Source organism: Anarhichas minor, unplaced genomic scaffold (genome assembly GCF_050575085.1).
Source record: "Anarhichas minor isolate MPS153535 unplaced genomic scaffold, ASM5057508v1 ptg000086l, whole genome shotgun sequence".
NCBI lineage: Eukaryota > Metazoa > Chordata > Actinopteri > Perciformes > Anarhichadidae > Anarhichas > Anarhichas minor.
Window position 1 is genome coordinate 2,784,375 of NW_027466532.1, and position 72,089 is coordinate 2,856,463.

The window sequence follows — 72,089 nt, forward strand, 5'->3', positions numbered from 1 at the left end:
CTAAAAACGATTCAAACATTCTAAAAACGATTCAAACATTCTAAAAACGATTCAAACATTCTAAAGAATTCTAAAAAAGATTCAAACATTCTAAAAGGATTCAACCATTCTAAAAAAGATTCAAACATTCTAAAAAGATTCAAACATTCTAAAAACGATTCAAACATTCTAAAAACGATTCAAACATTCTAAAGAATTCTAAAAAAGATTCAAACATTCTAAAAACGATTCAAACATTCTAAAAGGATTCAAACATTCTAAAAAAGATTCAAACATTCTAAAAACGATTCAAACATTCTAAAAAGATCAAACATTCTAAAAAGATCAAACATTCTAAAAACGATTCAAACATTCTAAAAAGATTCAAACATTCTAAAAACGATTCAAACATTCTAAAAACGATTCAAACATTCTAAAAACGATTCAAACATTCTAAAAAAGATTCAAACATTCTAAAAACGATTCAAACATTCTAAAAGGATTCAAACATTCTAAAAAAGATTCAAACATTCTAAAAACGATTCAAACATTCTAAAAAGATCAAACATTCTAAAAAGATCAAACATTCTAAAAACGATTCAAACATTCTAAAAAGATTCAAACATTCTAAAAACGATTCAAACATTCTAAAAACGATTCAAACATTCTAAAAACGATTCAAACATTCTAAAAAAGATTCAAACATTCTAAAAACGATTCAAACATTCTAAAAAGATCAAACATTCTAAAAAGATCAAACATTCTAAAAACGATTCAAACATTCAAAAACGATTCAAACATTCTAAAAACGATTCAAACATTCTAAAAACGATTCAAACATTCTAAAAAGATTCAAACATTCTAAAAACGATTCAAACATTCTAAAAACGATTCAAACATTCTAAAGAATTCTAAAAAAGATTCAAACATTCTAAAAACGATTCAAACATTCTAAAAACGATTCAAACATTCTAAAAACGATTCAAACATTCTAAAAATGATTCAAACATTCTAAAAAATTCTAAAAACGATTCAAACATTCTAAAAACGATTCAAACATTCTAAAAAGATCAAACATTCTAAAAAGATCAAACATTCTAAAAACGATTCAAACATTCTAAAAAGATTCAAACATTCTAAAAAAGATTCAAACATTCTAAAAACGATTCAAACATTCTAAAAACGATTCAAACATTCTAAAAAAGATTCAAACATTCTAAAAACGATTCAAACATTCTAAAAACGATTCAAACATTCTAAAAGGATTCAAACATTCTAAAAAAGATTCAAACATTCTAAAAACGATTCAAACATTCTAAAAACGATTCAAACATTCTAAAAACGATTCAAACATTCAAAAACGATTCAAACATTCTAAAAACGATTCAAACATTCTAAAAGGATTCAACCATTCTAAAAACGATTCAAACATTCAAAAATGATTCAAACATTCTAAAAAAGATTCAAACATTCTAAAAACGATTCAAACATTCTAAAAACGATTCAAACATTCTAAAAACGATTCAAACATTCAAAAACGATTCAAACATTCTAAAAAATTCTAAAAAAGATTCAAACATTCTAAAAACGATTCAAACATTCTAAAAGGATTCAAACATTCTTAAAACGATTCAAACATTCTAAAAGGATTCAAACATTCTAAAAAAGATTCAAACATTCTAAAAACGATTCAAACATTCTAAAAACGATTCAAACATTCTAAAAACGATTCAAACATTCTAAAAACGATTCAAACATTCAAAAATGATTCAAACATTCTAAAAAAGATTCAAACATTCTAAAAACGATTCAAACATTCAAAAACGATTCAAACATTCTAAAAAATTCTAAAAAAGATTCAAACATTCTAAAAACGATTCAAACATTCTAAAAGGATTCAAACATTCTTAAAACGATTCAAACATTCTAAAAAGATTCAAACATTCTAAAAGGATTCAAACATTCTAAAAAAGATTCAAACATTCTAAAAACGATTCAAACATTCTAAAAACGATTCAAACATTCTAAAAACGATTCAAACATTCTAAAAACGATTCAAACATTCAAAAATGATTCAAACATTCTAAAAAATTCTAAAAAAGATTCAAACATTCTAAAAACGATTCAAACATTCTAAAAACGATTCAAACATTCTAAAAACGATTCAAACATTCTAAAACGATTCAAACATTCTTAAAACGATTCAAACATTCTAAAAACGATTCAAACATTCAAAAACGATTCAAACATTCTAAAAACGATTCAAACATTCTAAAAACGATTCAAACATTCTAAAAAATTCTAAAAAAGATTCAAACATTCTAAAATGATTCAAACATTCTAAAAAGATCAAACATTCTAAAAACGATTCAAACATTCAAAAACGATTCAAACATTCTAAAAACGATTCAAACATTCTAAAAACGATTCAAACATTCTAAAAAGATTCAAACATTCTAAAAACGATTCAAACATTCTAAAAACGATTCAAACATTCTAAAGAATTCTAAAAAAGATTCAAACATTCTAAAAACGATTCAAACATTCTAAAAACGATTCAAACATTCTAAAAAGGATTCAAACATTCTAAAAACGATTCAAACATTCTAAAAACGATTCAAACATTCTAAAAGGATTCAAACATTCTAAAAAAGATTCAAACATTCTAAAAACGATTCAAACATTCTAAAAAGATCAAACATTCTAAAAAGATCAAACATTCTAAAAACGATTCAAACATTCAAAAACGATTCAAACATTCTAAAAACGATTCAAACATTCTAAAAACGATTCAAACATTCTAAAAAGGATTCAAACATTCTAAAAACGATTCAAACATTCTAAAAACGATTCAAACATTCTAAAAACGATTCAAACATTCTAAAAACGATTCAAACATTCTAAAAAAGATTCAAACATTCTAAAAACGATTCAAACATTCTAAAAACGATTCAAACATTCTAAAAGGATTCAAACATTCTAAAAAAGATTCAAACATTCTAAAAACGATTCAAACATTCTAAAAACGATTCAAACATTCTAAAAACGATTCAAACATTCTAAAAACGATTCAAACATTCAAAAATGATTCAAACATTCTAAAAAAGATTCAAACATTCTAAAAACGATTCAAACATTCTAAAAGGATTCAAACATTCTAAAAAAGATTCAAACATTCTAAAAACGATTCAAACATTCTAAAAAGATCAAACATTCTAAAAAGATCAAACATTCTAAAAACGATTCAAACATTCAAAAATGATTCAAACATTCTAAAAAAGATTCAAACATTCTAAAAACGATTCAAACATTCTAAAAGGATTCAAACATTCTAAAAAAGATTCAAACATTCTAAAAACGATTCAAACATTCTAAAAAGATCAAACATTCTAAAAAGATCAAACATTCTAAAAACGATTCAAACATTCTAAAAAGATTCAAACATTCTAAAAACGATTCAAACATTCTAAAAAGATCAAACATTCTAAAAAGATCAAACATTCTAAAAACGATTCAAACATTCAAAAATGATTCAAACATTCTAAAAAAGATTCAAACATTCTAAAAACGATTCAAACATTCTAAAAGGATTCAAACATTCTAAAAAAGATTCAAACATTCTAAAAACGATTCAAACATTCTAAAAAGATCAAACATTCTAAAAAGATCAAACATTCTAAAAACGATTCAAACATTCTAAAAAATTCTAAAAAAGATTCAAACATTCTAAAATGATTCAAACATTCTAAAAAGATCAAACATTCTAAAAACGATTCAAACATTCAAAAACGATTCAAACATTCTAAAAACGATTCAAACATTCTAAAAACGATTCAAACATTCTAAAAAGATTCAAACATTCTAAAAACGATTCAAACATTCTAAAAACGATTCAAACATTCTAAAGAATTCTAAAAAAGATTCAAACATTCTAAAAACGATTCAAACATTCTAAAAACGATTCAAACATTCTAAAAAGGATTCAAACATTCTAAAAAGGATTCAAACATTCTAAAAAGATCAAACATTCTAAAAACGATTCAAACATTCAAAAACGATTCAAACATTCTAAAAACGATTCAAACATTCTAAAAACGATTCAAACATTCTAAAAAGATTCAAACATTCTAAAAACGATTCAAACATTCTAAAAACGATTCAAACATTCTAAAGAATTCTAAAAAAGATTCAAACATTCTAAAAACGATTCAAACATTCTAAAAACGATTCAAACATTCTAAAAAGGATTCAAACATTCTAAAAACGATTCAAACATTCTAAAAACGATTCAAACATTCTAAAAGGATTCAAACATTCTAAAAAAGATTCAAACATTCTAAAAACGATTCAAACATTCTAAAAAAGATTCAAACATTCTAAAAAAGATTCAAACATTCTAAAAACGATTCAAACATTCTAAAAAGATCAAACATTCTAAAAAGATCAAACATTCTAAAAACGATTCAAACATTCAAAAACGATTCAAACATTCTAAAAACGATTCAAACATTCTAAAAACGATTCAAACATTCTAAAAAGGATTCAAACATTCTAAAAACGATTCAAACATTCTAAAAACGATTCAAACATTCTAAAAACGATTCAAACATTCTAAAAAAGATTCAAACATTCTAAAAACGATTCAAACATTCTAAAAACGATTCAAACATTCTAAAAGGATTCAAACATTCTAAAAAAGATTCAAACATTCTAAAAACGATTCAAACATTCTAAAAACGATTCAAACATTCTAAAAACGATTCAAACATTCTAAAAACGATTCAAACATTCAAAAATGATTCAAACATTCTAAAAAAGATTCAAACATTCTAAAAACGATTCAAACATTCTAAAAGGATTCAAACATTCTAAAAAAGATTCAAACATTCTAAAAACGATTCAAACATTCTAAAAAGATCAAACATTCTAAAAAGATCAAACATTCTAAAAACGATTCAAACATTCAAAAATGATTCAAACATTCTAAAAAAGATTCAAACATTCTAAAAACGATTCAAACATTCTAAAAGGATTCAAACATTCTAAAAAAGATTCAAACATTCTAAAAACGATTCAAACATTCTAAAAAGATCAAACATTCTAAAAAGATCAAACATTCTAAAAACGATTCAAACATTCTAAAAAGATTCAAACATTCTAAAAACGATTCAAACATTCTAAAAAGATCAAACATTCTAAAAAGATCAAACATTCTAAAAACGATTCAAACATTCAAAAATGATTCAAACATTCTAAAAAAGATTCAAACATTCTAAAAACGATTCAAACATTCTAAAAGGATTCAAACATTCTAAAAAAGATTCAAACATTCAAAAATGATTCAAACATTCTAAAAAAGATTCAAACATTCTAAAAACGATTCAAACATTCTAAAAGGATTCAAACATTCTAAAAAAGATTCAAACATTCTAAAAACGATTCAAACATTCTAAAAAGATCAAACATTCTAAAAAGATCAAACATTCTAAAAACGATTCAAACATTCTAAAAAATTCTAAAAAAGATTCAAACATTCTAAAATGATTCAAACATTCTAAAAAGATCAAACATTCTAAAAACGATTCAAACATTCAAAAACGATTCAAACATTCTAAAAACGATTCAAACATTCTAAAAACGATTCAAACATTCTAAAAAGATTCAAACATTCTAAAAACGATTCAAACATTCTAAAAACGATTCAAACATTCTAAAAAGGATTCAAACATTCTAAAAAGGATTCAAACATTCTAAAAAGGATTCAAACATTCTAAAAACGATTCAAACATTCTAAAAACGATTCAAACATTCTAAAAACGATTCAAACATTCTAAAAGGATTCAAACATTCTAAAAAAGATTCAAACATTCTAAAAACGATTCAAACATTCTAAAAAAGATTCAAACATTCTAAAAAAGATTCAAACATTCTAAAAACGATTCAAACATTCTAAAAAGATCAAACATTCTAAAAAGATCAAACATTCTAAAAACGATTCAAACATTCAAAAACGATTCAAACATTCTAAAAACGATTCAAACATTCTAAAAACGATTCAAACATTCTAAAAAGGATTCAAACATTCTAAAAACGATTCAAACATTCTAAAAACGATTCAAACATTCTAAAAACGATTCAAACATTCTAAAAATGATTCAAACATTCTAAAAAATTCTAAAAACGATTCAAACATTCTAAAAACGATTCAAACATTCTAAAAAGATCAAACATTCTAAAAAGATCAAACATTCTAAAAACGATTCAAACATTCTAAAAAGATTCAAACATTCTAAAAAAGATTCAAACATTCTAAAAACGATTCAAACATTCTAAAAACGATTCAAACATTCAAAAACGATTCAAACATTCTAAAAACGATTCAAACATTCTAAAAACGATTCAAACATTCTAAAAAGGATTCAAACATTCTAAAAACGATTCAAACATTCTAAAAACGATTCAAACATTCTAAAAACGATTCAAACATTCTAAAAATGATTCAAACATTCTAAAAAATTCTAAAAACGATTCAAACATTCTAAAAACGATTCAAACATTCTAAAAAGATCAAACATTCTAAAAAGATCAAACATTCTAAAAACGATTCAAACATTCTAAAAAGATTCAAACATTCTAAAAAAGATTCAAACATTCTAAAAACGATTCAAACATTCTAAAAACGATTCAAACATTCTAAAAAAGATTCAAACATTCTAAAAACGATTCAAACATTCTAAAAACGATTCAAACATTCTAAAAGGATTCAAACATTCTAAAAAAGATTCAAACATTCTAAAAACGATTCAAACATTCTAAAAACGATTCAAACATTCTAAAAACGATTCAAACATTCTAAAAACGATTCAAACATTCAAAAATGATTCAAACATTCTAAAAAAGATTCAAACATTCTAAAAACGATTCAAACATTCTAAAAAGATCAAACATTCTAAAAAGATCAAACATTCTAAAAACGATTCAAACATTCAAAAATGATTCAAACATTCTAAAAAAGATTCAAACATTCTAAAAACGATTCAAACATTCTAAAAGGATTCAAACATTCTAAAAAAGATTCAAACATTCTAAAAACGATTCAAACATTCTAAAAAGATTCAAACATTCTAAAAACGATTCAAACATTCTAAAAACGATTCAAACATTCTAAAAACGATTCAAACATTCTAAAAAAGATTCAAACATTCTAAAAACGATTCAAACATTCTAAAAAGATTCAAACATTCTAAAAACGATTCAAACATTCTAAAAACGATTCAAACATTCTAAAGAATTCTAAAAAAGATTCAAACATTCTAAAAACGATTCAAACATTCTAAAAACGATTCAAACATTCTAAAAAAGATTCAAACATTCTAAAAACGATTCAAACATTCTAAAAAGATCAAACATTCTAAAAAGATCAAACATTCTAAAAACGATTCAAACATTCAAAAACGATTCAAACATTCTAAAAACGATTCAAACATTCTAAAAACGATTCAAACATTCTAAAAAGATTCAAACATTCTAAAAACGATTCAAACATTCTAAAAACGATTCAAACATTCTAAAGAATTCTAAAAAAGATTCAAACATTCTAAAAACGATTCAAACATTCTAAAAACGATTCAAACATTCTAAAAAGGATTCAAACATTCTAAAAAGGATTCAAACATTCTAAAAACGATTCAAACATTCTAAAAACGATTCAAACATTCTAAAAACGATTCAAACATTCTAAAAATGATTCAAACATTCTAAAAAATTCTAAAAACGATTCAAACATTCTAAAAACGATTCAAACATTCTAAAAAGATCAAACATTCTAAAAAGATCAAACATTCTAAAAACGATTCAAACATTCTAAAAAAGATTCAAACATTCTAAAAACGATTCAAACATTCTAAAAACGATTCAAACATTCTAAAAAAGATTCAAACATTCTAAAAACGATTCAAACATTCTAAAAGGATTCAAACATTCTAAAAAAGATTCAAACATTCTAAAAAAGATTCAAACATTCTAAAAACGATTCAAACATTCTAAAAACGATTCAAACATTCAAAAACGATTCAAACATTCTAAAAACGATTCAAACATTCTAAAAGGATTCAACCATTCTAAAAACGATTCAAACATTCAAAAATGATTCAAACATTCTAAAAAAGATTCAAACATTCTAAAAACGATTCAAACATTCTAAAAACGATTCAAACATTCTAAAAATGATTCAAACATTCAAAAACGATTCAAACATTCTAAAAAATTCTAAAAAAGATTCAAACATTCTAAAAACGATTCAAACATTCTAAAAGGATTCAAACATTCTTAAAACGATTCAAACATTCTAAAAAGATTCAAACATTCTAAAAGGATTCAAACATTCTAAAAAAGATTCAAACATTCTAAAAACGATTCAAACATTCTAAAAACGATTCAAACATTCTAAAAACGATTCAAACATTCTAAAAACGATTCAAACATTCAAAAATGATTCAAACATTCTAAAAAAGATTCAAACATTCTAAAAACGATTCAAACATTCTAAAAAGATCAAACATTCTAAAAAGATCAAACATTCTAAAAACGATTCAAACATTCTAAAAAGATTCAAACATTCTAAAAAAGATTCAAACATTCTAAAAACGATTCAAACATTCTAAAAACGATTCAAACATTCTAAAAGGATTCAACCATTCTAAAAACGATTCAAACATTCAAAAATGATTCAAACATTCTAAAAAAGATTCAAACATTCTAAAAACGATTCAAACATTCTAAAAACGATTCAAACATTCTAAAAACGATTCAAACATTCAAAAACGATTCAAACATTCTAAAAAATTCTAAAAAAGATTCAAACATTCTAAAAACGATTCAAACATTCTAAAAGGATTCAAACATTCTTAAAACGATTCAAACATTCTAAAAAGATTCAAACATTCTAAAAGGATTCAAACATTCTAAAAAAGATTCAAACATTCTAAAAACGATTCAAACATTCTAAAAACGATTCAAACATTCTAAAAACGATTCAAACATTCTAAAAACGATTCAAACATTCAAAAATGATTCAAACATTCTAAAAAAGATTCAAACATTCTAAAAACGATTCAAACATTCTAAAAACGATTCAAACATTCTAAAAAATTCTAAAAAAGATTCAAACATTCTAAAAACGATTCAAACATTCTAAAAACGATTCAAACATTCTAAAAACGATTCAAACATTCTAAAACGATTCAAACATTCTTAAAACGATTCAAACATTCTAAAAACGATTCAAACATTCAAAAACGATTCAAACATTCTAAAAACGATTCAAACATTCTAAAAACGATTCAAACATTCTAAAAAATTCTAAAAAAGATTCAAACATTCAAAAACGATTCAAACATTCTAAAAACGATTCAAACATTCTAAAAACGATTCAAACATTCTAAAAAGATTCAAACATTCTAAAAACGATTCAAACATTCTAAAAACGATTCAAACATTCTAAAGAATTCTAAAAAAGATTCAAACATTCTAAAAACGATTCAAACATTCTAAAAACGATTCAAACATTCTAAAAAGGATTCAAACATTCTAAAAAGGATTCAAACATTCTAAAAACGATTCAAACATTCTAAAAACGATTCAAACATTCTAAAAACGATTCAAACATTCTAAAAGGATTCAAACATTCTAAAAAAGATTCAAACATTCTAAAAACGATTCAAACATTCTAAAAAAGATTCAAACATTCTAAAAAAGATTCAAACATTCTAAAAACGATTCAAACATTCTAAAAAGATCAAACATTCTAAAAACGATTCAAACATTCTAAAAATGATTCAAACATTCTAAAAAATTCTAAAAACGATTCAAACATTCTAAAAACGATTCAAACATTCTAAAAAGATCAAACATTCTAAAAAGATCAAACATTCTAAAAACGATTCAAACATTCTAAAAAGATTCAAACATTCTAAAAAAGATTCAAACATTCTAAAAACGATTCAAACATTCTAAAAACGATTCAAACATTCTAAAAAAGATTCAAACATTCTAAAAACGATTCAAACATTCTAAAAACGATTCAAACATTCTAAAAGGATTCAAACATTCTAAAAAAGATTCAAACATTCTAAAAACGATTCAAACATTCTAAAAAGATCAAACATTCTAAAAAGATCAAACATTCTAAAAACGATTCAAACATTCAAAAATGATTCAAACATTCTAAAAAAGATTCAAACATTCTAAAAACGATTCAAACATTCTAAAAAAGATTCAAACATTCTAAAAACGATTCAAACATTCTAAAAACGATTCAAACATTCTAAAAGGATTCAAACATTCTAAAAAAGATTCAAACATTCTAAAAACGATTCAAACATTCTAAAAACGATTCAAACATTCTAAAAACGATTCAAACATTCTAAAAACGATTCAAACATTCAAAAATGATTCAAACATTCTAAAAAAGATTCAAACATTCTAAAAACGATTCAAACATTCTAAAAACGATTCAAACATTCTAAAAACGATTCAAACATTCTAAAACGATTCAAACATTCTTAAAACGATTCAAACATTCTAAAATGATTCAAACATTCTAAAAAAGATTCAAACATTCTAAAAACGATTCAAACATTCTAAAAAAGATTCAAACATTCTAAAAACGATTCAAACATTCTAAAAACGATTCAAACATTCTAAAAACGATTCAAACATTCTAAAACGATTCAAACATTCTTAAAACGATTCAAACATTCTAAAATGATTCAAACATTCTAAAAAAGATTCAAACATTCTAAAAACGATTCAAACATTCTAAAAACGATTCAAACATTCTAAAAAATTCTAAAAAAGATTCAAACATTCTAAAAACGATTCAAACATTCTATAAGGATTCAAACATTCTTAAAACGATTCAAACATTCTAAAAAGATTCAAACATTCTAAAAGGATTCAACCATTCTAAAAACGATTCAAACATTCAAAAACGATTCAAACATTCTAAAAACGATTCAAACATTCTAAAAGGATTCAACCATTCTAAAAAAGATTCAAACATTCTAAAAACGATTCAAACATTCTAAAAAGATCAAACATTCTAAAAAGATCAAACATTCTAAAACGATTCAAACATTCTAAAAACGATTCAAACATTCTAAAAGGATTCAAACATTCTTAAAACGATTCAAACATTCTAAAAAGATTCAAACATTCTAAAAACGATTCAAACATTCTAAAAAAGATTCAAACATTCTAAAAGGATTCAAACATTCTAAAAACGATTCAAACATTCTAAAAACGATTCAAACATTCTAAAAAGATCAAACATTCTAAAAAGATCAAACATTCTAAAAACGATTCAAACATTCTAAAAATGATTCAAACATTCTAAAAAATTCTAAAAACGATTCAAACATTCTAATAACGATTCAAACATTCTAAAACGATTCAAACATTCTTAAAACGATTCAAACATTCTAAAAACGATTCAAACATTCAAAAACGATTCAAACATTCTAAAAACGATTCAAACATTCTAAAAGGATTCAAACATTCTAAAAACGATTCAAACATTCTAAAAATGATTCAAACATTCTAAAGAATTCTAAAAAAAATTCAAACATTCTAAAAACGATTCAAACATTCTAAAAACGATTCAACCATTCTAAAAAAGATTCAAACATTCTAAAAACGATTCAAACATTCTAAAAAGATCAAACATTCTAAAAAGATCAAACATTCTAAAAACGATTCAAACATTCTAAAAAGATTCAAACATTCTAAAAACGATTCAAACATTCTAAAAACGATTCAAACATTCTAAAGAATTCTAAAAAAGATTCAAACATTCTAAAAACGATTCAAACATTCTAAAAACGATTCAAACATTCTAAAAAAGATTCAAACATTCTAAAAACGATTCAAACATTCTAAAAAAGATTCAAACATTCTAAAAGGATTCAAACATTCTAAAAACGATTCAAACATTCTAAAAACGATTCAAACATTCTAAAAGGATTCAAACATTCTTAAAACGATTCAAACATTCTAAAAAGATTCAAACATTCTAAAAACGATTCAAACATTCTAAAAAAGATTCAAACATTCTAAAAGGATTCAAACATTCTAAAAACGATTCAAACATTCTAAAAACGATTCAAACATTCTAAAAAGATCAAACATTCTAAAAAGATCAAACATTCTAAAAACGATTCAAACATTCTAAAAAGGATTCAAACATTCTAAAAAGGATTCAAACATTCTAAAAACGATTCAAACATTCTAAAAAATTCTAAAAAAGATTCAAACATTCTAAAAACGATTCAAACATTCTAAAAAAGATTCAAACATTCTAAAAACGATTCAAACATTCTAAAAAATTCTAAAAAAGATTCAAACATTCTAAAAACGATTCAAACATTCTAAAAAAGATTCAAACATTCTAAAAGGATTCAAACATTCTAAAAACGATTCAAACATTCTAAAAACGATTCAAACATTCTAAAAGGATTCAAACATTCTTAAAACGATTCAAACATTCTAAAAAGATTCAAACATTCTAAAAACGATTCAAACATTCTAAAAAAGATTCAAACATTCTAAAAGGATTCAAACATTCTAAAAACGATTCAAACATTCTAAAAACGATTCAAACATTCTAAAAAGATCAAACATTCTAAAAAGATCAAACATTCTAAAAACGATTCAAACATTCTAAAAATGATTCAAACATTCTAAAAAATTCTAAAAACGATTCAAACATTCTAATAACGATTCAAACATTCTAAAACGATTCAAACATTCTTAAAACGATTCAAACATTCTAAAAACGATTCAAACATTCAAAAACGATTCAAACATTCTAAAAACGATTCAAACATTCTAAAAGGATTCAAACATTCTAAAAACGATTCAAACATTCTAAAAATGATTCAAACATTCTAAAGAATTCTAAAAAAAATTCAAACATTCTAAAAACGATTCAAACATTCTAAAAACGATTCAAACATTCTAAAAAGGATTCAAACATTCTAAAAAGGATTCAAACATTCTAAAAACGATTCAAACATTCTAAAAACGATTCAAACATTCTAAAAAATTCTAAAAACGATTCAAACATTCTAAAAACGATTCAAACATTCTAAAAACGATTCAAACATTCTAAAAATGATTCAAACATTCTAAAAAATTCTAAAAAAGATTCAAACATTCTAAAAACGATTCAAACATTCTAAAAAAGATTCAAACATTCTAAAAGGATTCAAACTTTCTAAAAACGATTCAAACATTCTAAAAACGATTCAAACATTCTAAAAACGATTCAAACATTCTAAAAAGGATTCAAACATTCTAAAAACGATTCAAACATTCTAAAAACGATTCAAACATTCTAAAAATGATTCAAACATTCTAAAAAATTCTAAAAACGATTCAAACATTCTAAAAACGATTCAAACATTCTAAAAACGATTCAAACATTCTAAAAATGATTCAAACATTCTAAAAAATTCTAAAAACGATTCAAACATTCTAAAAGGATTCAAACATTCTTAAAAGGATTCAAACATTCTAAAAAGATTCAAACATTCTAAAAGGATTCAAACATTCTAAAAAAGATTCAAACATTCTAAAAACGATTCAAACATTCTAAAAACGATTCAAACATTCTAAAAACGATTCAAACATTCTAAAACGATTCAAACATTCTTAAAACGATTCAAACATTCTAAAAACGATTCAAACATTCAAAAACGATTCAAACATTCTAAAAACGATTCAAACATTCTAAAAGGATTCAACCATTCTAAAAAAGATTCAAACATTCTAAAAACGATTCAAACATTCTAAAAAGATCAAACATTCTAAAAAGATCAAACATTCTAAAAACGATTCAAACATTCTAAAAAGATTCAAACATTCTAAAAACGATTCAAACATTCTAAAAACGATTCAAACATTCTAAAGAATTCTAAAAAAAATTCAAACATTCTAAAAACGATTCAAACATTCTAAAAACGATTCAAACATTCTAAAAAGGATTCAAACATTCTAAAAACGATTCAAACATTCTAAATGGATTCAATCATTCTAAAAAAGATTCAAACATTCTAAAAACGATTCAAACATTCTAAAAAGATCAAACATTCTAAAAAGATCAAACATTCTAAAAACGATTCAAACATTCTAAAAAGATTCAAACATTCTAAAAACGATTCAAACATTCTAAAAACGATTCAAACATTCTAAAGAATTCTAAAAAAAATTCAAACATTCTAAAAACGATTCAAACATTCTAAAAAGGATTCAAACATTCTAAAAAGGATTCAAACATTCTAAAAAGGATTCAAACATTCTAAAAACGATTCAAACATTCTAAAAACGATTCAAACATTCTAAAAATGATTCAAACATTCTAAAAAATTCTAAAAACGATTCAAACATTCTAAAAACGATTCAAACATTCTAAAAAATTCTAAAAACGATTCAAACATTCTAAAAACGATTCAAACATTCTAAAAACGATTCAAACATTCTAAAAACGATTCAAACATTCAAAAATGATTCAAACATTCTAAAACGATTCAAACATTCTAAAAACGATTCAAACATTCTAAAAGGATTCAACCATTCTAAAAAAGATTCAAACATTCTAAAAACGATTCAAACATTCTAAAGAATTCTAAAAAAGATTCAAACATTCTAAAAACGATTCAAACATTCTAAAAACGATTCAAACATTCTAAAAAAGATTCAAACATTCTAAAAACGATTCAAACATTCTAAAAAGATCAAACATTCTAAAAACGATTCAAACATTCTAAAAACGATTCAAACATTCTAAAGAATTCTAAAAAAGATTCAAACATTCTAAAAACGATTCAAACATTCTAAAGAATTCTAAAAAAAATTCAAACATTCTAAAAACGATTCAAACATTCAAAAAACGATTCAAACATTCTAAAAGGATTCAACCATTCTAAAAAAGATTCAAACATTCTAAAAACGATTCAAACATTCTAAAAAGATCAAACATTCTAAAAAGATCAAACATTCTAAAAACGATTCAAACATTCTAAAAAGATTCAAACATTCTAAAAACGATTCAAACATTCTAAAAACGATTCAAACATTCTAAAGAATTCTAAAAAAAATTCAAACATTCTAAAAACGATTCAAACATTCTAAAAACGATTCAAACATTCTAAAGAATTCTAAAAAAAATTCAAACATTCTAAAAACGATTCAAACATTCAAAAAACGATTCAAACATTCTAAAAGGATTCAACCATTCTAAAAAAGATTCAAACATTCTAAAAACGATTCAAACATTCTAAAAAGATCAAACATTCTAAAAAGATCAAACATTCTAAAAACGATTCAAACATTCTAAAAAGATTCAAACATTCTAAAAACGATTCAAACATTCTAAAAACGATTCAAACATTCTAAAGAATTCTAAAAAAAATTCAAACATTCTAAAAACGATTCAAACATTCTAAAAACGATTCAAACATTCTAAAAAGGATTCAAACATTCTAAAAAGGATTCAAACATTCTAAAAACGATTCAAACATTCTAAAAGGATTCAACCATTCTAAAAAAGATTCAAACATTCTAAAAACGATTCAAACATTCTAAAAAGATCAAACATTCTAAAAAGATCAAACATTCTAAAAACGATTCAAACATTCTAAAAAGATTCAAACATTCTAAAAACGATTCAAACATTCTAAAAACGATTCAAACATTCTAAAGAATTCTAAAAAAAATTCAAACATTCTAAAAACGATTCAAACATTCTAAAAACGATTCAAACATTCTAAAAAGGATTCAAACATTCTAAAAACGATTCAAACATTCTAAAAACGATTCAAACATTCAAAAATGATTCAAACATTCTAAAAAAGATTCAAACATTCTAAAAACGATTCAAACATTCAAAAACGATTCAAACATTCTAAAAACGATTCAAACATTCTAAAAAGATCAAACATTCTAAAAAGATCAAACATTCTAAAAACGATTCAAACATTCTAAAAAGATTCAAACATTCTAAAAACGATTCAAACATTCTAAAAACGATTCAAACATTCTAAAGAATTCTAAAAAAGATTCAAACATTCTAAAAACGATTCAAACATTCTAAAAACGATTCAAACATTCTAAAAAAGATTCAAACATTCTAAAAACGATTCAAACATTCTAAAAAGATCAAACATTCTAAAAACGATTCAAACATTCTAAAAACGATTCAAACATTCTAAAGAATTCTAAAAAAGATTCAAACATTCTAAAAACGATTCAAACATTCTAAAGAATTCTAAAAAAAATTCAAACATTCTAAAAACGATTCAAACATTCAAAAAACGATTCAAACATTCTAAAAGGATTCAACCATTCTAAAAAAGATTCAAACATTCTAAAAACGATTCAAACATTCTAAAAAGATCAAACATTCTAAAAAGATCAAACATTCTAAAAACGATTCAAACATTCTAAAAAGATTCAAACATTCTAAAAACGATTCAAACATTCTAAAAACGATTCAAACATTCTAAAGAATTCTAAAAAAAATTCAAACATTCTAAAAACGATTCAAACATTCTAAAAACGATTCAAACATTCTAAAAAGGATTCAAACATTCTAAAAAGGATTCAAACATTCTAAAAACGATTCAAACATTCTAAAAGGATTCAACCATTCTAAAAAAGATTCAAACATTCTAAAAACGATTCAAACATTCTAAAAAGATCAAACATTCTAAAAAGATCAAACATTCTAAAAACGATTCAAACATTCTAAAAAGATTCAAACATTCTAAAAACGATTCAAACATTCTTAAAAATTCTAAAAAAGATTCAAACATTCTTAAAACGATTCAAACATTCTAAAAAGATTCAAACATTCTAAAAGGATTCAAACATTCTAAAAGGATTCAAACATTCTAAAAACGATTCAATCATTCTAAAAACGATTCAAACATTCTAAAAGGATTCAAACATTCTAAAAACGATTCAATCATTCTAAAAACGATTCAAACATTCTAAAAAGGATTCAAACATTCTAAAAAGGATTCAAACATTCTAAAAACGATTCAAACATTCTAAAAACGATTCAAACATTCTAAAAATGATTCAAACATTCTAAAAAATTCTAAAAACGATTCAAACATTCTAAAAACGATTCAAACATTCTAAAAAATTCTAAAAACGATTCAAACATTCTAAAAACGATTCAAACATTCTAAAAACGATTCAAACATTCTAAAAACGATTCAAACATTCAAAAATGATTCAAACATTCTAAAAAAGATTCAAACATTCTAAAAACGATTCAAACATTCTAAAAAATTCTAAAAACGATTCAAACATTCTAAAAACGATTCAAACATTCTAAAAACGATTCAAACATTCTAAAAACGATTCAAACATTCAAAAATGATTCAAACATTCTAAAAAAGATTCAAACATTCTAAAAACGATTCAAACATTCTAAAAACGATTCAAACATTCTAAAAACGATTCAAACATTCTAAAACGATTCAAACATTCTTAAAACGATTCAAACATTCTAAAAACGATTCAAACATTCAAAAACGATTCAAACATTCTAAAAACGATTCAAACATTCTAAAAACGATTCAAACATTCTAAAAAAGATTCAAACATTCTAAAAACGATTCAAACATTCTAAAAAAGATTCAAACATTCTAAAAACGATTCAAACATTCTAAAATGATTCAAACATTCTAAAAAGATTCAAACATTCTAAAAACGATTCAAACATTCTAAAAGGATTCAAACATTCTTAAAACGATTCAAACATTCTAAAAAAGATTCAAACATTCTAAAATGATTCAAACATTCTAAAAAAGATTCAAACATTCTAAAAACGATTCAAACATTCTAAAAAAGATTCAAACATTCTAAAAACGATTCAAACATTCTAAAATGATTCAAACATTCTAAAACGATTCAAACATTCTAAAAACGATTCAAACATTCTAAAAAGATCAAACATTCTAAAAACGATTCAAACATTCTAAAAACGATTCAAACATTCTAAAGAATTCTAAAAAAAATTCAAACATTCTAAAAACGATTCAAACATTCTAAAAACGATTCAAACATTCTAAAAAGGATTCAAACATTCTAAAAAGGATTCAACCATTCTAAAAAAGATTCAAACATTCTAAAAACGATTCAAACATTCTAAAGAATTCTAAAAAAAATTCAAACATTCTAAAAACGATTCAAACATTCTAAAAACGATTCAAACATTCTAAAAAGGATTCAAACATTCTAAAAAGGATTCAAACATTCTAAAAACGATTCAAACATTCTAAAAACGATTCAAACATTCTAAAAATGATTCAAACATTCTAAAAAATTCTAAAAACGATTCAAACATTCTAAAAACGATTCAAACATTCTAAAAAATTCTAAAAACGATTCAAACATTCTAAAAATGATTCAAACATTCTAAAAAATTCTAAAAACGATTCAAACATTCTAAAAACGATTCAAACATTCTAAAAACGATTCAAACATTCTAAAGAATTCTAAAAAAGATTCAAACATTCTAAAAACGATTCAAACATTCTAAAAACGATTCAAACATTCTAAAAAGGATTCAAACATTCTAAAAAAGATTCAAACATTCTAAAAACGATTCAAACATTCTAAAAACGATTCAAACATTCTAAAAAAGATTCAAACATTCTAAAAACGATTCAAACATTCTAAAATGATTCAAACATTCTAAAACGATTCAAACATTCTAAAAACGATTCAAACATTCTAAAAAGATCAAACATTCTAAAAAGATCAAACATTCTAAAAACGATTCAAACATTCTAAAAAGATTCAAACATTCTAAAAACGATTCAAACATTCTAAAAACGATTCAAACATTCTAAAGAATTCTAAAAAAGATTCAAACATTCTAAAAACGATTCAAACATTCTAAAAACGATTCAAACATTCTAAAAACGATTCAAACATTCTAAAAACGATTCAAACATTCTAAAAAGGATTCAAACATTCTAAAAACGATTCAAACATTCTAAAAACGATTCAAACATTCTAAAAATGATTCAAACATTCTAAAAAATTCTAAAAACGATTCAAACATTCTAAAAACGATTCAAACATTCTAAAAACGATTCAAACATTCTAAAAATGATTCAAACATTCTAAAAAATTCTAAAAACGATTCAAACATTCTAAAATGATTCAAACATTCTAAAACGATTCAAACATTCTAAAAACGATTCAAACATTCTAAAAAGATCAAACATTCTAAAAAGATCAAACATTCTAAAAACGATTCAAACATTCTAAAAAGATTCAAACATTCTAAAAACGATTCAAACATTCTAAAAACGATTCAAACATTCTAAAGAATTCTAAAAAAGATTCAAACATTCTAAAAACGATTCAAACATTCTAAAAACGATTCAAACATTCTAAAAACGATTCAAACATTCTAAAAAGGATTCAAACATTCTAAAAAGGATTCAAACATTCTAAAAACGATTCAAACATTCTAAAAACGATTCAAACATTCTAAAAATGATTCAAACATTCTAAAAAATTCTAAAAACGATTCAAACATTCTAAAAACGATTCAAACATTCTAAAAAATTCTAAAAACGATTCAAACATTCTAAAAATGATTCAAACATTCTAAAAAATTCTAAAAACGATTCAAACATTCTAAAAACGATTCAAACATTCTAAAAACGATTCAAACATTCTAAAGAATTCTAAAAAAGATTCAAACATTCTAAAAACGATTCAAACATTCTAAAAACGATTCAAACATTCTAAAAAGGATTCAAACATTCTAAAAAAGATTCAAACATTCTAAAAACGATTCAAACATTCTAAAAACGATTCAAACATTCTAAAAAAGATTCAAACATTCTAAAAACGATTCAAACATTCTAAAATGATTCAAACATTCTAAAACGATTCAAACATTCTAAAAACGATTCAAACATTCTAAAAAGATCAAACATTCTAAAAAGATCAAACATTCTAAAAACGATTCAAACATTCTAAAAAGATTCAAACATTCTAAAAACGATTCAAACATTCTAAAAACGATTCAAACATTCTAAAGAATTCTAAAAAAGATTCAAACATTCTAAAAACGATTCAAACATTCTAAAAACGATTCAAACATTCTAAAAACGATTCAAACATTCTAAAAACGATTCAAACATTCTAAAGAATTCTAAAAAAGATTCAAACATTCTAAAAACGATTCAAACATTCTAAAAACGATTCAAACATTCTAAAAAAGATTCAAACATTCTAAAAACGATTCAAACATTCTAAAAAGATCAAACATTCTAAAAACGATTCAAACATTCTAAAAACGATTCAAACATTCTAAAGAATTCTAAAAAAGATTCAAACATTCTAAAAACGATTCAACCATTCTAAAAAAGATTCAAACATTCTAAAAGGATTCAAACATTCTAAAAGGATTCAAACATTCTAAAAAAGATTCAAACATTCTAAAAACGATTCAAACATTCTAAAAAGATCAAACATTCTAAAAACGATTCAAACATTCTAAAAACGATTCAAACATTCTAAAGAATTCTAAAAAAAATTCAAACATTCTAAAAACGATTCAAACATTCTAAAAACGATTCAAACATTCTAAAGAATTCTAAAAAAGATTCAAACATTCTAAAAACGATTCAAACATTCTAAAAACGATTCAAACATTCTAAAAAGGATTCAAACATTCTAAAAAAGATTCAAACATTCTAAAAACGATTCAAACATTCTAAAAACGATTCAAACATTCTAAAAAAGATTCAAACATTCTAAAAACGATTCAAACATTCTAAAATGATTCAAACATTCTAAAACGATTCAAACATTCTAAAAACGATTCAAACATTCTAAAAAGATCAAACATTCTAAAAAGATCAAACATTCTAAAAACGATTCAAACATTCTAAAAAGATTCAAACATTCTAAAAACGATTCAAACATTCTAAAAACGATTCAAACATTCTAAAGAATTCTAAAAAAGATTCAAACATTCTAAAAACGATTCAAACATTCTAAAAACGATTCAAACATTCTAAAAAAGATTCAAACATTCTAAAAACGATTCAAACATTCTAAAAACGATTCAAACATTCTAAAAAGGATTCAAACATTCTAAAAAAGATTCAAACATTCTAAAAACGATTCAAACATTCTAAAAACGATTCAAACATTCTAAAAAAGATTCAAACATTCTAAAAACGATTCAAACATTCTAAAATGATTCAAACATTCTAAAACGATTCAAACATTCTAAAAACGATTCAAACATTCTAAAAAGATCAAACATTCTAAAAAGATCAAACATTCTAAAAACGATTCAAACATTCTAAAAAGATTCAAACATTCTAAAAACGATTCAAACATTCTAAAAACGATTCAAACATTCTAAAGAATTCTAAAAAAGATTCAAACATTCTAAAAACGATTCAAACATTCTAAAAACGATTCAAACATTCTAAAAAAGATTCAAACATTCTAAAAACGATTCAAACATTCTAAAAAAATCAAACATTCTAAAAACGATTCAAACATTCTAAAAACGATTCAAACATTCTAAAGAATTCTAAAAAAGATTCAAACATTCTAAAAACGATTCAAACATTCTAAAAAAGATTCAAACATTCTAAAAGGATTCAAACATTCTAAAAGGATTCAAACATTCTAAAAAAGATTCAAACATTCTAAAAACGATTCAAACATTCTAAAAAGATCAAACATTCTAAAAATGATTCAAACATTCTAAAAACGATTCAAACATTCTAAAGAATTCTAAAAAAAATTCAAACATTCTAAAAACGATTCAAACATTCTAAAAACGATTCAAACATTCTAAAAAGGATTCAACCATTCTAAAAAAGATTCAAACATTCTAAAAACGATTCAAACATTCTAAAAAGATCAAACATTCTAAAAAGATCAAACATTCTAAAAACGATTCAAACATTCTAAAAACGATTCAAACATTCAAAAACGATTCAAACATTCTAAAAACGATTCAAACATTCTAAAAACGATTCAAACATTCTAAAAAATTCTAAAAAAGATTCAAACATTCTAAAAACGATTCAAACATTCTAAAAAAGATTCAAACATTCTAAAAACGATTCAAACATTCTAAAAAAGATTCAAACATTCTAAAAACGATTCAAACATTCTAAAATGATTCAAACATTCTAAAAAGATTCAAACATTCTAAAAACGATTCAAACATTCTAAAAGGATTCAAACATTCTTAAAACGATTCAAACATTCTAAAAAAGATTCAAACATTCTAAAATGATTCAAACATTCTAAAAAAGATTCAAACATTCTAAAAACGATTCAAACATTCTAAAAAAGATTCAAACATTCTAAAAACGATTCAAACATTCTAAAATGATTCAAACATTCTAAAACGATTCAAACATTCTAAAAACGATTCAAACATTCTAAAAAGATCAAACATTCTAAAAACGATTCAAACATTCTAAAAACGATTCAAACATTCTAAAGAATTCTAAAAAAAATTCAAACATTCTAAAAACGATTCAAACATTCTAAAAACGATTCAAACATTCTAAAAAGGATTCAAACATTCTAAAAAGGATTCAACCATTCTAAAAAAGATTCAAACATTCTAAAAACGATTCAAACATTCAAAAGAATTCTAAAAAAAATTCAAACATTCTAAAAACGATTCAAACATTCTAAAAACGATTCAAACATTCTAAAAAGGATTCAAACATTCTAAAAAGGATTCAAACATTCTAAAAACGATTCAAACATTCTAAAAACGATTCAAACATTCTAAAAATGATTCAAACATTCTAAAAAATTCTAAAAACGATTCAAACATTCTAAAAACGATTCAAACATTCTAAAAAATTCTAAAAACGATTCAAACATTCTAAAAATGATTCAAACATTCTAAAAAATTCTAAAAACGATTCAAACATTCTAAAAACGATTCAAACATTCTAAAAACGATTCAAACATTCTAAAATGATTCAAACATTCTAAAACGATTCAAACATTCTAAAAACGATTCAAACATTCTAAAAAGATCAAACATTCTAAAAAGATCAAACATTCTAAAAACGATTCAAACATTCTAAAAAGATTCAAACATTCTAAAAACGATTCAAACATTCTAAAAACGATTCAAACATTCTAAAGAATTCTAAAAAAGATTCAAACATTCTAAAAACGATTCAAACATTCTAAAAACGATTCAAACATTCTAAAAAAGATTCAAACATTCTAAAAACGATTCAAACATTCTAAAAAGATCAAACATTCTAAAAACGATTCAAACATTCTAAAAACGATTCAAACATTCTAAAGAATTCTAAAAAAGATTCAAACATTCTAAAAACGATTCAAACATTCTAAAAAAGATTCAAACATTCTAAAAGGATTCAAACATTCTAAAAGGATTCAAACATTCTAAAAAAGATTCAAACATTCTAAAAACGATTCAAACATTCTAAAAAGATCAAACATTCTAAAAACGATTCAAACATTCTAAAAACGATTCAAACATTCTAAAGAATTCTAAAAAAAATTCAAACATTCTAAAAACGATTCAAACATTCTAAAAACGATTCAAACATTCTAAAAAGGATTCAAACATTCTAAAAAGGATTCAACCATTCTAAAAAAGATTCAAACATTCTAAAAACGATTCAAACATTCTAAAAAGATCAAACATTCTAAAAAGATCAAACATTCTAAAAACGATTCAAACATTCTAAAAAGATTCAAACATTCTAAAAACGATTCAAACATTCTAAAAACGATTCAAACATTCTAAAGAATTCTAAAAAAAATTCAAACATTCTAAAAACGATTCAAACATTCTAAAAACGATTCAAACATTCTAAAAAGGATTCAAACATTCTAAAAAGGATTCAAACATTCTAAAAACGATTCAAACATTCTAAAAACGATTCAAACATTCTAAAAATGATTCAAACATTCTAAAAAATTCTAAAAACGATTCAAACATTCTAAAAACGATTCAAACATTCTAAAAAATTCTAAAAACGATTCAAACATTCTAAAAATGATTCAAACATTCTAAAAAATTCTAAAAACGATTCAAACATTCTAAAAACGATTCAAACATTCTAAAAACGATTCAAACATTCTAAAAAGATCAAACATTCTAAAAAGATCAAACATTCTAAAAACGATTCAAACATTCTAAAAACGATTCAAACATTCTAAAAACGATTCAAACATTCAAAAATGATTCAAACATTCTAAAAAAGATTCAAACATTCTAAAAACGATTCAAACATTCTAAAAACGATTCAAACATTCTAAAAACGATTCAAACATTCAAAAATGATTCAAACATTCTAAAAAAGATTCAAACATTCTAAAAACGATTCAAACATTCTAAAAAAGATTCAAACATTCTAAAAACGATTCAAACATTCTAAAAAAGATTCAAACATTCTAAAAACGATTCAAACATTCTAAAATGATTCAAACATTCTAAAACGATTCAAACATTCTAAAAACGATTCAAACATTCTAAAAAGATCAAACATTCTAAAAACGATTCAAACATTCTAAAAACGATTCAAACATTCTAAAGAATTCTAAAAAAAATTCAAACATTCTAAAAACGATTCAAACATTCTAAAAACGATTCAAACATTCTAAAAAGGATTCAAACATTCTAAAAAGGATTCAACCATTCTAAAAAAGATTCAAACATTCTAAAAACGATTCAAACATTCTAAAGAATTCTAAAAAAAATTCAAACATTCTAAAAACGATTCAAACATTCTAAAAACGATTCAAACATTCTAAAAAGGATTCAAACATTCTAAAAAGGATTCAAACATTCTAAAAACGATTCAAACATTCTAAAAACGATTCAAACATTCTAAAAATGATTCAAACATTCTAAAAAATTCTAAAAACGATTCAAACATTCTAAAAACGATTCAAACATTCTAAAAAATTCTAAAAACGATTCAAACATTCTAAAAATGATTCAAACATTCTAAAAAATTCTAAAAACGATTCAAACATTCTAAAAACGATTCAAACATTCTAAAAACGATTCAAACATTCTAAAGAATTCTAAAAAAGATTCAAACATTCTAAAAACGATTCAAACATTCTAAAAACGATTCAAACATTCTAAAAAGGATTCAAACATTCTAAAAAAGATTCAAACATTCTAAAAACGATTCAAACATTCTAAAAACGATTCAAACATTCTAAAAAAGATTCAAACATTCTAAAAACGATTCAAACATTCTAAAATGATTCAAACATTCTAAAACGATTCAAACATTCTAAAAACGATTCAAACATTCTAAAAAGATCAAACATTCTAAAAAGATCAAACATTCTAAAAACGATTCAAACATTCTAAAAAGATTCAAACATTCTAAAAACGATTCAAACATTCTAAAAACGATTCAAACATTCTAAAGAATTCTAAAAAAGATTCAAACATTCTAAAAACGATTCAAACATTCTAAAAACGATTCAAACATTCTAAAAAAGATTCAAACATTCTAAAAACGATTCAAACATTCTAAAAAGATCAAACATTCTAAAAACGATTCAAACATTCTAAAAACGATTCAAACATTCTAAAGAATTCTAAAAAAGATTCAAACATTCTAAAAACGATTCAAACATTCTAAAAAAGATTCAAACATTCTAAAAGGATTCAAACATTCTAAAAGGATTCAAACATTCTAAAAAAGATTCAAACATTCTAAAAACGATTCAAACATTCTAAAAAGATCAAACATTCTAAAAACGATTCAAACATTCTAAAAAAGATTCAAACATTCTAAAAGGATTCAAACATTCTAAAAGGATTCAAACATTCTAAAAAAGATTCAAACATTCTAAAAACGATTCAAACATTCTAAAAAGATCAAACATTCTAAAAACGATTCAAACATTCTAAAAACGATTCAAACATTCTAAAGAATTCTAAAAAAAATTCAAACATTCTAAAAACGATTCAAACATTCTAAAAACGATTCAAACATTCTAAAGAATTCTAAAAAAGATTCAAACATTCTAAAAACGATTCAAACATTCTAAAAACGATTCAAACATTCTAAAAAGGATTCAAACATTCTAAAAAAGATTCAAACATTCTAAAAACGATTCAAACATTCTAAAAACGATTCAAACATTCTAAAAAAGATTCAAACATTCTAAAAACGATTCAAACATTCTAAAATGATTCAAACATTCTAAAACGATTCAAACATTCTAAAAACGATTCAAACATTCTAAAAAGATCAAACATTCTAAAAAGATCAAACATTCTAAAAACGATTCAAACATTCTAAAAAGATTCAAACATTCTAAAAACGATTCAAACATTCTAAAAACGATTCAAACATTCTAAAGAATTCTAAAAAAGATTCAAACATTCTAAAAACGATTCAAACATTCTAAAAACGATTCAAACATTCTAAAAAAGATTCAAACATTCTAAAAACGATTCAAACATTCTAAAAACGATTCAAACATTCTAAAAAGGATTCAAACATTCTAAAAAAGATTCAAACATTCTAAAAACGATTCAAACATTCTAAAAACGATTCAAACATTCTAAAAAAGATTCAAACATTCTAAAAACGATTCAAACATTCTAAAATGATTCAAACATTCTAAAACGATTCAAACATTCTAAAAACGATTCAAACATTCTAAAAAGATCAAACATTCTAAAAAGATCAAACATTCTAAAAACGATTCAAACATTCTAAAAAGATTCAAACATTCTAAAAACGATTCAAACATTCTAAAAACGATTCAAACATTCTAAAGAATTCTAAAAAAGATTCAAACATTCTAAAAACGATTCAAACATTCTAAAAACGATTCAAACATTCTAAAAAAGATTCAAACATTCTAAAAACGATTCAAACATTCTAAAAAGATCAAACATTCTAAAAACGATTCAAACATTCTAAAAACGATTCAAACATTCTAAAGAATTCTAAAAAAGATTCAAACATTCTAAAAACGATTCAAACATTCTAAAAAAGATTCAAACATTCTAAAAGGATTCAAACATTCTAAAAGGATTCAAACATTCTAAAAAAGATTCAAACATTCTAAAAACGATTCAAACATTCTAAAAAGATCAAACATTCTAAAAACGATTCAAACATTCTAAAAACGATTCAAACATTCTAAAGAATTCTAAAAAAAATTCAAACATTCTAAAAACGATTCAAACATTCTAAAAACGATTCAAACATTCTAAAAAGGATTCAAACATTCTAAAAAGGATTCAACCATTCTAAAAAAGATTCAAACATTCTAAAAACGATTCAAACATTCTAAAAAGATCAAACATTCTAAAAAGATCAAACATTCTAAAAACGATTCAAACATTCTAAAAAGATTCAAACATTCTAAAAACGATTCAAACATTCTAAAAACGATTCAAACATTCTAAAGAATTCTAAAAAAAATTCAAACATTCTAAAAACGATTCAAACATTCTAAAAACGATTCAAACATTCTAAAAAGGATTCAAACATTCTAAAAAGGATTCAAACATTCTAAAAACGATTCAAACATTCTAAAAACGATTCAAACATTCTAAAAATGATTCAAACATTCTAAAAAATTCTAAAAACGATTCAAACATTCTAAAAACGATTCAAACATTCTAAAAAATTCTAAAAACGATTCAAACATTCTAAAAATGATTCAAACATTCTAAAAAATTCTAAAAACGATTCAAACATTCTAAAAACGATTCAAACATTCTAAAAAGATTCAAACATTCTAAAAGGATTCAAACATTCTAAAAAAGATTCAAACATTCTAAAAACGATTCAAACATTCTAAAAAGATCAAACATTCTAAAAAGATCAAACATTCTAAAAACGATTCAAACATTCTAAAAACGATTCAAACATTCTAAAAAGATCAAACATTCTAAAAAGATCAAACATTCTAAAAACGATTCAAACATTCTAAAAACGATTCAAACATTCAAAAACGATTCAAACATTCTAAAAACGATTCAAACATTCAAAAACGATTCAAACATTCAAAAACGATTCAAACATTCTAAAAAAGATTCAAACATTCTAAAAACGATTCAAACATTCTAAAAAATTCTAAAAAAGATTCAAACATTCTAAAAACGATTCAAACATTCTAAAAAAGATTCAAACATTCTAAAAGGATTCAAACATTCTAAAAACGATTCAAACATTCTAAAAACGATTCAAACATTCTAAAAAAGATTCAAACATTCTAAAAGGATTCAAACATTCTAAAAACGATTCAAACATTCTAAAAATGATTCAAACATTCTAAAAGGATTCAAAAATTCTAAAAACGATTCAAACATTCTAAAAACGATTCAAACATTCTAAAAACGATTCAAACATTCTAAAAATGATTCAAACATTCTAAAAAATTCTAAAAACGATTCAAACATTCTAAAAACGATTCAAACATTCTAAAAAATTCTAAAAAAGATTCAAACATTCTAAAAACGATTCAAACATTCTAAAAAAGATTCAAACATTCTAAAAGGATTCAAACATTCTAAAAACGATTCAAACATTCTAAAAACGATTCAAACATTCTAAAAAGATCAAACATTCTAAAAAGATCAAACATTCTAAAAGGATTCAAACATTCTAAAAATGATTCAAACATTCTAAAAACGATTCAAACATTCTAAAACGATTCAAACATTCTAAAAACGATTCAAACATTCAAAAACGATTCAAACATTCTAAAAACGATTCAAACATTCTAAAAACGATTCAAACATTCTAAAAAGATCAAACATTCTAAAAAGATCAAACATTCTAAAAACAATTCAAACATTCTAAAAACGATTCAAACATTCAAAAACGATTCAAACATTCTAAAAACGATTCAAACATTCAAAAACGATTCAAACATTCAAAAACGATTCAAACATTCTAAAAAATTCTAAAAAAGATTCAAACATTCTAAAAACGATTCAAACATTCTAAAAAATTCTAAAAACGATTCAAACATTCTAAAAGGATTCAAACATTCTAAAAACGATTCAAACATTCTAAAACGATTCAAACATTCTAAAAAAGTCTAAAAACGATTCAAACATTCTAAAAGGATTCAAACATTCTTAAAACGATTCAAACATTCTAAAAAGATTCAAACATTCTAAAAAATTCTAAAAACGATTCAAACATTCTAAAAAAGTTCAAACATTCTAAAAAGATTCAAACATTCTAAAAAATTCTAAAAAAGATTCAAACATTCTAAAAACGATTCAAACATTCTAAAAAGATTCAAACATTCTAAAAATGATTCAAACATTCTAAAAACGATTCAAACATTCTAAAAGGATTCAAACATTCTAAAAAAGATTCAAACATTCTAAAAACGATTCAAACATTCTAAAAAGATCAAACATTCTAAAAAGATCAAACATTCTAAAAACGATTCAAACATTCTAAAAGGATTCAAACATTCTAAAAAAGATTCAAACATTCTAAAAACGATTCAAACATTCTAAAAAGATCAAACATTCTAAAAAGATCAAACATTCTAAAAACGATTCAAACATTCTAAAAACGATTCAAACATTCAAAAACGATTCAAACATTCTAAAAACGATTCAAACATTCTAAAAACGATTCAAACATTCTAAAAAGATCAAACATTCTAAAAACGATTCAAACATTCTAAAAACGATTCAAACATTCAAAAACGATTCAAACATTCTAAAAACGATTCAAACATTCAAAAAAGATTCAAACATTCTAAAAACGATTCAAACATTCTAAAAAATTCTAAAAACGATTCAAACATTCTAAAAGGATTCAAACATTCTAAAAACGATTCAAACATTCTAAAAACGATTCAAACATTCTAAAAGAGTTCAAACATTCTAAAAGGATTCAAACATTCTAAAAACGATTCAAACATTCTAAAAACGATTCAAACATTCTAAAAAATTCTAAAAAAGATTCAAACATTCTAAAAACGATTCAAACATTCTAAAAGGATTCAAACATTCTTAAAACGATTCAAACATTCTAAAAAAGATTCAAACATTCTAAAAACGATTCAAACATTCAAAAATGATTCAAACATTCTAAAAAAGATTCAAACATTCTAAAAACGATTCAAACATTCTAAAATGATTCAAACATTCTAAAACGATTCAAACATTCTAAAAACGATTCAAACATTCTAAAAGGATTCAACCATTCTAAAAAAGATTCAAACATTCTAAAAACGATTCAAACATTCTAAAAAGATCAAACATTCTAAAAAGATCAAACATTCTAAAAACGATTCAAACATTCTAAAAGGATTCAAACATTCTAAAAAAGATTCAAACATTCTAAAAACGATTCAAACATTCTAAAAAGATCAAACATTCTAAAAAGATCAAACATTCTAAAAACGATTCAAACATTCTAAAAACGATTCAAACATTCAAAAACGATTCAAACATTCTAAAAACGATTCAAACATTCTAAAAACGATTCAAACATTCAAAAATGATTCAAACATTCTAAAAAAGATTCAAACATTCTAAAAACGATTCAAACATTCTAAAATGATTCAAACATTCTAAAACGATTCAAACATTCTAAAAACGATTCAAACATTCTAAAAGGATTCAACCATTCTAAAAAAGATTCAAACATTCTAAAAACGATTCAAACATTCTAAAAAGATCAAACATTCTAAAAAGATCAAACATTCTAAAAACGATTCAAACATTCTAAAAGGATTCAAACATTCTAAAAAAGATTCAAACATTCTAAAAACGATTCAAACATTCTAAAAAGATCAAACATTCTAAAAAGATCAAACATTCTAAAAACGATTCAAACATTCTAAAAACGATTCAAACATTCAAAAACGATTCAAACATTCTAAAAACGATTCAAACATTCTAAAAACGATTCAAACATTCTAAAAACGATTCAAACATTCTAAAAACGATTCAAACATTCAAAAACGATTCAAACATTCTAAAAACGATTCAAACATTCTAAAAACGATTCAAACATTCTAAAAACGATTCAAACATTCTAAAAACGATTCAAACATTCAAAAAAGATCAAACATTCTAAAAAGATCAAACATTCTAAAAACGATTCAAACATTCAAAAACGATTCAAACATTCTAAAAACGATTCAAACATTCAAAAAAGATTCTAACATTCTAAAAACGATTCAAACATTCAAAAAAGATCAAACATTCTAAAAAGATCAAACATTCTAAAAACGATTCAAACATTCAAAAACGATTCAAACATTCTAAAAACGATTCAAACATTCAAAAACGATTCAAACATTCTAAAAACGATTCAAACATTCAAAAATGATTCAAACATTCTAAAAAAGATTCAAACATTCTAAAAACGATTCAAACATTCTAAAAAAGATTCAAACATTCTAAAAACGATTCAAACATTCTAAAATGATTCAAACATTCTAAAACGATTCAAACATTCTAAAAACGATTCAAACATTCTAAAAGGATTCAACCATTCTAAAAAAGATTCAAACATTCTAAAAACGATTCAAACATTCTAAAAAGATCAAACATTCTAAAAAGATCAAACATTCTAAAAACGATTCAAACATTCTAAAATGATTCAAACATTCTAAAAAGATTCAAACATTCTAAAAGCAATTCAAACATTCTAAAAGGATTCAAACATTCTAAAAAGATTCAAACATTCTAAAAACGATTCAAACATTCTAAAAGGATTCAAACATTCTTAAAACGATTCAAACATTCTAAAAAAGATTCATACATTCTAAAAACGATTCAAACATTCAAAAATGATTCAAACATTCTAAAAAAGATTCAAACATTCTAAAAACGATTCAAACATTCTAAAATGATTCAAACATTCTAAAACGATTCAAACATTCTAAAAACGATTCAAACATTCTAAAAGGATTCAACCATTCTAAAAAAGATTCAAACATTCTAAAAACGATTCAAACATTCTAAAAAGATCAAACATTCTAAAAAGATCAAACATTCTAAAAACGATTCAAACATTCTAAAAGGATTCAAACATTCTAAAAAAGATTCAAACATTCTAAAAACGATTCAAACATTCTAAAAAGATCAAACATTCTAAAAAGATCAAACATTCTAAAAACGATTCAAACATTCTAAAAACGATTCAAACATTCAAAAACGATTCAAACATTCTAAAAACGATTCAAACATTCTAAAAACGATTCAAACATTCAAAAATGATTCAAACATTCTAAAAAAGATTCAAACATTCTAAAAACGATTCAAACATTCTAAAAGGATTCAACCATTCTAAAAAAGATTCAAACATTCTAAAAACGATTCAAACATTCTAAAAAGATCAAACATTCTAAAAAGATCAAACATTCTAAAAACGATTCAAACATTCTAAAAGGATTCAAACATTCTAAAAAAGATTCAAACATTCTAAAAACGATTCAAACATTCTAAAAAGATCAAACATTCTAAAAAGATCAAACATTCTAAAAACGATTCAAACATTCTAAAAACGATTCAAACATTCAAAAACGATTCAAACATTCTAAAAACGATTCAAACATTCTAAAAACGATTCAAACATTCTAAAAACGATTCAAACATTCTAAAAACGATTCAAACATTCAAAAACGATTCAAACATTCTAAAAACGATTCAAACATTCTAAAAACGATTCAAACATTCTAAAAACGATTCAAACATTCTAAAAACGATTCAAACATTCAAAAAAGATCAAACATTCTAAAAAGATCAAACATTCTAAAAACGATTCAAACATTCAAAAACGATTCAAACATTCTAAAAACGATTCAAACATTCAAAAAAGATTCTAACATTCTAAAAACGATTCAAACATTCTAAAAAATTCTAAAAACGATTCAAACATTCTAAAAGGATTCAAACATTCTAAAAACGATTCAAACATTCTAAAAAAGTCTAAAAACGATTCAAACATTCTAAAAACGATTCAAACATTCTAAAAGAGTTCAAACATTCTAAAAGGATTCAAACATTCTAAAAACGATTCAAACATTCTAAAAACGATTCAAACATTCTAAAAAATTCTAAAAAAGATTCAAACATTCTAAAAGGATTCAAACATTCTTAAAACGATTCAAACATTCTAAAAACGATTCAAACATTCTTAAAACGATTCAAACATTCTAAAAACGATTCAAACATTCTAAAAACGATTCAAACATTCTAAAAACGATTCAAACATTCTAAAAAGATTCAAACATTCTAAAAAATTCTAAAAACGATTCAAACATTCTAAAAACGATTCAAACATTCTAAAAAGATTCAAACATTCTAAAAAATTCTAAAAAAGATTCAAACATTCAAAAACGATTCAAACATTCTAAAAACGATTCAAACATTCAAAAACGATTCAAACATTCTAAAAAAGATTCAAACATTCTAAAAAATTCTAAAAAAGATTCAAACATTCTAAAAACGATTCAAACATTCTAAAAACGATTCAAACATTCAAAAACGATTCAAACATTCTAAAAAAGATTCAAACATTCTAAAAAATTCTAGAAAAAAGATTCAAACATTCTAAAAACGATTCAAACATTCTAAAAAATTCTAAAAACGATTCAAACATTCTAAAAGGATTCAAACATTCTAAAAACGATTCAAACATTCTAAAAAAGTCTAAAAACGATTCAAACATTCTAAAAACGATTCAAACATTCTAAAAGAGTTCAAACATTCTAAAAGGATTCAAACATTCTAAAAACGATTCAAACATTCTAAAAACGATTCAAACATTCTAAAAAATTCTAAAAAAGATTCAAACATTCTAAAAAATTCTAAAAACGATTCAAACATTCTAAAAACGATTCAAACATTCTAAAAACGATTCAAACATTCTAAAAACGATTCAAACATTCTAAAAACGATTCAAACATTCTAAAAAATTCTAAAAATGATTCAAACATTCTAAAAAATTCTAAAAACGATTCAAACATTCTAAAAACGATTCAAACATTCTAAAAACGATTCAAACATTCTAAAAAGATCAAACATTCTAAAAACGATTCAAACATTCTAAAAACGATTCAAACATTCTAAAGAATTCTAAAAAAGATTCAAACATTCTAAAAACGATTCAAACATTCTAAAATGATTCAAACATTCTAAAAAGATTCAAACATTCTAAAAACGATTCAAACATTCTAAAAGGATTCAAACATTCTTAAAACGATTCAAACATTCTAAAAAAGATTCAAACATTCTAAAAACGATTCAAACATTCAAAAATGATTCAAACATTCTAAAAAAGATTCAAACCTTCTAAAAACGATTCAAACATTCTAAAAAAGATTCAAACATTCTAAAAACGATTCAAACATTCTAAAATGATTCAAACATTCTAAAACGATTCAAACATACCTAAAAACGATTCAAACATTCTAAAAGGATTCAACCATTCTAAAAAAGATTCAAACATTCTAAAAACGATTCAAACATTCTAAAAAGATCAAACATTCTAAAAAGATCAAACATTCTAAAAACGATTCAAACATTCTAAAATGATTCAAACATTCTAAAAAGATTCAAACATTCTAAAAACAATTCAAACATTCTAAAAGGATTCAAACATTCTAAAAAGATTCAAACATTCTAAAAACGATTCAAACATTCTAAAAGGATACAAACATTCTTAAAACGATTCAAACATTCTAAAAAAGATTCAAACATTCTAAAAACGATTCAAACATTCAAAAATGATTCAAACATTCTAAAAAAGATTCAAACATTCTAAAAACGATTCAAACATTCTAAAATGATTCAAACATTCTAAAAAGATTCAAACATTCAAAAATGATTCAAACATTCTAAAAAAGATTCAAACATTCTAAAAACGATTCAAACATTCTAAAAAAGATTCAAACATTCTAAAAACGATTCAAACATTCTAAAATGATTCAAACATTCTAAAACGATTCAAACATTCTAAAAACGATTCAAACATTCTAAAAGGATTCAACCATTCTAAAAAAGATTCAAACATTCTAAAAACGATTCAAACATTCTAAAAAGATCAAACATTCTAAAAAGATCAAACATTCTAAAAACGATTCAAACATTCTAAAAAGATTCAAACATTCTAAAAACGATTCAAACATTCTAAAAAAGATTCAAACATTCTAAAAACGATTCAAACATTCTAAAAAGATCAAACATTCTAAAAACGATTCAAACATTCTAAAAACGATTCAAACATTCTAAAGAATTCTAAAAAAGATTCAAACATTCTAAAAACGATTCAAACATTCTAAAAAAGATTCAAACATTCTAAAAGGATTCAAACATTCTAAAAACGATTCAAACATTCTAAAAACGATTCAAACATTCTAAAAGGATTCAAACATTCTAAAAAAGATTCAAACATTCTAAAAACGATTCAAACATTCTAAAAAGATCAAACATTCTAAAAACGATTCAAACATTCTAAAAACGATTCAAACATTCTAAAGAATTCTAAAAAAAATTCAAACATTCTAAAAACGATTCAAACATTCTAAAAACGATTCAAACATTCTAAAAACGATTCAAACATTCTAAAGAATTCTAAAAAAAATTCAAACATTCTAAAAACGATTCAAACATTCTAAAAACGATTCAAACATTCTAAAAGGATTCAACCATTCTAAAAAAGATTCAAACATTCTAAAAACGATTCAAACATTCTAAAAAGATCAAACATTCTAAAAAGATCAAACATTCTAAAAACGATTCAAACATTCTAAAAAGATTCAAACATTCTAAAAACGATTCAAACATTCTAAAAACGATTCAAACATTCTAAAAAAATTCAAACATTCTAAAAACGATTCAAACATTCTAAAAAGGATTCAAACATTCTAAAAAGGATTCAAACATTCTAAAAACGATTCAAACATTCTAAAAACGATTCAAACATTCTAAAAAATTCTAAAAAAGATTCAAACATTCTAAAAACGATTCAAACATTCTAAAAACGATTCAAACATTCTAAAAACGATTCAAACATTCTAAAAAATTCTAAAAAAGATTCAAACATTCTAAAAACGATTCAAACATTCTAAAAAAGATTCAAACATTCTAAAAGGATTCAAACATTCTAAAAACGATTCAAACATTCTAAAAACGATTCAAACATTCTAAAAGGATTCAAACATTCTAAAAAAGATTCAAACATTCTAAAAACGATTCAAACATTCTAAAAAGATCAAACATTCTAAAAACGATTCAAACATTCTAAAAACGATTCAAACATTCTAAAGAATTCTAAAAAAAATTCAAACATTCTAAAAACGATTCAAACATTCTAAAAACGATTCAAACATTCTAAAAAATTCTAAAAAAGATTCAAACATTCTAAAAACGATTCAAACATTCTAAAAAAGATTCAAACATTCTAAAAGGATTCAAACATTCTAAAAACGATTCAAACATTCTAAAAACGATTCAAACATTCTAAAAAAGATTCAAACATTCTAAAAGGATTCAAACATTCTAAAAACGATTCAAACATTCTAAAAATGATTCAAACATTCTAAAAAAATTCTAAAAACGATTCAAACATTCTAAAAACGATTCAAACATTCTAAAAACGATTCAAACATTCTAAAAAATTCTAAAAACGATTCAAACATTCTAAAAAAGATTCAAACATTCTAAAAACGATTCAAACATTCTAAAAAGATCAAACATTCTAAAAAGATCAAACATTCTAAAAACGATTCAAACATTCTAAAAGGATTCAAACATTCTAAAAAAGATTCAAACATTCTAAAAACGATTCAAACATTCTAAAAAGATCAAACATTCTAAAAAGATCAAACATTCTAAAAACGATTCAAACATTCTAAAAACGATTCAAACATTCAAAAACGATTCAAACATTCTAAAAACGATTCAAACATTCTAAAAACGATTCAAACATTCTAAAAAGATCAAACATTCTAAAAAGATCAAACATTCTAAAAACGATTCAAACATTCTAAAAACGATTCAAACATTCAAAAACGATTCAAACATTCTAAAAACGATTCAAACATTCAAAAACGATTCAAACATTCAAAAACGATTCAAACATTCTAAAAAAGATTCAAACATTCTAAAAAATTCTAAAAAAGATTCAAACATTCTAAAAACGATTCAAACATTCTAAAAGAGTTCAAACATTCTAAAAATATTCAAACATTCTAAAAAATTCTAAAAACGATTCAAACATTCTAAAAATGATTCAAACATTCTAAAAACGATTCAAACATTCTAAAAGGATTCAAACATTCTAAAAAAGATTCAAACATTCTAAAAACGATTCAAACATTCTAAAAAGATCAAACATTCTAAAAAGATCAAACATTCTAAAAACGATTCAAACATTCTAAAAGGATTCAAACATTCTAAAAAAGATTCAAACATTCTAAAAACGATTCAAACATTCTAAAAAGATCAAACATTCTAAAAAGATCAAACATTCTAAAAACGATTCAAACATTCTAAAAACGATTCAAACATTCAAAAACGATTCAAACATTCTAAAAACGATTCAAACATTCTAAAAACGATTCAAACATTCTAAAAAGATCAAACATTCTAAAAAGATCAAACATTCTAAAAACGATTCAAACATTCTAAAAACGATTCAAACATTCAAAAACGATTCAAACATTCTAAAAACGATTCAAACATTCAAAAACGATTCAAACATTCTAAAAAAGATTCAAACATTCTAAAAAATTCTAAAAAAGATTCAAACATTCTAAAAACGATTCAAACATTCTAAAAACGATTCAAACATTCAAAAACGATTCAAACATTCTAAAAAAGATTCAAACATTCTAAAAAATTCTAAAAAAGATTCAAACATTCTAAAAACGATTCAAACATTCTAAAAAATTCTAAAAACGATTCAAACATTCTAAAAGGATTCAAACATTCTAAAAACGATTCAAACATTCTAAAAAATTCTAAAAACGATTCAAACATTCTAAAACGATTCAAACATTCTAAAAACGATTCAAACATTCTAAAAACGATTCAAACATTCTAAAAACGATTCAAACATTCTAAAAAGATTCAAACATTCTAAAAATGATTCAAACATTCTAAAAACGATTCAAACATTCTAAAGAATTCTAAAAAAGATTCAAACATTCTAAAAACGATTCAAACATTCTAAAGAATTCTAAAAAAGATTCAAACATTCTAAAAACGATTCAAACATTCTAAAAACGATTCAAACATTCTAAAAAAGATTCAAACATTCTAAAAACGATTCAAACATTCTAAAAAGATCAAACATTCTAAAAACGATTCAAACATTCTAAAAACGATTCAAACATTCTAAAAAGATCAAACATTCTAAAAACGATTCAAACATTCTAAAAACGATTCAAACATTCTAAAGAATTCTAAAAAAAATTCAAACATTCTAAAAACGATTCAAACATTCTAAAAACGATTCAAACATTCTAAAAGGATTCAACCATTCTAAAAAAGATTCAAACATTCTAAAAACGATTCAAACATTCTAAAAAGATCAAACATTCTAAAAAGATCAAACATTCTAAAAACGATTCAAACATTCTAAAAAGATTCAAACATTCTAAAAACGATTCAAACATTCTAAAAACGATTCAAACATTCTAAAAAAATTCAAACATTCTAAAAACGATTCAAACATTCTAAAAAGGATTCAAACATTCTAAAAAGGATTCAAACATTCTAAAAACGATTCAAACATTCTAAAAACGATTCAAACATTCTAAAAAATTCTAAAAAAGATTCAAACATTCTAAAAACGATTCAAACATTCTAAAAACGATTCAAACATTCTAAAAACGATTCAAACATTCTAAAAAATTCTAAAAAAGATTCAAACATTCTAAAAACGATTCAAACATTCTAAAAAAGATTCAAACATTCTAAAAGGATTCAAACATTCTAAAAAAGATTCAAACATTCTAAAAACGATTCAAACATTCTAAAAAGATCAAACATTCTAAAAACGATTCAAACATTCTAAAAACGATTCAAACATTCTAAAGAATTCTAAAAAAAATTCAAACATTCTAAAAACGATTCAAACATTCTAAAAACGATTCAAACATTCTAAAAAATTCTAAAAAAGATTCAAACATTCTAAAAACGATTCAAACATTCTAAAAAAGATTCAAACATTCTAAAAGGATTCAAACATTCTAAAAACGATTCAAACATTCTAAAAACGATTCAAACATTCTAAAAAAGATTCAAACATTCTAAAAGGATTCAAACATTCTAAAAACGATTCAAACATTCTAAAAATGATTCAAACATTCTAAAAAAATTCTAAAAACGATTCAAACATTCTAAAAACGATTCAAACATTCTAAAAACGATTCAAACCTTCTAAAAAATTCTAAAAACGATTCAAACATTCTAAAAAAGATTCAAACATTCTAAAAACGATTCAAACATTCTAAAAAGATCAAACATTCTAAAAAGATCAAACATTCTAAAAACGATTCAAACATTCTAAAAGGATTCAAACATTCTAAAAAAGATTCAAACATTCTAAAAACGATTCAAACATTCTAAAAAGATCAAACATTCTAAAAAGATCAAACATTCTAAAAACGATTCAAACATTCTAAAAACGATTCAAACATTCAAAAACGATTCAAACATTCTAAAAACGATTCAAACATTCTAAAAACGATTCAAACATTCTAAAAAGATCAAACATTCTAAAAAGATCAAACATTCTAAAAACGATTCAAACATTCTAAAAACGATTCAAACATTCAAAAACGATTCAAACATTCTAAAAACGATTCAAACATTCAAAAACGATTCAAACATTCAAAAACGATTCAAACATTCTAAAAAAGATTCAAACATTCTAAAAAATTCTAAAAAAGATTCAAACATTCTAAAAACGATTCAAACATTCTAAAAAATTCTAAAAACGATTCAAACATTCTAAAAGGATTCAAACATTCTAAAAACGATTCAAACATTCTAAAAAAGTCTAAAAACGATTCAAACATTCTAAAAACGATTCAAACATTCTAAAAGAGTTCAAACATTCTAAAAGGATTCAAATATTCTAAAAACGATTCAAACATTCTAAAAACGATTCAAACATTCTAAAAAATTCTAAAAAAGATTCAAACATTCTAAAAGGATTCAAACATTCTTAAAACGATTCAAACATTCTAAAAACGATTCAAACATTCTTAAAACGATTCAAACATTCTAAAAACGATTCAAACATTCTAAAAACGATTCAAACATTCTAAAAACGATTCAAACATTCTAAAAATATTCAAACATTCTAAAAAATTCTAAAAACGATTCAAACATTCTAAAAATGATTCAAACATTCTAAAAACGATTCAAACATTCTAAAAGGATTCAAACATTCTAAAAAAGATTCAAACATTCTAAAAACGATTCAAACATTCTAAAAAGATCAAACATTCTAAAAAGATCAAACATTCTAAAAACGATTCAAACATTCTAAAAGGATTCAAACATTCTAAAAAAGATTCAAACATTCTAAAAACGATTCAAACATTCTAAAAAGATCAAACATTCTAAAAAGATCAAACATTCTAAAAACGATTCAAACATTCTAAAAACGATTCAAACATTCAAAAACGATTCAAACATTCTAAAAACGATTCAAACATTCTAAAAACGATTCAAACATTCTAAAAAGATCAAACATTCTAAAAAGATCAAACATTCTAAAAACGATTCAAACATTCTAAAAACGATTCAAACATTCAAAAACGATTCAAACATTCTAAAAACGATTCAAACATTCAAAAACGATTCAAACATTCTAAAAAAGATTCAAACATTCTAAAAAATTCTAAAAAAGATTCAAACATTCTAAAAACGATTCAAACATTCTAAAAACGATTCAAACATTCAAAAACGATTCAAACATTCTAAAAAAGATTCAAACATTCTAAAAAATTCTAAAAAAGATTCAAACATTCTAAAAACGATTCAAACATTCTAAAAAATTCTAAAAACGATTCAAACATTCTAAAAGGATTCAAACATTCTAAAAACGATTCAAACATTCTAAAAAAGTCTAAAAACGATTCAAACATTCTAAAAACGATTCAAACATTCTAAAAGAGTTCAAACATTCTAAAAGGATTCAAACATTCTAAAAACGATTCAAACATTCTAAAAACGATTCAAACATTCTAAAAACGATTCAAACATTCTTAAAACGATTCAAACATTCTAAAAACGATTCAAACATTCTAAAAACGATTCAAACATTCTAAAAACGATTCAAACATTCTAAAAAGATTCAAACATTCTAAAAATGATTCAAACATTCTAAAAACGATTCAAACATTCTAAAGAATTCTAAAAAAGATTCAAACATTCTAAAAACGATTCAAACATTCTAAAGAATTCTAAAAAAGATTCAAACATTCTAAAAACGATTCAAACATTCTAAAAACGATTCAAACATTCTAAAAAAGATTCAAACATTCTAAAAACGATTCAAACATTCTAAAAAGATCAAACATTCTAAAAACGATTCAAACATTCTAAAAACGATTCAAACATTCTAAAAAGATCAAACATTCTAAAAACGATTCAAACATTCTAAAAACGATTCAAACATTCTAAAGAATTCTAAAAAAAATTCAAACATTCTAAAAACGATTCAAACATTCTAAAAACGATTCAAACATTCTAAAAAGGATTCAAACATTCTAAAAAGGATTCAAACATTCTAAAACCGATTCAAACATTCTAAAAACGATTCAAACATTCTAAAAATGATTCAAACATTCTAAAAAATTCTAAAAACGATTCAAACATTCTAAAAACGATTCAAACATTCTAAAAACGATTCAAACATTCTAAAAATGATTCAAACATTCTAAAAAATTCTAAAAACGATTCAAACATTCTAAAAACGATTCAAACATTCTAAAAACGATTCAAACATTCTAAAGAATTCTAAAAAAGATTCAAACATTCTAAAAACGATTCAAACATTCTAAAAACGATTCAAACATTCTAAAAAGGATTCAAACATTCTAAAAAAGATTCAAACATTCTAAAAACGATTCAAACATTCTAAAAACGATTCAAACATTCTAAAAACGATTCAAACATTCTAAAAAATTCTAAAAAAGATTCAAACATTCTGAAAACGATTCAAACATTCTAAAAAAGATTCAAACATTCTAAAAGGATTCAAACATTCTAAAAACGATTCAAACATTCTAAAAACGATTCAAACATTCTAAAAGGATTCAAACATTCTAAAAAAGATTCAAACATTCTAAAAACGATTCAAACATTCTAAAAAGATCAAACATTCTAAAAACGATTCAAACATTCTAAAAACGATTCAAACATTCTAAAGAATTCTAAAAAAAATTCAAACATTCTAAAAACGATTCAAACATTCTAAAAACGATTCAAACATTCTAAAAAGGATTCAAACATTCTAAAAAGGATTCAAACATTCTAAAAACGATTCAAACATTCTAAAAAGATCAAACATTCTAAAAACGATTCAAACATTCTAAAAAAGATTCAAACATTCTAAAAGGATTCAAACATTCTAAAAACGATTCAAACATTCTAAAAACGATTCAAACATTCTAAAAGGATTCAAACATTCTAAAAAAGATTCAAACATTCTAAAAACGATTCAAACATTCTAAAAAGATCAAACATTCTAAAAACGATTCAAACATTCTAAAAACGATTCAAACATTCTAAAGAATTCTAAAAAAAATTCAAACATTCTAAAAACGATTCAAACATTCTAAAAACGATTCAAACATTCTAAAAAATTCTAAAAAAGATTCAAACATTCTAAAAACGATTCAAACATTCTAAAAAAGATTCAAACATTCTAAAAGGATTCAAACATTCTAAAAACGATTCAAACATTCTAAAAACGATTCAAACATTCTAAAAAAGATTCAAACATTCTAAAAGGATTCAAACATTCTAAAAACGATTCAAACATTCTAAAAATGATTCAAACATTCTAAAAAAATTCTAAAAACGATTCAAACATTCTAAAAACGATTCAAACATTCTAAAAACGATTCAAACATTCTAAAAATGATTCAAACATTCTAAAAAATTCTAAAAACGATTCAAACATTCTAAAAAAGATTCAAACATTCTAAAAACGATTCAAACATTCTAAAAAGATCAAACATTCTAAAAAGATCAAACATTCTAAAAACGATTCAAACATTCTAAAAGGATTCAAACATTCTAAAAAAGATTCAAACATTCTAAAAACGATTCAAACATTCTAAAAAGATCAAACATTCTAAAAAGATCAAACATTCTAAAAACGATTCAAACATTCTAAAAACGATTCAAACATTCAAAAACGATTCAAACATTCTAAAAACGATTCAAACATTCTAAAAACGATTCAAACATTCTAAAAAGATCAAACATTCTAAAAAGATCAAACATTCTAAAAACGATTCAAACATTCTAAAAACGATTCAAACATTCAAAAACGATTCAAACATTCTAAAAACGATTCAAACATTCAAAAACGATTCAAACATTCAAAAACGATTCAAACATTCTAAAAAAGATTCAAACATTCTAAAAAATTCTAAAAAAGATTCAAACATTCTAAAAACGATTCAAACATTCTAAAAAATTCTAAAAACGATTCAAACATTCTAAAAGGATTCAAACATTCTAAAAACGATTCAAACATTCTAAAAAAGTCTAAAAACGATTCAAACATTCTAAAAACGATTCAAACATTCTAAAAGAGTTCAAACATTCTAAAAGGATTCAAACATTCTAAAAACGATTCAAACATTCTAAAAACGATTCAAACATTCTAAAAAATTCTAAAAAAGATTCAAACATTCTAAAAGGATTCAAACATTCTTAAAACGATTCAAACATTCTAAAAACGATTCAAACATTCTTAAAACGATTCAAACATTCTAAAAACGATTCAAACATTCTAAAAAGATCAAACATTCTAAAAAGATCAAACATTCTAAAAACGATTCAAACATTCTAAAAGGATTCAAACATTCTAAAAAAGATTCAAACATTCTAAAAACGATTCAAACATTCTAAAAAGATCAAACATTCTAAAAAGATCAAACATTCTAAAAACGATTCAAACATTCTAAAAACGATTCAAACATTCAAAAACGATTCAAACATTCTAAAAACGATTCAAACATTCTAAAAACGATTCAAACATTCTAAAAAGATCAAACATTCTAAAAAGATCAAACATTCTAAAAACGATTCAAACATTCTAAAAACGATTCAAACATTCAAAAACGATTCAAACATTCTAAAAAATTCTAAAAAAGATTCAAACATTCTAAAAACGATTCAAACATTCTAAAAACGATTCAAACATTCAAAAACGATTCAAACATTCTAAAAAAGATTCAAACATTCTAAAAAATTCTAAAAAAGATTCAAACATTCTAAAAACGATTCAAACATTCTAAAAAATTCTAAAAACGATTCAAACATTCTAAAAGGATTCAAACATTCTAAAAACGATTCAAACATTCTAAAACATTCTAAAAAAGATTCAAACATTCTAAAAACGATTCAAACATTCTAAAAAGATCAAACATTCTAAAAAGATCAAACATTCTAAAAACGATTCAAACATTCTAAAAACGATTCAAACATTCAAAAACGATTCAAACATTCTAAAAACGATTCAAACATTCTAAAAACGATTCAAACATTCTAAAAAGATCAAACATTCTAAAAAGATCAAACATTCTAAAAACGATTCAAACATTCTAAAAACGATTCAAACATTCAAAAACGATTCAAACATTCTAAAAAGATCAAACATTCTAAAAAGATCAAACATTCTAAAAACGATTCAAACATTCTAAAAACGATTCAAACATTCAAAAACGATTCAAACATTCTAAAAACGATTCAAACATTCTAAAAACGATTCAAACATTCTAAAAAGATCAAACATTCTAAAAAGATCAAACATTCTAAAAACGATTCAAACATTCTAAAAACGATTCAAACATTCAAAAACGATTCAAACATTCTAAAAACGATTCAAACATTCAAAAACGATTCAAACATTCAAAAACGATTCAAACATTCAAAAACGATTCAAACATTCTAAAAACGATTCAAACATTCTAAAAACGATTCAAACATTCTAAAAACGATTCAAACATTCTAAAAAATTCTAAAAAAGATTCAAACATTCTAAAAGGATTCAAACATTCTTAAAACGATTCAAACATTCTAAAAAAGATTCAAACATTCTAAAAACGATTCAAACATTCTAAAATGATTCAAACATTCTAAAACGATTCAAACATTCTAAAAACGATTCAAACATTCTAAAAGGATTCAACCATTCTAAAAAAGATTCAAACATTCTAAAAACGATTCAAACATTCTAAAAAGATCAAACATTCTAAAAAGATCAAACATTCTAAAAACGATTCAAACATTCTAAAAAGATTCAAACATTCTAAAAACGATTCAAACATTCTAAAAAAGATTCAAACATTCTAAAAACGATTCAAACATTCTAAAAAGATCAAACATTCTAAAAACGATTCAAACATTCTAAAAACGATTCAAACATTCTAAAGAATTCTAAAAAAGATTCAAACATTCTAAAAACGATTCAAACATTCTAAAAAAGATTCAAACATTCTAAAAGGATTCAAACATTCTAAAAACGATTCAAACATTCTAAAAACGATTCAAACATTCTAAAAGGATTCAAACATTCTAAAAAAGATTCAAACATTCTAAAAACGATTCAAACATTCTAAAAAGATCAAACATTCTAAAAACGATTCAAACATTCTAAAAACGATTCAAACATTCTAAAGAATTCTAAAAAAAATTCAAACATTCTAAAAACGATTCAAACATTCTAAAAACGATTCAAACATTCTAAAAACGATTCAAACATTCTAAAGAATTCTAAAAAAAATTCAAACATTCTAAAAACGATTCAAACATTCTAAAAACGATTCAAACATTCTAAAAGGATTCAACCATTCTAAAAAAGATTCAAACATTCTAAAAACGATTCAAACATTCTAAAAAGATCAAACATTCTAAAAAGATCAAACATTCTAAAAACGATTCAAACATTCTAAAAAGATTCAAACATTCTAAAAACGATTCAAACATTCTAAAAACGATTCAAACATTCTAAAAAAATTCAAACATTCTAAAAACGATTCAAACATTCTAAAAAGGATTCAAACATTCTAAAAAGGATTCAAACATTCTAAAAACGATTCAAACATTCTAAAAACGATTCAAACATTCTAAAAAATTCTAAAAAAGATTCAAACATTCTAAAAACGATTCAAACATTCTAAAAACGATTCAAACATTCTAAAAACGATTCAAACATTCTAAAAAATTCTAAAAAAGATTCAAACATTCTAAAAACGATTCAAACATTCTAAAAAAGATTCAAACATTCTAAAAGGATTCAAACATTCTAAAAACGATTCAAACATTCTAAAAACGATTCAAACATTCTAAAAGGATTCAAACATTCTAAAAAAGATTCAAACATTCTAAAAACGATTCAAACATTCTAAAAAGATCAAACATTCTAAAAACGATTCAAACATTCTAAAAACGATTCAAACATTCTAAAGAATTCTAAAAAAAATTCAAACATTCTAAAAACGATTCAAACATTCTAAAAACGATTCAAACATTCTAAAAAATTCTAAAAAAGATTCAAACATTCTAAAAACGATTCAAACATTCTAAAAAAGATTCAAACATTCTAAAAGGATTCAAACATTCTAAAAACGATTCAAACATTCTAAAAACGATTCAAACATTCTAAAAAAGATTCAAACATTCTAAAAGGATTCAAACATTCTAAAAACGATTCAAACATTCTAAAAATGATTCAAACATTCTAAAAAAATTCTAAAAACGATTCAAACATTCTAAAAACGATTCAAACATTCTAAAAACGATTCAAACATTCTAAAAAATTCTAAAAACGATTCAAACATTCTAAAAAAGATTCAAACATTCTAAAAACGATTCAAACATTCTAAAAAGATCAAACATTCTAAAAAGATCAAACATTCTAAAAACGATTCAAACATTCTAAAAGGATTCAAACATTCTAAAAAAGATTCAAACATTCTAAAAACGATTCAAACATTCTAAAAAGATCAAACATTCTAAAAAGATCAAACATTCTAAAAACGATTCAAACATTCTAAAAACGATTCAAACATTCAAAAACGATTCAAACATTCTAAAAACGATTCAAACATTCTAAAAACGATTCAAACATTCTAAAAAGATCAAACATTCTAAAAAGATCAAACATTCTAAAAACGATTCAAACATTCTAAAAACGATTCAAACATTCAAAAACGATTCAAACATTCTAAAAAGATCAAACATTCTAAAAAGATCAAACATTCTAAAAACGATTCAAACATTCTAAAAACGATTCAAACATTCAAAAACGATTCAAACATTCTAAAAACGATTCAAACATTCTAAAAACGATTCAAACATTCTAAAAAGATCAAACATTCTAAAAAGATCAAACATTCTAAAAACGATTCAAACATTCTAAAAACGATTCAAACATTCAAAAAGGATTCAAACATTCTAAAAACGATTCAAACATTCTAAAAATGATTCAAACATTCTAAAAAAATTCTAAAAACGATTCAAACATTCTAAAAACGATTCAAACATTCTAAAAACGATTCAAACATTCTAAAAAATTCTAAAAACGATTCAAACATTCTAAAAAAGATTCAAACATTCTAAAAACGATTCAAACATTCTAAAAAGATCAAACATTCTAAAAAGATCAAACATTCTAAAAACGATTCAAACATTCTAAAAGGATTCAAACATTCTAAAAAAGATTCAAACATTCTAAAAACGATTCAAACATTCTAAAAAGATCAAACATTCTAAAAAGATCAAACATTCTAAAAACGATTCAAACATTCTAAAAACGATTCAAACATTCAAAAACGATTCAAACATTCTAAAAACGATTCAAACATTCTAAAAACGATTCAAACATTCTAAAAAGATCAAACATTCTAAAAAGATCAAACATTCTAAAAACGATTCAAACATTCTAAAAACGATTCAAACATTCAAAAACGATTCAAACATTCTAAAAAGATCAAACATTCTAAAAAGATCAAACATTCTAAAAACGATTCAAACATTCTAAAAACGATTCAAACATTCAAAAACGATTCAAACATTCTAAAAACGATTCAAACATTCTAAAAACGATTCAAACATTCTAAAAAGATCAAACATTCTAAAAAGATCAAACATTCTAAAAACGATTCAAACATTCTAAAAACGATTCAAACATTCAAAAACGATTCAAACATTCTAAAAACGATTCAAACATTCAAAAACGATTCAAACATTCAAAAACGATTCAAACATTCAAAAACGATTCAAACATTCTAAAAACGATTCAAACATTCTAAAAACGATTCAAACATTCTAAAAACGATTCAAACATTCTAAAAAATTCTAAAAAAGATTCAAACATTCTAAAAGGATTCAAACATTCTTAAAACGATTCAAACATTCTAAAAAAGATTCAAACATTCTAAAAACGATTCAAACATTCTAAAATGATTCAAACATTCTAAAACGATTCAAACATTCTAAAAACGATTCAAACATTCTAAAAGGATTCAACCATTCTAAAAAAGATTCAAACATTCTAAAAACGATTCAAACATTCTAAAAAGATCAAACATTCTAAAAAGATCAAACATTCTAAAAACGATTCAAACATTCTAAAAAGATTCAAACATTCTAAAAACGATTCAAACATTCTAAAAAAGATTCAAACATTCTAAAAACGATTCAAACATTCTAAAAAGATCAAACATTCTAAAAACGATTCAAACATTCTAAAAACGATTCAAACATTCTAAAGAATTCTAAAAAAGATTCAAACATTCTAAAAACGATTCAAACATTCTAAAAAAGATTCAAACATTCTAAAAGGATTCAAACATTCTAAAAACGATTCAAACATTCTAAAAACGATTCAAACATTCTAAAAGGATTCAAACATTCTAAAAAAGATTCAAACATTCTAAAAACGATTCAAACATTCTAAAAAGATCAAACATTCTAAAAACGATTCAAACATTCTAAAAACGATTCAAACATTCTAAAGAATTCTAAAAAAAATTCAAACATTCTAAAAAGGATTCAAACATTCTAAAAACGATTCAAACATTCTAAAAACGATTCAAACATTCTAAAGAATTCTAAAAAAAATTCAAACATTCTAAAAACGATTCAAACATTCTAAAAACGATTCAAACATTCTAAAAGGATTCAACCATTCTAAAAAAGATTCAAACATTCTAAAAACGATTCAAACATTCTAAAAAGATCAAACATTCTAAAAAGATCAAACATTCTAAAAACGATTCAAACATTCTAAAAAGATTCAAACATTCTAAAAACGATTCAAACATTCTAAAAACGATTCAAACATTCTAAAAAAATTCAAACATTCTAAAAACGATTCAAACATTCTAAAAAGGATTCAAACATTCTAAAAAGGATTCAAACATTCTAAAAACGATTCAAACATTCTAAAAACGATTCAAACATTCTAAAAAATTCTAAAAAAGATTCAAACATTCTAAAAACGATTCAAACATTCTAAAAACGATTCAAACATTCTAAAAACGATTCAAACATTCTAAAAAATTCTAAAAAAGATTCAAACATTCTAAAAACGATTCAAACATTCTAAAAAAGATTCAAACATTCTAAAAGGATTCAAACATTCTAAAAACGATTCAAACATTCTAAAAACGATTCAAACATTCTAAAAGGATTCAAACATTCTAAAAAAGATTCAAACATTCTAAAAACGATTCAAACATTCTAAAAAGATCAAACATTCTAAAAACGATTCAAACATTCTAAAAACGATTCAAACATTCTAAAGAATTCTAAAAAAAATTCAAACATTCTAAAAACGATTCAAACATTCTAAAAACGATTCAAACATTCTAAAAAATTCTAAAAAAGATTCAAACATTCTAAAAACGATTCAAACATTCTAAAAAAGATTCAAACATTCTAAAAGGATTCAAACATTCTAAAAACGATTCAAACATTCTAAAAACGATTCAAACATTCTAAAAAAGATTCAAACATTCTAAAAGGATTCAAACATTCTAAAAACGATTCAAACATTCTAAAAATGATTCAAACATTCTAAAAAAATTCTAAAAACGATTCAAACATTCTAAAAACGATTCAAACATTCTAAAAACGATTCAAACATTCTAAAAAATTCTAAAAACGATTCAAACATTCTAAAAAAGATTCAAACATTCTAAAAACGATTCAAACATTCTAAAAAGATCAAACATTCTAAAAAGATCAAACATTCTAAAAACGATTCAAACATTCTAAAAGGATTCAAACATTCTAAAAAAGATTCAAACATTCTAAAAACGATTCAAACATTCTAAAAAGATCAAACATTCTAAAAAGATCAAACATTCTAAAAACGATTCAAACATTCTAAAAACGATTCAAACATTCAAAAACGATTCAAACATTCTAAAAACGATTCAAACATTCTAAAAACGATTCAAACATTCTAAAAAGATCAAACATTCTAAAAAGATCAAACATTCTAAAAACGATTCAAACATTCTAAAAACGATTCAAACATTCAAAAACGATTCAAACATTCTAAAAACGATTCAAACATTCAAAAACGATTCAAACATTCAAAAACGATTCAAACATTCTAAAAAAGATTCAAACATTCTAAAAAATTCTAAAAAAGATTCAAACATTCTAAAAACGATTCAAACATTCTAAAAAATTCTAAAAACGATTCAAACATTCTAAAAGGATTCAAACATTCTAAAAACGATTCAAACATTCTAAAAAAGTCTAAAAACGATTCAAACATTCTAAAAACGATTCAAACATTCTAAAAGAGTTCAAACATTCTAAAAGGATTCAAATATTCTAAAAACGATTCAAACATTCTAAAAACGATTCAAACATTCTAAAAAATTCTAAAAAAGATTCAAACATTCTAAAAGGATTCAAACATTCTTAAAACGATTCAAACATTCTAAAAACGATTCAAACATTCTTAAAACGATTCAAACATTCTAAAAACGATTCAAACATTCTAAAAACGATTCAAACATTCTAAAAACGATTCAAACATTCTAAAAATATTCAAACATTCTAAAAAATTCTAAAAACGATTCAAACATTCTAAAAATGATTCAAACATTCTAAAAACGATTCAAACATTCTAAAAGGATTCAAACATTCTAAAAAAGATTCAAACATTCTAAAAACGATTCAAACATTCTAAAAAGATCAAACATTCTAAAAAGATCAAACATTCTAAAAACGATTCAAACATTCTAAAAGGATTCAAACATTCTAAAAAAGATTCAAACATTCTAAAAACGATTCAAACATTCTAAAAAGATCAAACATTCTAAAAAGATCAAACATTCTAAAAACGATTCAAACATTCTAAAAACGATTCAAACATTCAAAAACGATTCAAACATTCTAAAAACGATTCAAACATTCTAAAAACGATTCAAACATTCTAAAAAGATCAAACATTCTAAAAAGATCAAACATTCTAAAAACGATTCAAACATTCTAAAAACGATTCAAACATTCAAAAACGATTCAAACATTCTAAAAACGATTCAAACATTCAAAAACGATTCAAACATTCTAAAAAAGATTCAAACATTCTAAAAAATTCTAAAAAAGATTCAAACATTCTAAAAACGATTCAAACATTCTAAAAACGATTCAAACATTCAAAAACGATTCAAACATTCTAAAAAAGATTCAAACATTCTAAAAAATTCTAAAAAAGATTCAAACATTCTAAAAACGATTCAAACATTCTAAAAAATTCTAAAAACGATTCAAACATTCTAAAAGGATTCAAACATTCTAAAAACGATTCAAACATTCTAAAAAATTCTAAAAACGATTCAAACATTCTAAAACGATTCAAACATTCTAAAAACGATTCAAACATTCTAAAAACGATTCAAACATTCTAAAAACGATTCAAACATTCTAAAAAGATTCAAACATTCTAAAAATGATTCAAACATTCTAAAAACGATTCAAACATTCTAAAGAATTCTAAAAAAGATTCAAACATTCTAAAAACGATTCAAACATTCTAAAGAATTCTAAAAAAGATTCAAACATTCTAAAAACGATTCAAACATTCTAAAAACGATTCAAACATTCTAAAAAAGATTCAAACATTCTAAAAACGATTCAAACATTCTAAAAAGATCAAACATTCTAAAAACGATTCAAACATTCTAAAAACGATTCAAACATTCTAAAAAGATCAAACATTCTAAAAACGATTCAAACATTCTAAAAACGATTCAAACATTCTAAAGAATTCTAAAAAAAATTCAAACATTCTAAAAACGATTCAAACATTCTAAAAACGATTCAAACATTCTAAAAGGATTCAACCATTCTAAAAAAGATTCAAACATTCTAAAAACGATTCAAACATTCTAAAAAGATCAAACATTCTAAAAAGATCAAACATTCTAAAAACGATTCAAACATTCTAAAAAGATTCAAACATTCTAAAAACGATTCAAACATTCTAAAAAGGATTCAAACATTCTAAAAACGATTCAAACATTCTAAAAACGATTCAAACATTCTAAAAAATTCTAAAAAAGATTCAAACATTCTAAAAACGATTCAAACATTCTAAAAACGATTCAAACATTCTAAAAACGATTCAAACATTCTAAAAAATTCTAAAAAAGATTCAAACATTCTAAAAACGATTCAAACATTCTAAAAAAGATTCAAACATTCTAAAAGGATTCAAACATTCTAAAAACGATTCAAACATTCTAAAAACGATTCAAACATTCTAAAAGGATTCAAACATTCTAAAAAAGATTCAAACATTCTAAAAACGATTCAAACATTCTAAAAAGATCAAACATTCTAAAAACGATTCAAACATTCTAAAAACGATTCAAACATTCTAAAGAATTCTAAAAAAAATTCAAACATTCTAAAAACGATTCAAACATTCTAAAAACGATTCAAACATTCTAAAAAATTCTAAAAAAGATTCAAACATTCTAAAAACGATTCAAACATTCTAAAAAAGATTCAAACATTCTAAAAGGATTCAAACATTCTAAAAACGATTCAAACATTCTAAAAACGATTCAAACATTCTAAAAAAGATTCAAACATTCTAAAAGGATTCAAACATTCTAAAAACGATTCAAACATTCTAAAAATGATTCAAACATTCTAAAAAAATTCTAAAAACGATTCAAACATTCTAAAAACGATTCAAACATTCTAAAAACGATTCAAACATTCTAAAAAATTCTAAAAACGATTCAAACATTCTAAAAAAGATTCAAACATTCTAAAAACGATTCAAACATTCTAAAAAGATCAAACATTCTAAAAAGATCAAACATTCTAAAAACGATTCAAACATTCTAAAAGGATTCAAACATTCTAAAAAAGATTCAAACATTCTAAAAACGATTCAAACATTCTAAAAAGATCAAACATTCTAAAAAGATCAAACATTCTAAAAACGATTCAAACATTCTAAAAACGATTCAAACATTCAAAAACGATTCAAACATTCTAAAAACGATTCAAACATTCTAAAAACGATTCAAACATTCTAAAAAGATCAAACATTCTAAAAAGATCAAACATTCTAAAAACGATTCAAACATTCTAAAAACGATTCAAACATTCAAAAACGATTCAAACATTCTAAAAACGATTCAAACATTCAAAAACGATTCAAACATTCAAAAACGATTCAAACATTCTAAAAAAGATTCAAACATTCTAAAAAATTCTAAAAAAGATTCAAACATTCTAAAAACGATTCAAACATTCTAAAAAATTCTAAAAACGATTCAAACATTCTAAAAGGATTCAAACATTCTAAAAACGATTCAAACATTCTAAAAAAGTCTAAAAACGATTCAAACATTCTAAAAACGATTCAAACATTCTAAAAGAGTTCAAACATTCTAAAAGGATTCAAATATTCTAAAAACGATTCAAACATTCTAAAAACGATTCAAACATTCTAAAAAATTCTAAAAAAGATTCAAACATTCTAAAAGGATTCAAACATTCTTAAAACGATTCAAACATTCTAAAAACGATTCAAACATTCTTAAAACGATTCAAACATTCTAAAAACGATTCAAACATTCTAAAAACGATTCAAACATTCTAAAAACGATTCAAACATTCTAAAAATATTCAAACATTCTAAAAAATTCTAAAAACGATTCAAACATTCTAAAAATGATTCAAACATTCTAAAAACGATTCAAACATTCTAAAAGGATTCAAACATTCTAAAAAAGATTCAAACATTCTAAAAACGATTCAAACATTCTAAAAAGATCAAACATTCTAAAAAGATCAAACATTCTAAAAACGATTCAAACATTCTAAAAGGATTCAAACATTCTAAAAAAGATTCAAACATTCTAAAAACGATTCAAACATTCTAAAAAGATCAAACATTCTAAAAAGATCAAACATTCTAAAAACGATTCAAACATTCTAAAAACGATTCAAACATTCAAAAACGATTCAAACATTCTAAAAACGATTCAAACATTCTAAAAACGATTCAAACATTCTAAAAAGATCAAACATTCTAAAAAGATCAAACATTCTAAAAACGATTCAAACATTCTAAAAACGATTCAAACATTCAAAAACGATTCAAACATTCTAAAAACGATTCAAACATTCAAAAACGATTCAAACATTCAAAAACGATTCAAACATTCTAAAAAAGATTCAAACATTCTAAAAAATTCTAAAAAAGATTCAAACATTCTAAAAACGATTCAAACATTCTAAAAAATTCTAAAAACGATTCAAACATTCTAAAAGGATTCAAACATTCTAAAAACGATTCAAACATTCTAAAAAAGTCTAAAAACGATTCAAACATTCTAAAAACGATTCAAACATTCTAAAAGAGTTCAAACATTCTAAAAGGATTCAAATATTCTAAAAACGATTCAAACATTCTAAAAACGATTCAAACATTCTAAAAAATTCTAAAAAAGATTCAAACATTCTAAAAGGATTCAAACATTCTTAAAACGATTCAAACATTCTAAAAACGATTCAAACATTCTAAAAAAGATTCAAACATTCTAAAAAAGATTCAAACATTCTAAAAACGATTCAAACATTCTAAAAAGATCAAACATTCTAAAAACGATTCAAACATTCTAAAAACGATTCAAACATTCTAAAGAATTCTAAAAAAAATTCAAACATTCTAAAAACGATTCAAACATTCTAAAAACGATTCAAACATTCTAAAAAATTCTAAAAAAGATTCAAACATTCTAAAAACGATTCAAACATTCTAAAAAAGATTCAAACATTCTAAAAGGATTCAAACATTCTAAAAACGATTCAAACATTCTAAAAACGATTCAAACATTCTAAAAAAGATTCAAACATTCTAAAAGGATTCAAACATTCTAAAAACGATTCAAACATTCTAAAAATGATTCAAACATTCTAAAAAAATTCTAAAAACGATTCAAACATTCTAAAAACGATTCAAACATTCTAAAAACGATTCAAACATTCTAAAAAATTCTAAAAACGATTCAAACATTCTAAAAAAGATTCAAACATTCTAAAAACGATTCAAACATTCTAAAAAGATCAAACATTCTAAAAAGATCAAACATTCTAAAAACGATTCAAACATTCTAAAAGGATTCAAACATTCTAAAAAAGATTCAAACATTCTAAAAACGATTCAAACATTCTAAAAAGATCAAACATTCTAAAAAGATCAAACATTCTAAAAACGATTCAAACATTCTAAAAGGATTCAAACATTCTAAAAAAGATTCAAACATTCTAAAAACGATTCAAACATTCTAAAAAGATCAAACATTCTAAAAAGATCAAACATTCTAAAAACGATTCAAACATTCTAAAAACGATTCAAACATTCAAAAACGATTCAAACATTCTAAAAACGATTCAAACATTCTAAAAACGATTCAAACATTCTAAAAAGATCAAACATTCTAAAAAGATCAAACATTCTAAAAACGATTCAAACATTCTAAAAACGATTCAAACATTCAAAAACGATTCAAACATTCTAAAAACGATTCAAACATTCAAAAACGATTCAAACATTCAAAAACGATTCAAACATTCTAAAAAAGATTCAAACATTCTAAAAAATTCTAAAAAAGATTCAAACATTCTAAAAACGATTCAAACATTCTAAAAAATTCTAAAAACGATTCAAACATTCTAAAAGGATTCAAACATTCTAAAAACGATTCAAACATTCTAAAAAAGTCTAAAAACGATTCAAACATTCTAAAAACGATTCAAACATTCTAAAAGAGTTCAAACATTCTAAAAGGATTCAAATATTCTAAAAACGATTCAAACATTCTAAAAACGATTCAAACATTCTAAAAAATTCTAAAAAAGATTCAAACATTCTAAAAGGATTCAAACATTCTTAAAACGATTCAAACATTCTAAAAACGATTCAAACATTCTTAAAACGATTCAAACATTCTAAAAACGATTCAAACATTCTAAAAACGATTCAAACATTCTAAAAACGATTCAAACATTCTAAAAATATTCAAACATTCTAAAAAATTCTAAAAACGATTCAAACATTCTAAAAATGATTCAAACATTCTAAAAACGATTCAAACATTCTAAAAGGATTCAAACATTCTAAAAAAGATTCAAACATTCTAAAAACGATTCAAACATTCTAAAAAGATCAAACATTCTAAAAAGATCAAACATTCTAAAAACGATTCAAACATTCTAAAAGGATTCAAACATTCTAAAAAAGATTCAAACATTCTAAAAACGATTCAAACATTCTAAAAAGATCAAACATTCTAAAAAGATCAAACATTCTAAAAACGATTCAAACATTCTAAAAACGATTCAAACATTCAAAAACGATTCAAACATTCTAAAAACGATTCAAACATTCTAAAAACGATTCAAACATTCTAAAAAGATCAAACATTCTAAAAAGATCAAACATTCTAAAAACGATTCAAACATTCTAAAAACGATTCAAACATTCAAAAACGATTCAAACATTCTAAAAACGATTCAAACATTCAAAAACGATTCAAACATTCTAAAAAAGATTCAAACATTCTAAAAAATTCTAAAAAAGATTCAAACATTCTAAAAACGATTCAAACATTCTAAAAACGATTCAAACATTCAAAAACGATTCAAACATTCTAAAAAAGATTCAAACATTCTAAAAAATTCTAAAAAAGATTCAAACATTCTAAAAACGATTCAAACATTCTAAAAAATTCTAAAAACGATTCAAACATTCTAAAAGGATTCAAACATTCTAAAAACGATTCAAACATTCTAAAAAAGTCTAAAAACGATTCAAACATTCTAAAAACGATTCAAACATTCTAAAAGAGTTCAAACATTCTAAAAGGATTCAAACATTCTAAAAACGATTCAAACATTCTAAAAACGATTCAAACATTCTAAAAACGATTCAAACATTCTTAAAACGATTCAAACATTCTAAAAACGATTCAAACATTCTAAAAACGATTCAAACATTCTAAAAACGATTCAAACATTCTAAAAAGATTCAAACATTCTAAAAATGATTCAAACATTCTAAAAACGATTCAAACATTCTAAAGAATTCTAAAAAAGATTCAAACATTCTAAAAACGATTCAAACATTCTAAAGAATTCTAAAAAAGATTCAAACATTCTAAAAACGATTCAAACATTCTAAAAACGATTCAAACATTCTAAAAAAGATTCAAACATTCTAAAAACGATTCAAACATTCTAAAAAGATCAAACATTCTAAAAACGATTCAAACATTCTAAAAACGATTCAAACATTCTAAAAAGATCAAACATTCTAAAAACGATTCAAACATTCTAAAAACGATTCAAACATTCTAAAGAATTCTAAAAAAAATTCAAACATTCTAAAAACGATTCAAACATTCTAAAAACGATTCAAACATTCTAAAAAGGATTCAAACATTCTAAAAAGGATTCAAACATTCTAAAACCGATTCAAACATTCTAAAAACGATTCAAACATTCTAAAAATGATTCAAACATTCTAAAAAATTCTAAAAACGATTCAAACATTCTAAAAACGATTCAAACATTCTAAAAACGATTCAAACATTCTAAAAATGATTCAAACATTCTAAAAAATTCTAAAAACGATTCAAACATTCTAAAAACGATTCAAACATTCTAAAAACGATTCAAACATTCTAAAGAATTCTAAAAAAGATTCAAACATTCTAAAAACGATTCAAACATTCTAAAAACGATTCAAACATTCTAAAAAGGATTCAAACATTCTAAAAAAGATTCAAACATTCTAAAAACGATTCAAACATTCTAAAAACGATTCAAACATTCTAAAAACGATTCAAACATTCTAAAAAATTCTAAAAAAGATTCAAACATTCTGAAAACGATTCAAACATTCTAAAAAAGATTCAAACATTCTAAAAGGATTCAAACATTCTAAAAACGATTCAAACATTCTAAAAACGATTCAAACATTCTAAAAGGATTCAAACATTCTAAAAAAGATTCAAACATTCTAAAAACGATTCAAACATTCTAAAAAGATCAAACATTCTAAAAACGATTCAAACATTCTAAAAACGATTCAAACATTCTAAAGAATTCTAAAAAAAATTCAAACATTCTAAAAACGATTCAAACATTCTAAAAACGATTCAAACATTCTAAAAAGGATTCAAACATTCTAAAAAGGATTCAAACATTCTAAAAACGATTCAAACATTCTAAAAAGATCAAACATTCTAAAAACGATTCAAACATTCTAAAAAAGATTCAAACATTCTAAAAGGATTCAAACATTCTAAAAACGATTCAAACATTCTAAAAACGATTCAAACATTCTAAAAGGATTCAAACATTCTAAAAAAGATTCAAACATTCTAAAAACGATTCAAACATTCTAAAAAGATCAAACATTCTAAAAACGATTCAAACATTCTAAAAACGATTCAAACATTCTAAAGAATTCTAAAAAAAATTCAAACATTCTAAAAACGATTCAAACATTCTAAAAACGATTCAAACATTCTAAAAAATTCTAAAAAAGATTCAAACATTCTAAAAACGATTCAAACATTCTAAAAAAGATTCAAACATTCTAAAAGGATTCAAACATTCTAAAAACGATTCAAACATTCTAAAAACGATTCAAACATTCTAAAAAAGATTCAAACATTCTAAAAGGATTCAAACATTCTAAAAACGATTCAAACATTCTAAAAATGATTCAAACATTCTAAAAAAATTCTAAAAACGATTCAAACATTCTAAAAACGATTCAAACATTCTAAAAACGATTCAAACATTCTAAAAATGATTCAAACATTCTAAAAAATTCTAAAAACGATTCAAACATTCTAAAAAAGATTCAAACATTCTAAAAACGATTCAAACATTCTAAAAAGATCAAACATTCTAAAAACGATTCAAACATTCTAAAAACGATTCAAACATTCAAAAACGATTCAAACATTCTAAAAACGATTCAAACATTCAAAAACGATTCAAACATTCAAAAACGATTCAAACATTCTAAAAAAGATTCAAACATTCTAAAAAATTCTAAAAAAGATTCAAACATTCTAAAAACGATTCAAACATTCTAAAAAATTCTAAAAACGATTCAAACATTCTAAAAGGATTCAAACATTCTAAAAACGATTCAAACATTCTAAAAAAGTCTAAAAACGATTCAAACATTCTAAAAACGATTCAAACATTCTAAAAGAGTTCAAACATTCTAAAAGGATTCAAACATTCTAAAAACGATTCAAACATTCTAAAAACGATTCAAACATTCTAAAAAATTCTAAAAAAGATTCAAACATTCTAAAAGGATTCAAACATTCTTAAAACGATTCAAACATTCTAAAAACGATTCAAACATTCTTAAAACGATTCAAACATTCTAAAAACGATTCAAACATTCTAAAAAGATCAAACATTCTAAAAAGATCAAACATTCTAAAAACGATTCAAACATTCTAAAAGGATTCAAACATTCTAAAAAAGATTCAAACATTCTAAAAACGATTCAAACATTCTAAAAAGATCAAACATTCTAAAAAGATCAAACATTCTAAAAACGATTCAAACATTCTAAAAACGATTCAAACATTCAAAAACGATTCAAACATTCTAAAAACGATTCAAACATTCTAAAAACGATTCAAACATTCTAAAAAGATCAAACATTCTAAAAAGATCAAACATTCTAAAAACGATTCAAACATTCTAAAAACGATTCAAACATTCAAAAACGATTCAAACATTCTAAAAAATTCTAAAAAAGATTCAAACATTCTAAAAACGATTCAAACATTCTAAAAACGATTCAAACATTCAAAAACGATTCAAACATTCTAAAAAAGATTCAAACATTCTAAAAAATTCTAAAAAAGATTCAAACATTCTAAAAACGATTCAAACATTCTAAAAAATTCTAAAAACGATTCAAACATTCTAAAAGGATTCAAACATTCTAAAAACGATTCAAACATTCTAAAACATTCTAAAAAAGATTCAAACATTCTAAAAACGATTCAAACATTCTAAAAAGATCAAACATTCTAAAAAGATCAAACATTCTAAAAACGATTCAAACATTCTAAAAACGATTCAAACATTCAAAAACGATTCAAACATTCTAAAAACGATTCAAACATTCTAAAAACGATTCAAACATTCTAAAAAGATCAAACATTCTAAAAAGATCAAACATTCTAAAAACGATTCAAACATTCTAAAAACGATTCAAACATTCAAAAACGATTCAAACATTCTAAAAAGATCAAACATTCTAAAAAGATCAAACATTCTAAAAACGATTCAAACATTCTAAAAACGATTCAAACATTCAAAAACGATTCAAACATTCTAAAAACGATTCAAACATTCTAAAAACGATTCAAACATTCTAAAAAGATCAAACATTCTAAAAAGATCAAACATTCTAAAAACGATTCAAACATTCTAAAAACGATTCAAACATTCAAAAACGATTCAAACATTCTAAAAACGATTCAAACATTCAAAAACGATTCAAACATTCAAAAACGATTCAAACATTCAAAAACGATTCAAACATTCTAAAAACGATTCAAACATTCTAAAAACGATTCAAACATTCTAAAAACGATTCAAACATTCTAAAAAATTCTAAAAAAGATTCAAACATTCTAAAAGGATTCAAACATTCTTAAAACGATTCAAACATTCTAAAAACGATTCAAACATTCTTAAAACGATTCAAACATTCTAAAAACGATTCAAACATTCTAAAAAGATCAAACATTCTAAAAAGATCAAACATTCTAAAAACGATTCAAACATTCTAAAAGGATTCAAACATTCTAAAAAAGATTCAAACATTCTAAAAACGATTCAAACATTCTAAAAAGATCAAACATTCTAAAAAGATCAAACATTCTAAAAACGATTCAAACATTCTAAAAACGATTCAAACATTCAAAAACGATTCAAACATTCTAAAAACGATTCAAACATTCTAAAAACGATTCAAACATTCTAAAAAGATCAAACATTCTAAAAAGATTCAAACATTCTAAAAACGATTCAAACATTCTAAAAACGATTCAAACATTCAAAAACGATTCAAACATTCTAAAAAAGATTCAAACATTCTAAAAAATTCTAAAAAAGATTCAAACATTCTAAAAACGATTCAAACATTCTAAAAAATTCTAAAAACGATTCAAACATTCTAAAAGGATTCAAACATTCTAAAAACGATTCAAACATTCTAAAACATTCTAAAAAAGATTCAAACATTCTAAAAACGATTCAAACATTCTAAAAAGATCAAACATTCTAAAAAGATCAAACATTCTAAAAACGATTCAAACATTCTAAAAACGATTCAAACATTCAAAAACGATTCAAACATTCTAAAAACGATTCAAACATTCTAAAAACGATTCAAACATTCTAAAAAGATCAAACATTCTAAAAAGATCAAACATTCTAAAAACGATTCAAACATTCTAAAAACGATTCAAACATTCAAAAACGATTCAAACATTCTAAAAAGATCAAACATTCTAAAAAGATCAAACATTCTAAAAACGATTCAAACATTCTAAAAACGATTCAAACATTCAAAAACGATTCAAACATTCTAAAAACGATTCAAACATTCTAAAAACGATTCAAACATTCTAAAAAGATCAAACATTCTAAAAAGATCAAACATTCTAAAAACGATTCAAACATTCTAAAAACGATTCAAACATTCAAAAACGATTCAAACATTCTAAAAACGATTCAAACATTCAAAAACGATTCAAACATTCAAAAACGATTCAAACATTCTAAAAAAGATTCAAACATTCTAAAAAATTCTAAAAAAGATTCAAACATTCTAAAAACGATTCAAACATTCTAAAAAATTCTAAAAACGATTCAAACATTCTAAAAGGATTCAAACATTCTAAAAACGATTCAAACATTCTAAAAAAGTCTAAAAACGATTCAAACATTCTAAAAACGATTCAAACATTCTAAAAGAGTTCAAACATTCTAAAAGGATTCAAACATTCTAAAAACGATTCAAACATTCTAAAAACGATTCAAACATTCTAAAAAATTCTAAAAAAGATTCAAACATTCTAAAAGGATTCAAACATTCTTAAAACGATTCAAACATTCTAAAAACGATTCAAACATTCTTAAAACGATTCAAACATTCTAAAAACGATTCAAACATTCTAAAAACGATTCAAACATTCTAAAAACGATTCAAACATTCTAAAAATATTCAAACATTCTAAAAAATTCTAAAAACGATTCAAACATTCTAAAAATGATTCAAACATTCTAAAAACGATTCAAACATTCTAAAAGGATTCAAACATTCTAAAAAAGATTCAAACATTCTAAAAACGATTCAAACATTCTAAAAAGATCAAACATTCTAAAAAGATCAAACATTCTAAAAACGATTCAAACATTCTAAAAAAGATTCAAACATTCTAAAAACGATTCAAACATTCTAAAAAGATCAAACATTCTAAAAAGATCAAACATTCTAAAAACGATTCAAACATTCTAAAAACGATTCAAACATTCAAAAACGATTCAAACATTCTAAAAACGATTCAAACATTCAAAAACGATTCAAACATTCTAAAAAAGATTCAAACATTCTAAAAAATTCTAAAAAAGATTCAAACATTCTAAAAACGATTCAAACATTCTAAAAACGATTCAAACATTCAAAAACGATTCAAACATTCTAAAAAAGATTCAAACATTCTAAAAAATTCTAAAAAAGATTCAAACATTCTAAAAACGATTCAAACATTCTAAAAAATTCTAAAAACGATTCAAACATTCTAAAACGATTCAAACATTCTAAAAACGATTCAAACATTCTAAAAGAGTTCAAACATTCTAAAAGGATTCAAACATTCTAAAAACGATTCAAACATTCAAAAACGATTCAAACATTCTAAAAACGATTCAAACATTCAAAAACGATTCAAACATTCTAAAAAAGATTCAAACATTCTAAAAAATTCTAAAAAAGATTCAAACATTCTAAAAACGATTCAAACATTCTAAAAACGATTCAAACATTCAAAAACGATTCAAACATTCTAAAAAAGATTCAAACATTCTAAAAAATTCTAAAAAAGATTCAAACATTCTAAAAACGATTCAAACATTCTAAAAAATTCTAAAAACGATTCAAACATTCTAAAAGGATTCAAACATTCTAAAAACGATTCAAACATTCTAAAAAAGTCTAAAAACGATTCAAACATTCTAAAAACGATTCAAACATTCTAAAAGAGTTCAAACATTCTAAAAGGATTCAAACATTCTAAAAACGATTCAAACATTCTAAAAACGATTCAAACATTCTAAAAAATTCTAAAAAAGATTCAAACATTCTAAAAGGATTCAAACATTCTTAAAACGATTCAAACATTCTAAAAACGATTCAAACATTCTTAAAACGATTCAAACATTCTAAAAACGATTCAAACATTCTAAAAAAGATTCAAACATTCTAAAAACGATTCAAACATTCTAAAAAGATCAAACATTCTAAAAACGATTCAAACATTCTAAAAACGATTCAAACATTCTAAAAAAGATCAAACATTCTAAAAACGATTCAAACATTCTAAAAACGATTCAAACATTCTAAAGAATTCTAAAAAAAATTCAAACATTCTAAAAACGATTCAAACATTCTAAAAACGATTCAAACATTCTAAAAATGATTCAAACATTCTAAAAAATTCTAAAAACGATTCAAACATTCTAAAAACGATTCAAACATTCTAAAAACGATTCAAACATTCTAAAAACGATTCAAACATTCTAAAAATGATTCAAACATTCTAAAAAATTCTAAAAACGATTCAAACATTCTAAAAACGATTCAAACATTCTAAAGAATTCTAAAAAAGATTCAAACATTCTAAAAAGGATTCAAACATTCTAAAAAAGATTCAAACATTCTAAAAACGATTCAAACATTCTAAAAACGATTCAAACATTCTAAAAACGATTCAAACATTCTAAAAAATTCTAAAAAAGATTCAAACATTCTGAAAACGATTCAAACATTCTAAAAAAGATTCAAACATTCTAAAAGGATTCAAACATTCTAAAAACGATTCAAACATTCTAAAAACGATTCAAACATTCTAAAAGGATTCAAACATTCTAAAAAAGATTCAAACATTCTAAAAACGATTCAAACATTCTAAAAAGATCAAACATTCTAAAAACGATTCAAACATTCTAAAAACGATTCAAACATTCTAAAGAATTCTAAAAAAAATTCAAACATTCTAAAAACGATTCAAACATTCTAAAAACGATTCAAACATTCTAAAAAGGATTCAAACATTCTAAAAACGATTCAAACATTCTAAAAATGATTCAAACATTCTAAAAACGATTCAAACATTCTAAAAATGATTCAAACATTCTAAAAAATTCTAAAAACGATTCAAACATTCTAAAAACGATTCAAACATTCTAAAAACGATTCAAACATTCTAAAGAATTCTAAAAAAGATTCAAACATTCTAAAAACGATTCAAACATTCTAAAAACGATTCAAACATTCTAAAAAGGATTCAAACATTCTAAAAAAGATTCAAACATTCTAAAAACGATTCAAACATTCTAAAAACGATTCAAACATTCTAAAAACGATTCAAACATTCTAAAAGGATTCAAACATTCTAAAAACGATTCAAACATTCTAAAAAGATCAAACATTCTAAAAACGATTCAAACATTCTAAAAACGATTCAAACATTCTAAAAACGATTCAAACATTCTAAAAACGATTCAAACATTCTAAAAGGATTCAAACATTCTAAAAACGATTCAAACATTCTAAAAAGATCAAACATTCTAAAAACGATTCAAACATTCTAAAAACGATTCAAACATTCTAAAGAATTCTAAAAAAGATTCAAACATTCTAAAAACGATTCAAACATTCTAAAAAATTCTAAAAAAGATTCAAACATTCTAAAAACGATTCAAACATTCTAAAAAAGATTCAAACATTCTAAAAACGATTCAAACATTCTAAAAAATTCTAAAAAAGATTCAAACATTCTAAAAACGATTCAAACATTCTAAAAAAGATTCAAACATTCTAAAAACGATTCAAACATTCTAAAAACGATTCAAACATTCTAAAAAATTCTAAAAAAGATTCAAACATTCTAAAAGGATTCAAACATTCTTAAAACGATTCAAACATTCTTAAAACGATTCAAACATTCTAAAAACGATTCAAACATTCTAAAAACGATTCAAACATTCTAAAAACGATTCAAACATTCTAAAAAAGTTCAAACATTCTAAAAAGATTCAAACATTCTAAAAACGATTCAAACATTCTAAAAAGATTCAAACATTCTAAAAATGATTCAAACATTCTAAAAACGATTCAAACATTCTAAAGAATTCTAAAAAAGATTCAAACATTCTAAAAACGATTCAAACATTCTAAAGAATTCTACAAAAGATTCAAACATTCTAAAAACGATTCAAACATTCTAAAAACGATTCAAACATTCTAAAAAAGATTCAAACATTCTAAAAACGATTCAAACATTCTAAAAAGATCAAACATTCTAAAAACGATTCAAACATTCTAAAAACGATTCAAACATTCTAAAGAATTCTAAAAACGATTCAAACATTCTAAAGAATTCTAAAAAAGATTCAAACATTCTAAAAACGATTCAAACATTCTAAAGAATTCTACAAAAGATTCAAACATTCTAAAAACGATTCAAACATTCTAAAAACGATTCAAACATTCTAAAAAGATCAAACATTCTAAAAACGATTCAAACATTCTAAAAACGATTCAAACATTCTAAAGAATTCTAAAAAAGATTCAAACATTCTAAAAGGATTCAAACATTCTAAAAAAGATTCAAACATTCTAAAAACGATTCAAACATTCTAAAGAATTCTAAAAAAAATTCAAACATTCTAAAAACGATTCAAACATTCTAAAAACGATTCAAACATTCTAAAAAGGATTCAAACATTCTAAAAAGGATTCAAACATTCTAAAAACGATTCAAACATTCTAAAAACGATTCAAACATTCTAAAAATGATTCAAACATTCTAAAAAATTCTAAAAACGATTCAAACATTCTAAAAACGATTCAAACATTCTAAAAACGATTCAAACATTCTAAAAATGATTCAAACATTCTAAAAAATTCTAAAAACGATTCAAACATTCTAAAAACGATTCAAACATTCTAAAAACGATTCAAACATTCTAAAGAATTCTAAAAAAGATTCAAACATTCTAAAAACGATTCAAACATTCTAAAAACGATTCAAACATTCTAAAAAGGATTCAAACATTCTAAAAAAGATTCAAACATTCTAAAAAGATTCAAACATTCTAAAAAAGATTCAAACATTCTAAAAACGATTCAAACATTCTAAAAACGATTCAAACATTCTAAAAAGATTCAAACATTCTAAAAAAGATCAAACATTCTAAAAACGATTCAAACATTCTAAAAACGATTCAAACATTCTAAAGAATTCTAAAAAAGATTCAAACATTCTAAAAACGATTCAAACATTCTAAAAAATTCTAAAAAAGATTCAAACATTCTAAAAACGATTCAAACATTCTAAAAAGATTCAAACATTCTAAAAAGATTCAAACATTCTAAAAATGATTCAAACATTCTAAAAACGATTCAAACATTCTAAAGAATTCTAAAAAAGATTCAAACATTCTAAAAACGATTCAAACATTCTAAAGAATTCTAAAAAAGATTCAAACATTCTAAAAAGATCAAACATTCTAAAAACGATTCAAACATTCTAAAAACGATTCAAACATTCTAAAGAATTCTAAAAAAGATTCAAACATTCTAAAAACGATTCAAACATTCTAAAAAAGATTCAAACATTCTAAAAGGATTCAAACATTCTAAAAACGATTCAAACATTCTAAAAACGATTCAAACATTCTAAAAGGATTCAAACATTCTAAAAAAGATTCAAACATTCTAAAAACGATTCAAACATTCTAAAAAGATCAAACATTCTAAAAACGATTCAAACATTCTAAAAAGGATTCAAACATTCTAAAAAGGATTCAAACATTCTAAAAACGATTCAAACATTCTAAAAACGATTCAAACATTCTAAAAATGATTCAAACATTCTAAAAAATTCTAAAAACGATTCAAACATTCTAAAAGGATTCAAACATTCTTAAAACGATTCAAACATTCTAAAAAGATTCAAACATTCTAAAAGGATTCAAACATTCTAAAAAAGATTCAAACATTCTAAAAACGATTCAAACATTCTAAAAACGATTCAAACATTCTAAAAACGATTCAAACATTCTAAAAAAGATTCAAACATTCTAAAAACGATTCAAACATTCTAAAAAGATCAAACATTCTAAAAACGATTCAAACATTCTAAAAACGATTCAAACATTCTAAAGAATTCTAAAAAAGATTCAAACATTCTAAAAACGATTCAAACATTCTAAAAAAGATTCAAACATTCTAAAAGGATTCAAACATTCTAAAAAAGATTCAAACATTCTAAAAACGATTCAAACATTCTAAAAAGATCAAACATTCTAAAAACGATTCAAACATTCTAAAAACGATTCAAACATTCTAAAGAATTCTAAAAAAAATTCAAACATTCTAAAAACGATTCAAACATTCTAAAAACGATTCAAACATTCTAAAAAGGATTCAAACATTCTAAAAAGGATTCAAACATTCTAAAAACGATTCAAACATTCTAAAAAGGATTCAAACATTCTAAAAAGGATTCAAACATTCTAAAAACGATTCAAACATTCTAAAAACGATTCAAACATTCTAAAAATGATTCAAACATTCTAAAAAATTCTAAAAACGATTCAAACATTCTAAAAACGATTCAAACATTCTAAAAACGATTCAAACATTCTAAAAATGATTCAAACATTCTAAAAAATTCTAAAAACGATTCAAACATTCTAAAAACGATTCAAACATTCTAAAAACGATTCAAACATTCTAAAGAATTCTAAAAAAGATTCAAACATTCTAAAAACGATTCAAACATTCTAAAAACGATTCAAACATTCTAAAAAGGATTCAAACATTCTAAAAAAGATTCAAACATTCTAAAAACGATTCAAACATTCTAAAAACGATTCAAACATTCTAAAAACGATTCAAACATTCTAAAAACGATTCAAACATTCTAAAAAGATTCAAAAATTCTAAAAAATTCTAAAAACGATTCAAACATTCTAAAAAAGTTCAAACATTCTAAAAAGATTCAAACATTCTAAAAAATTCTAAAAAAGATTCAAACATTCTAAAAACGATTCAAACATTCTAAAAAGATTCAAACATTCTAAAAATGATTCAAACATTCTAAAAACGATTCAAACATTCTAAAGAATTCTAAAAAAGATTCAAACATTCTAAAAACGATTCAAACATTCTAAAGAATTCTAAAAAAGATTCAAACATTCTAAAAAGATCAAACATTCTAAAAACGATTCAAACATTCTAAAAACGATTCAAACATTCTAAAGAATTCTAAAAAAGATTCAAACATTCTAAAAACGATTCAAACATTCTAAAAAAGATTCAAACATTCTAAAAGGATTCAAACATTCTAAAAACGATTCAAACATTCTAAAAACGATTCAAACATTCTAAAAGGATTCAAACATTCTAAAAAAGATTCAAACATTCTAAAAACGATTCAAACATTCTAAAAAGATCAAACATTCTAAAAACGATTCAAACATTCTAAAAAGGATTCAAACATTCTAAAAAGGATTCAAACATTCTAAAAACGATTCAAACATTCTAAAAACGATTCAAACATTCTAAAAATGATTCAAACATTCTAAAAAATTCTAAAAACGATTCAAACATTCTAAAAGGATTCAAACATTCTTAAAACGATTCAAACATTCTAAAAAGATTCAAACATTCTAAAAGGATTCAAACATTCTAAAAAAGATTCAAACATTCTAAAAACGATTCAAACATTCTAAAAACGATTCAAACATTCTAAAAACGATTCAAACATTCTAAAAACGATTCAAACATTCAAAAATGATTCAAACATTCTAAAAAAGATTCAAACATTCTAAAAACGATTCAAACATTCTAAAAACGATTCAAACATTCTAAAAAATTCTAAAAAAGATTCAAACATTCTAAAAACGATTCAAACATTCTAAAAACGATTCAAACATTCTAAAAACGATTCAAACATTCTAAAACGATTCAAACATTCTAAAAACGATTCAAACATTCTAAAGAATTCTACAAAAGATTCAAACATTCTAAAAACGATTCAAACATTCTAAAAACGATTCAAACATTCTAAAAAAGATTCAAACATTCTAAAAACGATTCAAACATTCTAAAAAGATCAAACATTCTAAAAACGATTCAAACATTCTAAAAACGATTCAAACATTCTAAAGAATTCTAAAAAAGATTCAAACATTCTAAAAACGATTCAAACATTCTAAAAAAGATTCAAACATTCTAAAAGGATTCAAACATTCTAAAAAAGATTCAAACATTCTAAAAACGATTCAAACATTCTAAAAAGATCAAACATTCTAAAAACGATTCAAACATTCTAAAAACGATTCAAACATTCTAAAGAATTCTAAAAAAAATTCAAACATTCTAAAAACGATTCAAACATTCTAAAAACGATTCAAACATTCTAAAAAGGATTCAAACATTCTAAAAAGGATTCAAACATTCTAAAAACGATTCAAACATTCTAAAAACGATTCAAACATTCTAAAAAGGATTCAAACATTCTAAAAACGATTCAAACATTCTAAAAACGATTCAAACATTCTAAAAACGATTCAAACATTCTAAAAATGATTCAAACATTCTAAAAAATTCTAAAAACGATTCAAACATTCTAAAAGGATTCAAACATTCTTAAAACGATTCAAACATTCTAAAAAGATTCAAACATTCTAAAAACGATTCAAACATTCTAAAAAAGTTCAAACATTCTAAAAAGATTCAAACATTCTAAAAAATTCTAAAAAAGATTCAAACATTCTAAAAACGATTCAAACATTCTAAAAAGATTCAAACATTCTAAAAATGATTCAAACATTCTAAAAACGATTCAAACATTCTAAAGAATTCTAAAAAAGATTCAAACATTCTAAAAACGATTCAAACATTCTAAAGAATTCTACAAAAGATTCAAACATTCTAAAAAAGATTCAAACATTCTAAAAACGATTCAAACATTCTAAAAAGATCAAACATTCTAAAAACGATTCAAACATTCTAAAAACGATTCAAACATTCTAAAGAATTCTAAAAAAGATTCAAACATTCTAAAAACGATTCAAACATTCTAAAAAAGATTCAAACATTCTAAAAGGATTCAAACATTCTAAAAAAGATTCAAACATTCTAAAAACGATTCAAACATTCTAAAAAGATCAAACATTCTAAAAACGATTCAAACATTCTAAAAACGATTCAAACATTCTAAAGAATTCTAAAAAAAATTCAAACATTCTAAAAAGGATTCAAACATTCTAAAAATGATTCAAACATTCTAAAAATGATTCAAACATTCTAAAAAATTCTAAAAACGATTCAAACATTCTAAAAACGATTCAAACATTCTAAAAACGATTCAAACATTCTAAAAATGATTCAAACATTCTAAAAAATTCTAAAAACGATTCAAACATTCTAAAAACGATTCAAACATTCTAAAAACGATTCAAACATTCTAAAGAATTCTAAAAAAGATTCAAACATTCTAAAAACGATTCAAACATTCTAAAAACGATTCAAACATTCTAAAAACGATTCAAACATTCTAAAGAATTCTAAAAAAGATTCAAACATTCTAAAAACGATTCAAACATTCTAAAAACGATTCAAACATTCTAAAAACGATTCAAACATTCTAAAAAGATTCAAACATTCTAAAAAATTCTAAAAACGATTCAAACATTCTAAAAACGATTCAAACATTCTAAAGAATTCTAAAAAAGATTCAAACATTCTAAAAACGATTCAAACATTCTAAAAACGATTCAAACATTCTAAAAACGATTCAAACATTCTAAAGAATTCTAAAAAAGATTCAAACATTCTAAAAACGATTCAAACATTCTAAAAACGATTCAAACATTCTAAAAACGATTCAAACATTCTAAAAAGATT